This window comes from Silene latifolia, chromosome 1 (genome assembly GCF_048544455.1).
Source record: "Silene latifolia isolate original U9 population chromosome 1, ASM4854445v1, whole genome shotgun sequence".
NCBI classification, from domain to species: domain Eukaryota; kingdom Viridiplantae; phylum Streptophyta; class Magnoliopsida; order Caryophyllales; family Caryophyllaceae; genus Silene; species Silene latifolia.
Window position 1 is genome coordinate 111,751,310 of NC_133526.1, and position 72,089 is coordinate 111,823,398.

General features: G+C 38.5%; 1 protein-coding gene and 3 non-coding genes across 4 annotated transcripts; 3 read left to right on the forward strand and 1 right to left on the reverse strand.

The window, feature by feature from the left end:
- Nucleotides 1-9,218: 9,218 nt before the first annotated feature.
- On the forward strand, nucleotides 9,219-9,325 carry LOC141625709 (small nucleolar RNA R71). The gene has a single exon (XR_012535480.1). It is a non-coding gene; the product is annotated as a small nucleolar RNA R71 (small nucleolar RNA).
- A 3,262-nt stretch (nucleotides 9,326-12,587) lies between these two features.
- Nucleotides 12,588-12,694, forward strand: LOC141625445 (small nucleolar RNA R71). Its single transcript, XR_012535229.1, has one exon. It is a non-coding gene; the product is annotated as a small nucleolar RNA R71 (small nucleolar RNA).
- A 38,284-nt stretch (nucleotides 12,695-50,978) lies between these two features.
- LOC141653181 (uncharacterized) lies at nucleotides 50,979-56,535 on the reverse strand. The gene is made up of 5 exons (XM_074460861.1): nucleotides 56,361-56,535; nucleotides 51,637-51,817; nucleotides 51,385-51,508; nucleotides 51,158-51,287; nucleotides 50,979-51,064 (listed from the first exon to the last, which is right to left on the reverse strand). The coding sequence occupies exons 2-5, from the start codon at nucleotides 51,810-51,812 to the stop codon at nucleotides 50,979-50,981; spliced, it is 516 nt and encodes a 171-aa protein (XP_074316962.1). The 5' UTR covers nucleotides 51,813-51,817; nucleotides 56,361-56,535.
- Nucleotides 56,536-70,667: 14,132 nt separating this feature from the next.
- LOC141625456 (small nucleolar RNA R71) lies at nucleotides 70,668-70,774 on the forward strand. The gene has a single exon (XR_012535240.1). It is a non-coding gene; the product is annotated as a small nucleolar RNA R71 (small nucleolar RNA).
- Nucleotides 70,775-72,089: the final 1,315 nt, after the last annotated feature.

A 72,089-nucleotide genomic window follows, 5' to 3' on the forward strand; every position in this document is an offset into this window, starting at 1 on the left:
CATTAATGGACAGGGTTATCGCTCACTATGTGGAGCGGGGATTTGGTGGGTACGGCTACGGTCCCCCATCGGCGTGTCCGGTCCAAAGGGACGGTCGATGATTGAGATGATTGGATTTGGCGTGATTGTGTGTTTGTGACAGTTAAGCTGTCTGTTTATCTTACTGTTAGTATATATTGAATTGTGTGATTAGTACTGACCCCGGTGTTGTTTTGTAAACCTGCGGTGATCCATTCGGGGATGGTGAGCAGATATTGAGCAGGTATTGAGATGAGTACTGGGATAGCTGGGATTGCCACGACATGATGATAGGAGTCTTCCGCTGTAGCTTATTAGTTATTTACATTTCAGTTAGAACAGTCAGTTTGAGAACATGTATCGTACTTTTGGTTTGGTTTTGAGAATTGTAACTCTTCGCTAAGTATTTATAATTAAACGTTGTTTCTTCATTGTTATTTGATTATCATTGCCTCGGGTAACCTAGATGGTAATGTCTTCATACCTGGGTGGTCCTGGTAAGGCACTTGGAGTATGGGGGTGTTACACTTTAGTTTTGGAGGTGAACTCCCTTGAAGTATTGCACTACTCACCTTAGTGAAGGCGATGGTCTCAAGTTTCCGGATCGACTTCTTCTTTGTGAGGATGTCTTTCATGTATTTCGCATAGGCCGGCACGTGATTGATTAATTCCGTGAAAGGAATCGAGACTTCCAAATTCTTCACAATTTCCATAAACTTTCCAAGTTGGTCATCAAATTTGGGCTTGGCTTGACGACTTGGAAAAGGAAGTCTAATCACAATGGGCTCCTTCTCCTTGACCCTTTCTTCATTTTTCTTTGAACTTTCTTCTTTTGATGATTCTCCATTTTTGGAATTTTGCTCAATTTCTTCCTTATCACTAGCTTCCACAACTTCATCCTCAACTTGCTTCTTCGGTGCTTCATACCTTGTACCACTTCTCAAGTGAATGGCACTAACCGTTTCATGTCTTGGGGGATTACTTTGAGGTGGTAATTGCCCCTTTTGTCTTTGTGAGCTTGATCGGTCCGTTTCGTGTTCACAATTAAAGGTGTGGTCGTTGGGTCACGTCCGAATCAAAACACAATTTATAGCTTCACAAACAACTCTACAATTAGTAAAGAGGCAAGTAACGGTCGGATCCCAAGGGACGGGTATTGAAATGAGATTTCTATTGGAACTAGTGGTGTCTTGGGGGTGTCACAAATTGGGTTGATGTAGAAGGTCACTAACTAAAATAGCAATAAAAATAAACTAGCAAGATGAATTAAAAGGGGTGTAAACAATTGATTAAAAAGCACTAGGGTGTCATGGGATCATAGGGGAATCATGGGAATTGATCATACAAACATGTTCTCAAATTATAAGCAAGCAATTATTATTGTGATGGATTGAGTTGGGTTATATCTTACAATCCTAGGAAAGTTTGGGTCCCGGAGCCGAATCGATTAGATTGTACAACACCTACAAGTCGACTTAGTCTTCCCTACTCAACAACATGCATGGTCTAATGAGCTTCGAGTTGGGTTATGTCTTACAAGTCTCATTGAAAACGTAGGAGATGGTGGTAAATGCAAGGATTCATAGGCTTAGCATTTCATCAAATATAACATGTGCATGAGTTGAGATCAAAACAAGCAAGCAAATAAAACATGAAAGCACATTAATTTAAGCATGAATCATTCCCCATGTTGGTTTCCCCTAATCACCCATTAACCCTAGCTAAGAGACTACTCACTCATTATCATGTTGATCATGCTAGCAAGGTTGTCAATCATACCAACAATATGAAACATGATGAATAAATGAAAGTAATTAACAATAATTAAAAAGGGATTAAGAGAATTATACCTACTAATGATTCCAATAATAAAGCAAAGATAAAAGAAGTACTTGATGCTTGATTGAGAGGTTGTAAATAATCTTCAATTACCCAAAATAAAGCTTGAACAAAAGAGAGATTAAGGAAATAAAACTTGTATTAGAACTTGATTAATTATTGATTATAAAACTAGAGAGAGATTTGATTGATATTAACTACTCTAATTATTGATAAGAAGAACATGCTCCTCTAATTAGACTAATGAGGTATTTATAGTGGAAATTAGGGAGGATGCATTAGGGTTAACTAAGGGCTAAACTAGTAATTACACTTTTTAGATTGAGCAGGGAGGAGCCGGTATTTTCCGAAGGAAGGGCTTCTTTCTTTTTAACTTGGAGAAGAGGAAATCGCGCTGTAGAGGAATCCGGGCGTATTGGGGTCGGGACGGGCGGTTTCTGGCGATTGAACCCGAGCGGATTCGAGGGAATCCGGGCGGATTCTGGCGGTGCAATCCGAGCGCCTTTGGAGGAAACCGCTCGGATTGTGTTGTGAGGAGTCGGGCGGATTGGAGACAATCCGCTCGGATTGTAGCTCAGCACAAATTCTTCTTCTTTTCTTCCCTTTTCTTCATGAAATCCTGGGGATTTCCTCGGGGACTCAGGGATCCTTTCCCAACATTGCTCATCTACTATAATATGTACAAAGGCCTTCTAATCTTGTCTCTCCTTGATGCTTGGTCATTATATTCGATCAATTTAGTCTCGTTTTGCCATGAAAATGCAAGATTCTTACTCCTTTCCTACCAAGGGATCAAAATCTCAAAGAATATGCAAAACAAAGAACTAAAGATAATAAATGACCCAAATATGCACTAAAAAGCATGGGAACAAGGCTAATTTGGGGGCTAAATATGCGCTAATTATGGTCACGTCAAATATCCCCAAACCGAACCTTTGCTCGTCCCGAGTAAAGAGGTGACAAAGACTAGGACCATTACTAACCTATCCTAATAATATAGCCGATATGAGACAATTAGCGGGTCTCACTCCGCCCCTTCAACTCACAACAAGACAACCATGAGGTAGGATGCCTTCTTGCAAGGCAAGGTGGGTCTTGCCAAAATGGCGACACATCCAAACATTAAGCACACAAAATCACATAATGGATGCATCTACAAAAGAATAACCGCTTCCTCATCAAGTGGCGGAGGCACTAAAGAGGAACAAATTTAAGAGCATGTAATCCTTCACAAATACTAGTTCAACAAATTACTAAGGCTAAGAGGATGGCACTAAATCACCTCCAAATGGTGTTAAACTAGACTACTTTCGTCCTCAATTTCCAAATGCTTTCGTCAAGAGCGATCGGATGGTGGTGGAATGACGATCCCTATGATGCTAGTAGCATATGACATGACAAGTCTCGAATTCTCTACAAAAGTAAAGGTCATGGATCGTCCCAAGCTCGACCAAGTGGCTTGACAAAAAGGCTTTTGGGGAATGAAATGCTCAAATCTTTATACACAATGGGTGGATATGACTAATATTCAAAATTGTCCTCATTTCAACTTTCACATTTCAAAAAATTAAGATGGGGTTTGTCCCTTCCGGGCTAGTGTCCTTGACTAGGCATTGGGTCATGGGTCAAAAGACACTAGTATGACACTATCTAGGGTGTTTTACAACCATTCTAGTAGGCAAAGTCTCAAGTTGAACAAGTATTTGTAATGGCTTAGTTGCTCTTGTCAAAGTTCCTATTTAGGCATTTTTCAAAACATTTATAACATGCAACTACATGCCATGATGCAACTAATATAAACATCCTAATGCAAGTGATTCTACCAACTAATATGCCAAATAATTCTAAATGCAAGCCCTAAATTCACATTGTTTTTACCGCATCAATCAAAATAGAGCCACATAGTCATTAACATAAAGAGGAAAAAGGAGATTGGAAAGATCATACCATGCGGTCTTCATTATCCTCATGTCTCGGATGTGGCGTAGTCGATCAATGTGAACAAGAATAGAACAAACACAATATATACAAAACAATATATACACAAGACTACAAAGGGAAATAAACATGTTTTTGGGTTTTTCAAATTTCAAATTTTTATGATTTTCGAAATTTTTCAATTTTTTTTTTTTGGATTTTTTTGAATAAGGGTTAAATGTTAGAATTCCCATCCCCACACTAATATGGGCATTATCCTCAATGGCCAAAATGATGGAAATTATGCAAAGATGATGCATGATTTCTAGACTAAATGCAATCTACACTAAGCTATACTACATGATGCATGGTTTTTGTTATGTCGGAGAGGATAATTTAGATTACCTCCCGTTGTGTATGCATTAACTTCCCCAAACCGAGTGAGACACTATTGCTAATGTCCAAGGATGGGTGTAGTTCATGCACACACTATGCAATGCATGAAACTAATTTGTCATTTTGGATTTTGAAAATGGGAACAATAAAATGAGAACACCTCAATGGTACCGAGGTGTGAGTCCTCTATGGTGCTAGGACTACTCCAACAATGATCAAGAAAAATAATTAAAACAAAGAGAGAAATAGACAAACCATGAGAGGGTAGGAGTCTTCAAGGCTTGCTAATCTTCCATCATGTCATCACCATCATCACTTTCCTCATTAGAAGTGGTCACATTGCCACTTCTCTCCTCATTTGCTTCTTCACTTTCTTCCTCATCTTGCTCATCATCATCTTCACCATCCTTCTCTCCTTCTTCACTTGCTGCCTCATCGATGTTATCATCAACTTCTTCATTACCAACAACCTCATTGTCACCCGAAACGACCCTAGATGCACCCGAAAATGGGACTTCTCTATCCGCCCAACTAGGCAAAGGACATGATGGATCAAGTATCCCTTGCCTAGCTAAGTGTAGGAGGGGTGGATATTGAGCCAAGTAAGCATTTTTCCGATCCTCAAAGGCTTGCTTGTGCATTGCTTGCATGAGAAGAGTCAAGTAATCATTTCTAGCTTCAACACCTTCCGGCTTGAACTCTTGATACTCAAAGGGGTAAGGTGGTATGACAATGGAAGAGGAGGGCATTTCAAGTTCACCCTTTTGTTGTTGAATAATATACTCGGCCTCTTTAGAAAGGGGAAGTAGATAATTGGTCCGGTGGACACTTAAACGACAAATCTTTGAAGGCAAAGTGAACGATCTAGCTTCACTAGTGAGCCATCCATACTTAGTGTCAAGGGGGTTATGGGCAACCCACTTGTACTTGTGTATCATAGTATGCAAATCAACAAGATGACCACCCTCCTTTGCTTTATACTTGTTATCCTTATTGAAGTTAGGATCAAATTACTTAGCTAGAATAGTTACTAGGCCACCATTGACAATAACGGTAGTGCCTTTCTTCCCACAATCAATGTTGAGCCATCTATCTACCAAAAGCCTCAAAGAATTGAAAGGCTTGGTATGTACTCTTCCAATGTTCAAAGCCGATTCAAGGAGAATAAAATCAAGTTTGGTGAAATGGTTGGTATCTTTCCTTGCAATAATGGTGTTTCCCATGACCTTGTGCCATACTCTTATGCCCGGATGGTGGACTAAAAGAGCACGACTCGCATGAAAGTCCTCAAATTTCCTCCCGAAAATTGCCTCCCAAAGAGGGTCGGGGTCATACTTTCCATAATTCTTAAAATAACTCGGTTCATCACTAAGACCCAAAATTTCACCCAATTCTCTAAAGGAAATGCGTCTACTAACATTAGCTAGACGAAACTCGGGATTCTCCCTACTCTCAACTTTGGTGACTTTCAAAGAACTCAAAAATTCCAAGGTAAGGGAGGGGTATGTCAATTCCTTTGTTTCAAACAATTTCTTCAACCCCATTGCTTTGAAAAAGGCTCTAGTTTGCTCAAGGACACCTAACTTTCCCAAGGTGTCTTCACAAATAAATTTGGTTGATTGAAATGATTTCCTAGCAAACTTGGCAAAAGTATTTCTATGGGTTTCGGAAATAAAAGTTACCTCCGGATAATGCAAAAGTTGATCGATTTCCGGAGTAGAAGATGTTGTTGCTCCCATAGAAGGTTGTTGTTGTTGTTGTTGCACTTCCAAGTTTGGTGTTGCTACCACCATAGCCAATGCTTTCTTTGCTTGAAGAGCCTTTTGCCTTTGTGAAAGTGTCTTTGTTGCCTTTGTTGCTCCCTTAGTCCTTGCCATTGATGAACTAACCAAGAAAAGAATGAAAAATCTTCAATTTGTAGTGTACCCAAATCGATTTAAAGGTGAAAGGCTTTGCCTTTATGAATTCAAAAATCGACTCAAAGGTTGAAGATTTTGTGCTTGGTTTTGATTTTTATTGAAAAAGGAGTGATTAATTTGTTGTTGAAAGGATGATTTGATTTGATTTTAGTGAATGTTGTTGAGGGATTTTATTTTTGTGATGGAGAGGATGAGGGTTTTGATGTTTTGAAGTAGTGTTATGAATGAATGAATGAATGAATGAATGAAGGTGGGAGGGATTTTATAAAGACCGAAATTTTCGAACTACAGGGGCAATCCGTGTGGATTCTGCCCAATACGGGCGGATTCTGCACTTTCTGGGTTTGATAAAACTCGCCTAAAGACGGTGATTCGATAGAAGACGCTCGGATTTGCTTGATACGGGACGGGCGGATTCTCTTGAAGACGGACGGATTTGAGTCCAGGAAATTTTTCTTGTTTTCCTCAGCAGAGAAGACGGGCGTCTTCTTTCTAGGACGGACGGATTTTCAGAGACGGGCGGATTACTGCTCAGGACGCCCCGATTCTCTAACAGTAAAAAATATTTCAAAATTGCATCTCATAGGGACGTGCATCTTCATCCCAGTACGCTCGGATTGCAGGAAAACGGGCGGATTCTCTTGAATCCGCTCGGATTGTACCCTTTTGTACCCGGATTCAGTTCCATCCGTGTGCAATGCATTTCCCTTACCATTCTTCTATTCTTCTTCAAATCTTGTGTTCTCCATTGTGGGGGCACTACTAAGGCATGGATAGCCTAGGCAATTGTCATCCCCACACTAAGGTAAAGCACTACACATCAATTGAAATTGTTAGTCCCTCCCTCACTTCTCTCAAACATAACAAATATCTTGATCAAAGTAAATAAAATTAATCCAAAGATGACAAAAATGCAATACAAGAATTGAAATGCGAGTTAGGGAGTTAGAAGTATTTACAAACGGTGGTTTATGGAGGACTCCACCAAAATCTCATTCTTGATGAGATGTCAAGGGGGCATGTTCAAGGTGTTGTTGATGTTGCTCAACACCTTGAAAAAGTAATCAAAAGCTTGTTCATTATCGCTGTAAAGATCTTCAATAGACCTTTGCCCTTGTTGTTGATCTTGATCGATGGCATTACCAATATAGGGATTAAAATCCCTTCAAATTCGTCGTCCCAAAGACCACAAACTTCATTAAGTTGATCATTAAAGATTTCTTGATTTGATGGAGACAACTCCTCCAAATTTTTCTCTTGGCCAATGAGGTCATTCTCTTCTTCTTTGGTTGATTTTGATGAGCCTTGCAAGCTCTCCTTTTCGCAATTCACTTGCTCTTTGAATGGAGCATCTTCAATTTTCTTCTTCCATTGGAGTTCCGATTTCTTCCTTTCATCCTTTCGGCTATAATGATCAATCATGAAACATGGTTCATGCAAACGAGGAGCTCTCATAGTCTTGTCAAGATTAAAGGTTATGCTTTCATCTCCCACTTCTAGAGTGAGCTCATCATGTTTCACATCAATTACCGCACCCGCGGTGTGTAGGAATGGTCTTCCTAGAATGATTGGAATGTTGGAATCTTCCTCATTATCAACAATGACAAAGTCCACCGGGATGAAAAACTTCCCAATTCGTACGGGGACATCTTCCCATATCCCTAATGGTGTCTTCGTCGATCTATCGGCCATTTGGAGTGTGATGTTGGTGCATTTAAGCTCTCCCATCCCCAACCTTTTACTCACCGAGTATGGCATGACACTCACACTAGCCCCTAGATCACATAAGGCTTTGTTGATCGTTGTGTCGCCAATGGTACACGGTATTGAGAAGCTTCCCGGATCCTTTAGCTTTGGAGGTGAACTCCCTTGAAGTATTGCACTACTCACCTTAGTGAAGGCGATAGTCTCAAGTTTACGGATTGACTTCTTCTTTGTGAGGATATCTTTCATGTATTTCGCATAGGCCGGCACGTGATTGATTAATTCCGTGAAAGGAATCGAGACTTCCAAATTCTTCACAATTTCCATGAATTTTCCAAGTTGATCATCAAATTTGGGCTTGGCTTGACGACTTGGAAAAGGAAGTCTAATCACAATGGGCTCCTTCTCCTTGACCTTGTCTTCATTTTTCTTTGAACTTTCTTCTTTTGATGATTCTCCATCCTTGGAGTTTTGCACAATTTCTTCCTTATCACTAGCTTCCACAACTTCATCCTCAACTTGCTTCTTCGGTGCTTCATACCTAGTACCACTTCTCAAGTGAATGGCACTAACCGTTTCATGTCTAGGGGGATTACTTTGAGGTGGTAATTGCCCCTTTTGTCTTTGTGAGCTTGAAGATGCTAGTTGAGTCAATTGTGTTTCCAACATCTTGGTGTGAGCTAGGATGTTGTTGATGGTGGTTTCCTTTGCTTGGCTATCTTTTTGCATTTGAGTGAAAAATTCTTGTTGATTCTTTTGCATTTGGAGGACCGCTTTTTGGACATCAAAACCTTGGTCATTTTGGTGATTGTATGGATTTTGATTTTGGTAACTTTGGTTTTGATTGTAAAAGGGTCTAATTTTGGTTTCTCATGGGTGGTGGAGTGTATGTTGTTTGAGGGTTTTGAACATTTTGGCGTTTGTATGAGAGATTTGGATGGAATTTGGTGTTTTCATTGTAATAGTTGGAATAAGGGGTACCACTCTTGTATGCTTGGAAAGCATTCACTTGTTCATTTGTTCCCCTACATTCACCTTGGTCATGTCCCAAAGTTCCACAATTCTCACATATCCCACATGGGATTGATGAGGATGTCGTCATGGCATTAACATGATGCTTTGGTGATTTTGAGACTTCTTCAAGTCTAGCCATAGCTTTTTTAAACTTCAAATTGATTGTGTCAATATGAGCACTAAGTTGAGCACCCAATTGAGTAACGGAGTCCACTTCATACTTTCCTCCTCTAGTAGATAGCCTTGCGAGGTCTACTATATTGTGAGTTATGGACCGCCATTTCCTCAATCTTGTTCCATGTTTGATTGTCATCAACTTCGGTGAACATTCCATTTGATCCCATGTTGAGAATGTTCCTTGAATCCTCATATAAACCATTCCAAAATTGTTGTACCAAGAACCATTCGCTAAGTCCATGGTGAGGACATGAGAGACAAATTCCCTTGAACCGCTCCCAAGCTTCATACAAAGATTCTTCATCCCTTTGCTTAAAACCCGTGATTTGAGCTCTTAGCATGTTAGTCTTTTCTGGTGGGTAGAATGTTTTGTAGAAAGCTAGAGCCAACTTCTTCCAAGAATCTATTCCGAGGGTGGCCTTGTCAAGGCCCTTCAACCATTGCTTCGCGGTGCCGATTAGAGAAAAAGGAAATAAGACCCATCTAATTTGTTCTTGAGTCACACCCGTTTGAGAGATTGCATCACAATAGTCGCAAAAGGTTTCCATATGAGAATGAGGGTCTTCACTAGGCATCCCCCCAAATTGGCTTCTTTCAACTAATTGGATGAAGGCGGATTTGGCAATAAAATTTCCGGTTAGATGTTGCGGTGTAGGAGTACCATTGGGTAGGTTCTCCTCGGTTGGTACGGAGTGTGACGAGAATTTAGGCATTGTAGGTTGATTTTGTGGGGTATTGTGTAATGGGTTCTCCTCTCCTTCTATTGCGAAAGGGTTGGTGAACTCAATATTTGGTTGAACAACTTCACTAATACCTCTTAAATTCCTCCTAACAAGTATCCTATTGTTCGTCAAGGTTCTTTCGATTTCACGGTCAAAAGGTAACAAATCACCTTGTGACCTTCTAGACATGCAAAATATCAAACAACTCGAAAACAATTAGAACAAACCTAGAGGGGTTTTACTTCCCCAAGGCGAAGAAAGACACAACTAATAACAATAAAAAGGAAATCTAAATCAAACAAACACCGTCCCCGGCAACGGCGCCATTTTTGATCGGTCTGTTTCGTGTTCACAATTAAAGGCGTGGTCGTTGGGTCACGTCCGAATCAAAACACAATTTATAGCTTCACAAACAACTCTACAATTAGTAAAGAGGCAAGTAAAGGTCGGATCCGAAGGGACGGGTATTGAAATGAAATTTCTATTGAAACTAGTGGTGTCTTGGGGGTGTCACAAATTGGGTTGATGTAGAAGGTCACTAACTAAAATAGCAATGAAAATAAACTAGCAAGATGAATTAAAAGGGGTGTAAACAATTGATTAAAAAGCACTAGGGTGTTATGGGATCATAGGGGAATTATGGGAATTGATCATACAAACATGTTCTCAAATTATAAGCAAGCAATTATTGTTGTGATGGATTGAGTTGGGTTATATCTTACAATCCTAGGAAAGTTTGGGTCCCGGAGCCGAATCGATTAGATTGTACAACACCTACAAGTCGACTTAATCTTCCCTACTCAACAACATGCATGGTCTAATGAGACTCGAGTTGGGTTATGTCTTACAAGTCTCATTGAAAAGATAGAAAATGATAGTAAATGCAAGGATTCATAGGCTTAGCATTTCATCAAATATAACATGTGCATGAGTTGAGATCAAAACAACCAAGCAAATAAACCATGAAAGCATATTAATTTAAGCATGAATCATTCCCCATGTTGGTTTCCCCTAATCACCCATTAACCCTAGCTAAGAGACTACTCACTCATTATCATGTTGATCATGCTAGCAAGGTTGTCAATCATACCAACAATATGAAACATGATGAATAAATGAAAGTAATTAACAATAATTTAAAAGGGATTAAGAGAATTATACCTACTAATGATTCCAATAATAAAGCAAAGATAAAAGAAGTACTTGATGCTTGATTGAGAGGTTGTCAATCTCCCAATAATAACCCAAATAATCTTCAATTACCCAAAATAAAGCTTGAACAAAAGAGAGATTAAGGAAATAAAACTTGTATTAGAACTTGATTAATTGTTGATTACAAAACTAGAGAGAGATTTAATTGATATTAACTACTCTAATTATTGTTAAGAAGAACATGCTCCTCTAATTAGACTAATGGGGTATTTATAGTGGAAATTAGGGAGGATGCATTAGGGTTAACTAAGGGCTAAACTAGTAATTACACTTTTTAGATTGAGCAGGGAGGAGCCGGTATTTTCCGAAGGAAGGGCTTCTTTCTTTTTAACTTGGAGAAGAGGAAATCGCGCAGTAGAGGAATCCGGGCGTATTGGGGTCGGGACGGGCGGTTTCTGGCGATTGAACTCGAGCGGATTCGAGGGAATCCGGGCGGATTCTGGCGGTGCAATCCGAGCGTCTTTGGAGGAAACCGCTCGGATTGTGCTGTGAGGAGTCGGGCGGATTGGAGACAATCCGCTCGGATTGTAGCTCAGCACAAATTCTTCTTCTTTTCTTCCCTTTTCTTCATGAAATCCTTGGGGATTTCCTCGGGGACTCAGGGATCCTTTCCTAACATTGCTCATCTACTATAATATGTACAAAGGCCTTCTAATCTTGTCTCTCCTTGATGATTGGTCATTGAATTCGATCAATTTAGTCTCGTTTTCCCATGAAAATGCAAGATTCTTACTCCTTTCCTACCAAGGGATCAAAATCTCAAAGAATATGCAAAACAAAGAACTAAAGATAATAAATGACCCAAATATGCACTAAAAAGCATGGGAACAAGGCTAATTCGGGGGCTAAATATGCGCTAATTATGGTCACATCAGAGCTTGAAGATGCTAGTTTAGTCAATTGGGTTTCCAACATCTTGGTGTGAGCTAGGATGTTGTTGATGGTGGTTTCTTTTGCTTGGCTATCTTTTCGCATTTGGGTGAAAAATTCTTGTTGATTCTTTTGCATTTGGAGGACCGCTTTTTGGACATCAAAACCTTGGTCATTTTGGTGATTATATAGATTTTGATTTTGGTAACCTTGGTTTTGATTGTAAAAGGGTCTTTGATTTTGGTTTCTCATGGGAGGTGGGGTGTATGTTGTTTGAGGGTTTTGAACATTTTGGCTTTTGTATGAGAGATTTGGATGGAATTTGGTGTTCTCATTGTAATAGTTGGAATAAGGGGTACCACTCTTGTATGCTTGGAAAGCATTCACTTGTTCATTTGTTCCCCTACATTCACTTTGGTCATGTCCCAAAGTTCCACAATTCTCACATATCCCACATGGGATTGATGAAGATGCCGTCATGGCATTAACATTATGCTTTGGTGATTTTGAGACTTCTTCAAGTCTAGCCATAGCTTTTTCAAACTTTAAATTGATTGTGTCGACGTGAGCACTAAGTTGAGCACCCAATTGAGTAACGGAGTCCACTTCATGCTTTCCTCCTCTAGTAGCCTTGCGAGGTCTACTATATTGTGAGTTATGGACCGCCATTTCCTCAATTTTGTTCCATGTTTGATTGTCATCAACTTCGGTGAACATTCCATTTGATCCCATATTGATAATGTTCCTTGAATCTTCATATAAACCATTCCAAAATTGTTGTACCAAGAACCATTCGCTAAGTCCATGGTGAGGACATGAGCGACAAATTCCCTTGAACCGCTCCCAAGCTTCATACAAAGATTCTTCATCCCTTTGCTTAAAACCCGTAATTTGAGCTCTTAGCATGTTAGTCTTTTCCGGTGGGTAGAATTTTTTGTAGAAAGCTAGAGCCAACTTCTTCCAAGAATCAATTCCGAGAGTGGCCTTATCAAGGCCCTTCAACCATTGTTTCGCGGTGCCAATTAGAGAAAAAGGAAATAAGACCCATCAAATTTGGTCTTGAGTTACACCGGTTTGAGAAATCGCATCACAATAGTCACAAAAGGTTTCAATATGAGAATGAGGGTCTTCACTAGGCATCCCCCCAAATTGGCTCCTTTCGACTAATTGGATAAAGGCGGATTTGGCAATAAAATTTCCGGTTAGATGTTGTGGTGTGGGAGTACCATTGGGTAGGTTCTCCTCGGTGGGTACGGAATGTGACGAAAACTTAGGCATTGTAGGTTGATTTTGGGTGGTATTGTGTAATGGGTTCTCCTCACCTTCTCTTGCAAAAGGGTTGATGAACTCAATAGTTGGTTGAATAACCTCACTAATACGTCTCAAATTCCTCCTAGCAAGTCTCCTATTGTTTGTTAAGGTTCTTTCAATTTCACGATCAAAAGGTAACAAATCACCTTGTGACCTTCTAGACATGAAAAATATCAAACAACTTGAAAACAATTAGAACAAACCTTGAGGAGTTTTACTTCCCCAAGGTAGAGAAAGACACAACTAATAACAATGTAAAGAAATCTAAATCAAGTAAACACCGTCCCCGGCAACGGCACCATTTTGATATAGCATGCGATGTCGTCGGGTCACATCCAATCAAACACATTTATAATACTCAACAAACTACTAGTTAGCGGTAAGTCGAGGTCGATCCATGGGACGGTGGGCTTTGGGTTCTAAGTCTATCTATCTTAATTTATGCTAGTGTCACAATTTGGTTGGGTTTGTAGTTGTGTCTAAACTAGTGCAAGCAATAAAGTATAACAAGCAACGAAATAAAGGAGGTAAACAAATGATTAAAAGTGCTAGGATATCATGGGGTCATAGGGGATTCATGGGAATTGATCATACAAACATGTTCTCAAATTATAAGCAAGCAATTATTGTTGTGATGGATTGAGTTGGGTTATATCTTACAATCCTAGGAAAGTTTGGGTCCCGGAGCCGAATCGATTAGATTGTACAACACCTACAAGTCGACTTAATATTCCCTACTCAACAACATGCATGGTCTAATGAGACTCGAGTTGGGTTATGTCTTACAAGTCTCATTGAAAAAATAGAAAATGATAGTAAATGCAAGGATTCATAGGCTTAGCATTTCATCAAATATAACATGTGCATGAGTTGAGATCAAAACAAGCAAGCAAATAAACCATGAAAGCATATTAATTTAAGCATGAATCATTCCCCATGTTGGTTTCCCCTAATCACCCATTAACCCTAGCTAAGAGACTACTCACTCATTATCATGTTGATCATGCTAGGAAGGTTGTCAATCATACCAACAATATGAAACATGATGAATAAATGAAAGTAATTAACAATAATTAAAAAGGGATTAAGAGAATTATACCTACTAATGATTCCAATAATAAAGCAAAGATAAAAGAAGTACTTGATGCTTGATTGAGAGGTTGTTAATCTCCCAATAATAACCCAAATAATCTTCAATTACCCAAAATAAAGCTTGAACAAAAGAGAGATTAAGGAAATAAAACTTGTATTAGAACTTGATTAATTGTTGATTACAAAACTAGAGAGAGATTTAATTGATATTAACTACTCTAATTATTGTTAAGAAGAACATGCTCCTCTAATTAGACTAATGGGGTATTTATAGTGGAAATTAGGGAGGATGCATTAGGGTTAACTAAGGGCTAAACTAGTAATTACACTTTTTAGATTGAGCAGGGAGGAGCCGGTATTTTCCGAACGAAGGGCTTCTTTCTTTTTAACTTGGAGAAGAAGAAATCGCGCAGTAGAGGAATCCGGGCGTATTGGGGTCGGGACGGGCGGTTTCTGGCTATTGAACCCGAGCGGATTCAGGTGAATTCGGGCGGATTGTGGTGGCTAAACCCGAGCGTCTTTCGGTGAAACCGCACGGATTGTGCAGGTGGAGGACGGCCGGATTGTAGACAATCCGCACGGATTGTTCTTCAGCAAGATTTCTTCTTCTTTTCTTCCCTTTTCTTCATAAATTCCTTGGGGATTTCCTTGGGGACTCAAGGATCCTTTCTCAACATTGCTCATCTACTATAATGTGTACAAAGGCCTTCTAATCTTGTCTCTCCTTGATGATTGGTCATTGGATTCGATAAATTTAGTCTTGTTTTGCCATGAAAATGCAAGATTCTTACTCCTTTCCTACCAAGGGATCAAAATCTCAAAGAATATGCAAAACAAAGAACTAAAGATAATAAATAACCCAAATATGCACTAAAAAGCATGGGAACAAGGCTAATTCGGGGGCTAAATATGCGCCAATTATGGTCACATCACCTGGGCCTCTCCTCCACTACCGCCGCGTTCTCCCCCTTATTTGGCTCGGGCATCACCTCGAGAATCGTGTCATCAATTAGGTAGGTCTGAAACTGGCGGGGCACGGCATCATCCTCCTCCTCCTCGTCGGAGTTAACAGCTGTCACCACCGGCTCTAACGGCTCGGTCGGTGGAAGGTGCTCAGGAGCCGGGATCCCCATCCAACTCATCCCCCACACTCTCCAGGCTAGGCTACCGTCAGCCAAAGTTCTCAACCCTTTGAGGTCGAGATAGTAGTCACGGTCCATCGTGGGCACCGGTGTAGCCAGAGGCACATACTCCGAAGAAGCCTCAAAGGAGGTTAGCTTTTCAGCTAACCGAGTGGCGATAGCGCCGCAGCTCAAGTACCGGGAAGTGGCAGTAGCCATCAAAGTAAGGCTAGCGCAGACGATGGCAGGAGCATTAAACACCACCTTCCTGGCCCGCTCCGGGTTGAGGTAGGACATCAGAAGTAACACCTCATGGTTGTTCAGTTTACTGATATCCGGTCTATCATAAAGGAGGTTCGAAAGAGAACGAAAAAAGATCCTCAATGTAACATGCTGAACATCATTAATCAGCATGTTGCTTGAGGTGGGAGCTGGCTTTCCGGTCAGACAAGGCATTTGGCGGTAGACACCGCACTCATCAGGTATATCAATGATAGATTCCTTGGGAGGCTTGGCCAACCCAAGGTGGGAAGCAAAAAGGTCCATGGTAAGCAAGAAATTGGTGTTCATCAACCGAAACTCAACGGTCTGGGCAACTGGGTCATAACTAAAGGAGCTCATAAAATCCAAAGTAAGAAAAGGGTAGGAGTGTTTCCTCAGCCGATACAAACCCGTAAAGCCCAAGGTCTCAAATATGTGACGAACATCCGTCTCTATTCCCAAATCAGTCAGAAGTGTGGTATCCACACACCTCGTTGGCCTCATTTTGCGTTTTTGCAAAGCTACAAAACGCTCCCTTTGTTTAAAATCTACAAACACAACCGAAGGGTATTCCGGTACCACGGGTCCACTCCCTTCCCCAATCTCAGGCTGTGTAACCCTTCCCCGTTTACTCTGACGGGTCCCTACGTTCGGTCTCGGCATCTGTTTCAGCATATAACTTAAACAAACTCGTATAGACATGTGAAGCACGTAATTCATACAATTAAACTTTGAATACTCAACTAGGTACACACATTCACCAACAAGTTCCCAATTAGATATATAAATTCAGTTTATGGTAACTCACATCCAATAATTGTGAAAAGTTTAGCATGGTAAACACAACACACCCAACCAATTCCAACATTCTAACATGATTCAATGTTACTCTATATGTACACCTAATAACATGTGAGGTATCATACACACTCATATAAAGGTTATTTAGAACATATCATCACCATCCTTCAATATTAGAAACAAACAATTCAATTGGACTTGTCAGACGGTCTCTACAACTGTAATAATTTTGACATATTCACCATCAATTAACATCACCATTATCATATTAAAGCTTGATTCTTGCATATATATTCATATCCAACATTAAACTTCAATTATAGAAAACGAATTTCAATTTGGGGCACTTTTAAGACGGAGTTTTAAGGCAACTTTTAAGGTGAAAATCATCAAAATTCATCCTTCAACATGATATATATAGCATGTAGTACTCAATTTCATCATTCAACATGTAAAAATCAACCAAAATAAATTTTGATTTTGGTAACCCAAGAAAATTTCGGCCCCAATTTGGCAATTTCTAGCCTATTTCTACAGCAATTAATCACCAACATTCATGAAAGGAAAGCATGTGAACCATATTACAACAATTTAAAAGCAATAATTTGTTCATAATCGAAAATTTCAGATTACATCATTATTCTAACTCATCCAAATTGATAAATCATGTAAATAGGGAAGAAAATCATACCTTGATTAAGTAGGAAAGTAAAAGAATGCAAACAAATAAGAAGAAACAACCCAAAGAATCACCACCAACACAAGATGAAGAAAGCTTTTGAGAGGGATGAAAGAGCTTAGGGTTCGAATTATAGAAGAAGAATGAGGAGAATAAGAAAGAATAAGGGTTTTAAGAAACCCGTAAGAATCACTGTACAGTAACCTACTCGATCGAGTGTCTAGGGTACTCGATCGAGTAGGCGCTATTTCGTCGAGTATCTGCAGAAAATTTCCACATCCCGACGCCATAGCTTCCTAGCGAGATCGAGTGAGGTCTACTCGGTCTAGTAAGCACTCGCACTCGGTCAAGTATAGTTAAGTACATGGTCAAAACTACGAAGTAGATCGAAGATTCCTGCAAAAACAATATCGCGTGTCGATTCCAAACTAAGTTCAGAATTCGGCACTAATTATCACACTCGTTCACGTATTACCATTATTACTCAAGCATACCATCTCGTCTCAACAATCAAGACTTAAGTCATACTATGCTACAACAAATTACCCAACTCGGTTTACCTGCTACCGAGTCATTCACAAGCATAATCACGTCATCATACCATACTTAACTTTATCTTACCACATTACTACTAAACTCGGGTTCATATCAACATGAAACATATAATTAACATTAATTCATTCTTTCATATGTCATAAAAATATAATGTATACTCTACATAACAAATTAATCTATCATGTTCCAAATTCAATCATAAGCAAATCATCTTACATAAATCGATTGTCACGCAGCGGAAAATTTCAACCAATAAACAAGGCATATACGCATTACTATATGCTATGTTTCATATTATAACTCAACAATTCTATAACTATCATCATTGTAATTACGGTAGGGTTTATAAACTCGTACATAATTACCGTTATTGACAACCTGAAGCAAATGCTAACATGATCACCTTCATATTATGGCATATACTTTCACATTTTCACGCATTTCTATTAAATAAACTTTTGTCACGTTTCTCATAATCATCGTATAAGCTCACTAATCATTCCAATACTTCAATAAGCACCATTCAAACGCAACTATTATACCCATCTCTACGTTAGCAAAGACTCAACCTCAAATAATTCCGACACAGCTAACATACACATCACATATATACACACGGACTCCACATTCCCATACCCCGTGACTGGCTTAAGTATCTGATGTGAACATTATATGCGCACATTTAGTCCCCTAATTGAGTCTATTTTGCATACTATTATAACATTCTATGGCCATTTTGTCCGTCAAAACCTTCCTACTTGCTTTTCTATCGCATTCTATATGTTTTGTAGGAAAGGAGTTAATAAGGCGGAAATTCCCGTCTTTCGTGCATATTCGGAAGCTATTTGACGATATTTGATGGATTAGTATGAGGAGGAAGCAATAACTAAAGACCAAGCCTACAAGAATAAAATGGAAGTCAAGGAAAGGGAAGAGTAGAAGAGAAAACGAGAACTGCAGTCCAACCCGTGCGGATTCTCTAGAATCCGGCCGTCCCCATTGTACAGAACCCGTGCATCTTCACCCCAATCCGCCCGTCTTCCCCTTCACCAATCCACCCGTCTTCACATCAATCCGCTCGGATTCCAACCCAGCACATTTTCGTCTTCTTCAAGCTTCAAAGAAAGACGCCCTTCCTTCAAGAAATACCGGCTCCTCCCTGCTCAAATCTCAAAAGTGTAATTACTAGTTTAACCCTTAGTTAACCCTAATGCATCCACCTAATTTCCACTATAAAACCCCATTTGTAATAATCAAATTATGAAGTTTTATTAGGGGGATCTCTTAACTAGAAAAATCCTTCTTTAGATTAGATTAGGAGTAGATTAGAATAGATTACTCTTTAATCTTTCCACAAATTACACATGAATCTTTCCTTAATTATTGTTCAAGTTTATCATTCAAGTTTATTATTGGGTAATTGAAGATTATTGGGTTATTATTGGGAGATTGACAACCTTCCATCAATCATCAAGTTTCTTCTATTATTCTTTGCTTTATTATTTGGATCATCTCAAGTTTGGTATAATTCCTTTACTCTTTAATCTTTATTGTTCATTTCTTCATTCTATTATCATGTTTATACTTGTTGTGATGATTGACACCATTAATGACATGTTTCCCATGATAATGAGTGAGTAGTTTCTCTAGCTAGGATTAATGGGTAATTAGGGGAAACCAACATGGGATTGATTCATGCTTAATCTAATACGTTCACATGATTAAATTGCTTGCTTGTTGTGATGTCAACTTTATGCACATGTTATGTTTGATGAAATGCTAAGCCTATGAATCCTTGCATTTACAACCATCTCTTATCTACTCAACTTGACTTGTAAGATATAAACCAACTCGAGTATTGTTAGACCATGCATAGGAGTTGAATAGGAGGAAACTAAGTCGACTTGTAGGTGTTGTACAATCTAATCGATTCGGCTCCGGGACCCAACTCTTCCTAAGAACCGTAAGACATAAACCAACTCGGTTCCTCCACAACATTAATTGCTTGCATATAATTGTGAACATGTTTGTATGATAAACACCATGAATCCCCTATGACCCCATGATATCCTAGCACTTTTAATCATTTGTTTACATCCTTTATTTCGTTGCTTGTTATACTTTATTGCTTGCACTAGTTTAGACACAACTACAAACCCAACCAAATTGTGACACTAGCATAAATTAAGATAGATAGACTTAGAACCCAAAGCACACCGTCCCATGGATCGACCTCGACTTACCGCTAATTAGTAGTTTGTTGAGTATTATCAATGTGTTTGATTGGATGTGACCCGACGACATCGCATGCTACATCAAAATGGCGCCGTTGCCGGGGACGGTGCTATGTGATTAGGTTCTTACTTGTTTGTCTATTTTGATTTTGCTTTCACCTTGAGGAACTTGTTCCTCAAGGATTGTTCTTACCGTTTTTGTGTAGTTTCCATGCTTATAGTTGTTTCCTTGTCTTAGCTATGATAACTCAAGACTTGACATATGGAGTATATGTTGGATCTTTTGAGTATGACTATGGGTATGGGGAGTTTGAGGAGCAAGTCAACACAAACCTACCTTATTATTCGTACAATGAAAATCCTAACTATTACCCCAATTTTTCCCACCAAAATCACCACATCCAATATCCACAACAACCACCCACCCAATACCCACTTCATGATGAGCTTCAATTGCCACAATACAACCATTTTCACACTTACCCACAACAAGAAGATGGACCCATTCAAAATATGATTCTCCAAATGATGGGAGACCAACAAAACTTCTTCAAACAAATGCTAGAAGAGAGCCAAAGAAGGGATAATGTTCTTCAAGGCATTGTTGCCCAAAGAGGGGAAATGGAGATTAAAATTGCCCAATTAAAAGAATCCCAAGCAATCACTCCCCACCATTCTTTGGACATTGAGCACAAATGCGAATTTGAAGTAGTAATCTTTGATATGGAAAATGAGAAATTGGAAGAGCCAATCTCCTTGGGCTCTTGTGACTATGAAAGTGTTGTGTTCGATGAGGAAGACATGAGGTTGAGCAAACCAAATACTCTTAACCTTTGTGAGTATGAGGGTGTGTCCTTTGAAGTGAATATTGGGTTGTTGAAGAAAAAGTTGCATGAAGCCCCCATCTATGATTCATGTGAAGATAGCAACAATGATGATGAACCTAACGGATGGACTCATAATATCACCTTGTTTGAGGAGCCTACCCTTGAGACATTTGAGATACCCTATCATGAAGGAGGACGTCCTTCCTTTATTCCTCATGAAGACAACTTGACACCTATCATGGAGCCAATGATCATTGAAGAGGATATGATAGACCTTCTTCAAAAGGCCAAAGTTTCATACAAGAGCTACTTGGTGAAAAAGCTCAAAGAGAAAATTGCTCGTGAGGCTACTTGTGAAGATTTGGCACCCACAATCTCAACTCCTAAGGTATCCGATCATCAATGTTATGAAAATTCTCCTTCTACCTTGGAAGGATTGAAAAATTAAAATGCTATCATCATCACCGAAATTGAAGAAGAAGTTGGTAAGTGGGAGTCTTCGGATGAAAATGAACCACACTTCATGCTTAGTGTTGACAAGAATCATGGGCTTATTTATTTGAAGCATCGGGAAAGCTCTAATGCTAAGGACAAAGCAAGGAAAAGAACATTTTACAAGCTTCCTTGGCCAAATTTCATATTCAAATTGAGCAACCCATACTTGTGCTTATTTGGAGCTTGTTCACAAGCTTTCGATCTTTTACTAAGAGCCTTGAGCTCTATGGATAAGAATTTCTACAATTTGAATTAGTTTGGTGGAGTCCTATCTCAAACCACCATTTGTAAGATATTTCTTGGACCCTTTACTTTGTATAATATTAAACTTTATTGCATTTACATTTAATTTCTTGCATGAGAGTGGAGAGAGAGAGAGAGTCATCTTACATGTTTAATGAGCAAATTTCAGAAAAAGATAAGGAAAAAGAGAAAAAGAAGGAAAGGAGCTGAAGACGCCCAGATTTAGAAGAAGACGCCCGACCAGGGCCCACGGCGAAGAAATGATTAACGCTGTAGAGGAAGACGTGCGGATTAGAGCAAAACCGCCCGTCCCGGACAATACGTCAGTTTTCTTCATGGGACGCCCGTCCCGTATGTCACCCAGAAACAAAATTTTGTGCTGCGCCAGAAGACGTGCGGATTTAGCTCAAGACGCTCGTCCCGATCAAGCCGCACGTCCCAGACGCAAGACGCCCGTCTTTTCCCACCTCTCATTCAAGAAAAATTGCTGTGTTAGAATCCGTGCGGATTCAAGCAAAGACGCCCGTCTTCTTCTCTCACAATCCGCCCGTCCCGATGGAAATCCGCTCGGATTGCCCTGTTCTTTCGGATAAAACGGATTTGACCCACCCTTATCCGTTCGGATTCCCTCTTTCTTCTATATAATCACCCCCTTTCTTCCTCATTTCCTCACCTTATCAAACCCTAAAACACTCATCTCAATCCTCAAAATCACCCTTCCATTCTCAAAAACACTCCCATCACCCACACCAAAATGGCACCATTGATGAACACCAAGGGAAAGGCTAAGAAATTGGTTGAATCAATCGGGAAGAAGCACAAGGGATCAACCTCTTCAATGCCACGGGAGGTAGTGCTACTAAGGAGCTCCCAACCCTTAATGAGGGGAGGAATTGAACAACTCGACCACTTCCAAGAGGTGCTCTTTGAATCCGATGACCACCGCACAAACTTTGTCAAGCTACTAGGTAAGAACTACGAACCCACTCAATTCGTAGATACTAGGATGTTGGAAATCCTTAAGATAAGGTACCCTACCGAGATGTTCTTTAATGGCCTTGGCATTGGGAAACTTTTCCATGCCCATGAGGAGACTTACCTTAGTCTCACACTTGAATTCTTGAGTAGCCTTCGAATTGTGACGAATACCCACACCGATGTGGGCATGGAGTTTAGGTTGTGCAACCTAGACCATCATCTTTCACTTGAGGAATTTGCCTATGTTTTTGGTCTTGTAGTGCCCACCAACTATACCGAAAAACCCGATAATTTTGGCGTGGACCTTCTTTGGAAGGCTATCTCCGGGAGGGATTTTATCCACTCAAAGCATTGCCACACCTTCGCTATCCAACATCCGGTGATTCGATTTACCGAGCGCTTTTTGGCCGGTACCATCAATGGGAGGTACGAACAAGATAGGTGTACTCTCATCGACTTAACTTTTCTTGAGTCCTATTTGAATGTTCGAGCGGTGAGGCGTTATAACTTCAATACGCCACTTGAGATACTTACTAGGTTCAATGATTTTGCTCAAGGAACCACCCAACTCAAGACCTTCGTGATGGGAGGTCTAATTACCATTTTGGCCCACCACCTTTGTCCCGGGTTCAATGCCCGAGGAACCTATATTCCTCTTGAGGGGAGGACTTTGATTGATGAGCACACCATCTTCAACAGTCACCGATGGTGTAACTACACTCGGGAAGGGAGTGTAGAGTGGCACACCAAGGGATGCACTTCAATGATCCTTGAAGGATGGAAGATACCGGGCATTGACCCAAGATTGAGTCCTTACTCGCCTCCACCAAGCTACCTCCTTGATATCCAAATTCTTGAGAATCCCCCTCCAAGGGAAGAGCCGCACCGCGAAATACCTCGTGGAGCACCGGGAAGACCTATTCGCCCACCCTCCTACGTGCCTATCCCACCATACCCTACTCCCTATACCAAATTTGAGCCGGAAATCCCCAATACCCCGGGTATTAATGATTTGATGGCACTCATGAATAGAGTGGACCTCGGGGTACATGAAGGGAGGGTCGACAACTACTTGGCCCTTTATCCCCAATACTATAACATGGCTCAACAAGGGTATGTTGACCCTTATTGCCCTTTGCCCACTTGGGCACAACCGGAGCTCTTGTTTCCTAATCAAGGGAACCAAGCTTGGGGTCGAGGCGACGGAGGTCATTCTAGCCAAGGTGGAGGGTACTCGAGTCAAGGGGGAGAATTTGACCAAGGAGGGTATTGGGGTCAAGAAAGAAGGTATGATCAAGCTGGGAGCTCTCATCATTATGGCTATGATCAAGATGAAGATGACGAGTGAAAGAGGCCTACCTCACCACCTCCATTTGTATGATACCCATCTCTCCCTCTCTCTTTTGTATTTACATTGCATTTAGTGTAGTTTTCGCATGCATTTGTATTATATCCCATATTGCATTTACATTAGTTAGTTCATATAGTGTAGTTTGCATTGTAATATATTTCATATGATTCATGTAGATAGTTGCATATAGACTAGAATTCATGCATAATCACTAATGACCAATCCTATTCTTTTCTACACTAGAGATAGTGTTTAAATTGGTTTGGGGAGGTTTGATCATAAGTGACCATAGTTTAAATCATGCATCATATAGTATAGTATAGATTGCATTCATTTGTTATATATGTCATATAGAATTGCATTTAGTTAGAGCATGCATTCATTCATATCATATCATTGCATTTGTACTTTATTTCAAAAAAATCAAAAAGCCAAAAAACATGTATTTCCTTTTTATTCCTACTCCTACATATACATTGAGGACAATGTCCAAAATAAAGTGGGGGATGGGAATTTATATTCCAAAATGCATAAAAATTGAAAAAAATTTCGAAAAAAAAAACCCATAAAAATTTGAAAAATTGAAAAATCCAAAAACATGTTCATTTCCTTTGTAGTGTAGTCTTATATATATTATTGTATATATTATGTTTGTCTATCCTTGTTCACATTGATCGACTACGCCACATCCGAGACATGAGGGTAATGAAGACCGCATGGTATGATCTTTCCAATCTCCTTTTTCCTCTTTATGTTAATGATTATGTGGCTTTATTTTGTTTGATGCGGTATAACAATGTGAACTTAGGACTTGCATTTAGTTTATATGTCATATTAGTTGATAGAATCACTTGCATTAGGATGTTCATATTAGTTGCATCATATCATATAGTTGCATTTAGATAAAAGTTTTGAAAAAAGCCTAATTGGGAACTTTGACAAGAGCAACTAAGCCATTACAAATACTTTTTCAACTTAAGACTTTGCCTACTAGAATGGTTGTAAAACACCCTAGATAGTGTCATACTAGTGTCTTTTGACCCATGACCCAAAGCCTAGTCAAGGGTTTGCATGTGAGTCACCTATCCAACCCCGTGATGCGATGTGGACTTGGTCAACTTGTCTAGGTGACCTTGATTGACCTTGTGGTAAGGCAACCCAAAAATATTTTCTATCAATAAGTTTGAAGTGCTCATTTCAAAGAATTTTGTCATGTGGAAGTAATTTAATGCCAAGGAAACCTCAAGTGTGATGAATTGTTGAATATTGAGAAATTAAATTGTTTTGATGGAGGCGTACCACTTCGATGTGCTTTGGAGCGGGATCCATTGAATTGGGCCCCCACACGGTTGTGAATTCGGCCGCCCAGAGACAGAGTGACTATCACCCCGAAAAGCTATTGTCTAGAGGTTAACCGGTTGCCTAATAAGCGATTGGCGAAAGTAAAGGACACTAGCCCGGAAGGGACAAACCCCATCTTAAATTTTTGAAATGTGAAAGTCAATTGAGGTCAATTTTTGAATACTAGTCATATCCACCCGTTGTGTATAAAGATTTGAGCATTTCATCCCCAAAAAGCCTTTTTGTCAAACCACTTTGTCGAGCTTGGGACGATCCATGACCTTTACTTTTGTAGAGAATTTGAGACTTGTCATGTCATATGCTACTAGCATCATAGGGATCATCATTCCACCACCATCCGATCGCCCTTGACGAAAGCATTTGGAAATTGTGGACGAAAGTAGTCTAGTTTAACACCATTTGGAGGTGATTTAGTGCCATCCTCTTAGCCTTAGTAATTTGTTGAACTAGTATTTGTGAAGGATTACATGCTCTTAAATTTGTTCCTCTTTAGTGCCTCCGCCGCTTGATGAGGAAGTGGCTATTCCTTTTGTAGATGCATCCATTATGTGATTTTATGTGCTTAATGTTTGGATGTGTCGCCATTTTGGCAAGACCCACCTTGCCTTGCAAGAAGGCATCCTACCTCATGGTTGTCTTGTTGTGAGTTGAAGGGGCGGAGTGAGATCCGCTAATTGTCTCATATCGGCTATATTATTAGGATAGTTTAAATAAAGGTCTAGTTTTTGTCACCTCTTTACTCGGGACGAGTAAAGGTTCGGTTTGGGGATATTTGATGTGAACATTATATGCGCACATTTAGTCCCCTAATTGAGTCTATTTTGCATACTATTATAACATTCTATGGCCATTTTGTCCGTCAAAACCTTCCTACTTGCTTTTCTATCGCATTCTATATGTTTTGTAGGAAAGGAGTTAATAAGGCGGAAATTCCCGTCTTTCGTGCATATTCGGAAGCAATTTGACGATATTTGATGGATTAGTATGAGAAGGAAGCAAGAACTAAAGACCAAGCCTACAAGAATAAAATGGAAGTGAAGGAAAGGGAAGAGTAGAAGAGAAAACGAGAACTGCAGTCCAACCCGTGTAGATTCTCTAGAATCCGGACGTCCCCATTGTACAGAACCCGTGCGTCTTCACCCCAATCCGCCCGTCTTCCCCTTCACCAATCTGCCCGTCTTCACATCAATCCGCTCGGATTCCAACCCAGCACATTTTCTTCTTCTTCAAGCTTCAAAGAAAGACGCCCTTCCTTCAAGAAATACCGGCTCCTCCCTGCTCAAATCTAAAAAGTGTAATTACTAGTTTAACCCTTAGTTAACCCTAATGCATCCACCTAATTTCTACTATAAATACCCCATTTGTAATAATCAAATTATGAAGTTTTATTAGGGGGATCTCTTAACTAGAAAAATCCTTCTTTAGATTAGATTAGGAGTAGATTAGAATAGATTACTCTTTAATCTTTCCACAAATTACACATTAATCTTTCCTTAATTATTATTCAAGTTTATCATTCAAGTTTATTATTGGGTAATTGAAGATTATTGGGTTATTATTGGGAGATTGACAACCTTCCATCAATCATCAAGTTTCTTCTATTATTCTTTGCTTTATTATTTGGATCATCTCAAGTTTGGTATAATTCCTTTACTCTTTAATCTTTATTGTTCATTTCTTCATTCTATTATCATGTTTATACTTGTTGTGATGATTGACACCATTAATGACATGTTTCCCATGATAATGAGTGAGTAGTTTCTCTAGCTAGGATTAATGGGTAATTAGGGGAAACCAACATGGGATTGATTCATGCTTAATCTAATATGTTCACATGATTAAATTGCTTGCTTGTTGTGATGTCAACTTTATGCACATGTTATGTTTGATGAAATGCTAAGCCTATGAATCCTTGCATTTATAACCATCTCTTATCTACTCAACTTGACTTGTAAGATATAAACCAACTCGAGTCTTGTTAGACCATGCATAGGAGTTGAATAGGAGGAAACTAAGTCGACTTGTAGGTGTTGTACAATCTAATCGATTCGGCTCCGGGACCCAACTCTTCCTAAGAACCGTAAGACATAAACCAACTCGGTTCCTCCACAACATTAATTGCTTGCATATAATTGTGAACATGTTTGTATGATCAACACCATGAATCCCCTATGACCCCATGATATCCTAGCACTTTTAATCATTTGTTTACATCCTTTATTTCGTTGCTTGTTATACTTTATTGCTTTCACTAGTTTAAACACAACTACAAACCCAACCAAATTGTGACACTAGCATAAATTAAGATAGATAGACTTAGAACCCAAAGCACACCGTCCCATGGATCGACCTCGACTTACCGCTAACTAGTAGTTTGTTGAGTATTATAAATGTGTTTGATTAGATGTGACCCGACGACATCGCATGCTACATCAGTATCATGGGGCCAAGATTTTGACATCGCATGCTACATCAGTATTATAAATGTGTTTGATATGTGTGGACCAGTTGACTGTAAAATATTACATCCCACATGTATTCTTAAAATGAGATTTAAACATGTGATCATCATGATCGACAGTTGTGATCGCATTATTGTCGGAGAACACTTATTCCAACAATAGTGTGCGTCACCAATTCTCTTGTCCTATTACTATCTCCCACTCAATGCAAGTTGTCTTTCAGGTCGTACTTTCAAGTGATCATATCGAGAGTGGTTTCCTCGATTTGGAGAATAACTGATTGACCGGAGTTATCTACCATAGATACCTTCCGAGCGTGGCCACGCATTTCCAGTTCATTACTCCTCGAGTGGCCCTGAGATATTGTTTTAACCCTGACAAGGGGGTGGACAATTCCTATCGCACTGTTCCCTTCGACTAGCCACAACCATCATAACCCAAAATATGCCCATTTGACCCCATTTACGAAGGTCGTAGTAACATAAATCAAAGTTAATCTGAAATTATGCCACCTTAGGAAAACAGTCTTTAGTCAAAAGAATCGACTCATTAGAATACTATAGTAGCTCTCGCCACGACGAGGCTACATAAATTTGCCAGAACTCTATAAGCGGTCATAAGGCCCGACAAAGTGTTCCTAACAGTCTGCCTATGTGATCGACTAGTCATCTCACATGACTCTATGGCACTTGAACTTGCCATCAATCGCATCACACTCTAGTCACTTCGAGACGTCACCTCATACAAGTGACTATGGGCGAATACCATGTTAATCCGGGTTCACTTTAACGGGGTTCAATATTGTCATACAACCCGTTTGGATGTAACAAAGTATAATAAAAGAGTTTTAAAGTAAAACTCGAACGATAAATGCGATTATCACATATGAATAGTCAATGCCTGATTATTATTTCATATTCTATAATCTAATTTTATCTTGTATGTAGTTGTTCATCTCAATCCAATTGAAATGACATGACTCATCATGTTAAGCCTATGAATAGGCATTGTAAGTAGGTTTTAGCAACTCCCTGCTCAACCTTGCTACATACTTGTTTTCCTTTCGTAATGTATACATTTACATTACAAAACTTTCTGAGTACGTGTCTAGATCCAATCTAGACATAGGCTTTCTTGCCTTAAAATAGCTCCCACTGTTTTCACATTAATGGGACTCATCCCTCTTGCACATCCCATGATTGCAAGTGTACTCAATTTCCGTTGTAAGCATCTCTCATTGTTCTTTATTGCCTAGAACAATTCTAGCAAATCCACTTCTTAAATAACATAGCCACAATGGTTCCTTAACCATCTTTAAGTATTTTGAATACGGTTTTTGTCCGAAACCTTATACAATCTCAACAGTTATTAGTGTAAGCCCTTACACAAACTTGTGAATTGCAAAAACACTTAACTTTGCATCTTTAATGCTTCTTCAAGTACTTAAGAATAATCAATATGGCTATTTGGTAACTATTACTTAAATTCGATTCGAAACAATTCATCATAATCAAAGTATATGAAGTGTTATACATCATTACTTATTTAATTGATCCGGCAGCGGAAGCAAATGGAATCAATCAAATATGTTCAACTCGATTGAACTAGTCATGAATATTATGAACATAAGACTCCTTATTTGACATTAATATCATGTAGATTCATCTCCATAAGTCCGGATATTAAAGATGTACTATATTTCTCCAAGGTCTTAAATCATTCGCAATGATCAATATGTCATCCACATATAAGACTACTAAAATTTCCGTAACTCCCACTAAACTTCATGTATAAACACAACTTCTCAACTTATCGGGAAAATTTTTATACCATGATCAAATCATTGATTCCAACTCATTGATGTCCTACTCAAGACCATCTCTTAAGTTGCACATTATCTAAGGATTGCAAAAAACTCATAACATGTATCGAATACATTTCTTCTTTGAAGAAGTTGGTTTTTGGATTCACTTGCTATATATCTCATCATAATGAAATACAACCCTTAAGAAGATCCAAATAGACTTAAGCATTTCAACTAGTGCAAAACCCTTTCCCACCAATCAAGCTTTGATATCTCTCTTTGATATCCAACAATTTCACTTGGAATTTATTTCGGATTTCCATGGCTCTAAGCCTTGTATTGAGTTGTGACTTAAACACTCTTATGTAAGTCATATGTTCATTACTTTCCAGAAGTAATCAACTTGAATCAAACAATTTCTTTGTAAGTTGCAAGCTCTTTACTTTCTAAAAGTAACACTAATTCATCATCTTCAACAAGTGATGACTTTAACCTCCTAGGTTTTGAAGAAACAACATCTTACACAAAACGTCTCATGTAGCCAAGAAAGACCAGTTTCTTGCGACATAACATTCTTTTTGGCTCTTGAATTTGCGACATAACATTCTTTGTGGCTCTTGAATAATTTCTCCCACTCTGTCTTCTAGAAATAAACTTGTATTCTAGAAAGACAGCTTCACGAGCCAAACCCGTTGTACTCGTGATTATAGTAAGGAAAAATGAGCATTTGTTTTTTTGAAAAACTTACAAACATGGTACCTTACCATTTCATATCTCATATGATTCGTTTTAGATTTAGAGGAAAAATAATTTAGACAAAATGATAAAATCCCCAAAAGGATCAAGTAACTCAAAGTAACTTGATTGAAATCCAAACCATATCGAATAGCGTTTGATTTCTTTATTCAACCACACATTATCCCATAATGCGTGCTAAGAGAGATTAATTTGTGATACTATATCACATTTCCTTTGGCTTATACCAAAGTCTTTACTTTGATAATCCCATCACGACTAAATCGTGATTCTTTGAACTTTTTGAACTTCTTCAAAGATTTCTCTATTTACCTTATTAAGTGAACACATTAGCGTCAACTTAAATTGTTGGTAAAAGAAAATGATCAACCTATTTTGGATCAATGATTTACAAACTCGATCTCCTTTTCAACCAAAAGGCACGAGACATCTTGCTTTGAATACAAGATACGCATATACCATAAGATCTAATGGTTTCAAGAGTACTCGATAACTCTTTGCGTTCATCATTCCAGAATCTAAGGTTTAATCTTGGGTTACCAATTTGAGTCTTGCATCATCTTCATGATATATCATTCTAGTTTAGTTTAGAATATAATCACCTTGATAATAGGCTAGCCATACATCAAATCATGGTGTATAGGGTCACAAAAGTGAAACCTCTTTTGTATCTTAAAAAATTTATATTCTTATTTAGAGTTTATGCACTTAATAGTCACAATTAAGTATAACTCTAAACCCAAAAACTAGATTGAGTACACAATGACTCTATCTCTCAACATCATTGTTGCTAGTCGTCATATTCTAATCATCCTATGTATCAAATACAATGATGAAAACCACCACCGATTTCTAATATTGACGAAGTAGTACTAGCAAAATTTATGTCAATCAAATAAACATTTAAAGAAGAAGGTCCCATTATATGTACCACAACTAACTTGTTGATTCTTCAATAATTTGGGGTAGTTTCCTTTCTAGCGTCCAACAATTAAGACAATAGAAACTTTATCGGTCGGGATTGATAGGTTTAGTATCGTTATTCTCAATAACTTTACTTTTAACATTACCTTGTATCAATTCCATTCTAATTTTACTTCTTTGAACTTCGTCCTTTTCTTAACGGTTTAAGAGAATGCTCCCACTCATTTCAATGAGTCTTTGCTTAGAGAAGCAAAATTGAATTTCATGAAGACTACTCTTAAATTCATTTGTTTAGTCTTAAAACTTTCATTGAAGTGGTTGCGGTATTTTGGTCAATTTTGATTTCAAACAAATCTAGTTACCAAAATGATGTAACGTTTCAAAGTACTTAACTCAATTAAGCATATGAGAAACAATTCATTGTAAGTAGATATGTTAGTCAAGAATCAAAAACCCTTTTGATCACGAATAACTTTTATCTATACTCTTCACAAGAGATCCTTACAATGGATAATACGAGGTTTTTAGAAGAAAAATTCAAATTTTGTCTTTAGTTACGGTGTTTTAATGGAGATTTGAATCAAAAATCGAAATGATATCGTATATGAATTGTGGTAAAGAAATAGAATAATAGGATAACGGAATAGTGGAAAACTTAACATTTATCGTTTTATTAATACTTGTAAATAACAAGTAAAGCATTTACATAGTGACCTCTACCCAACTATGATAAATGATTCCAAGATCCAAATTCATATTAACTTGGGGCACGGTGTGCCGAAATACCCTTTATTAACATGACTCGGTGGATTAACTCTTTAATCGATTCTACTTTTAGAACTTTTGGTCGATAAAATTACATTAATATTTATCTCTAGCCCGAAACACATCCGGAAATCGTCGTGAATTACTTTCGTTGAGTTCAATCCAAATTTCGAATAAATGTGTCCATGATCCAAATTCATATTAACTTAGGGCACGGTGTGCCGAAATACCCTTTATTAACATAAATTCGGTGGATAGAAATTTATCACCCACTTCCCCTACGTAACAAGGTTTGTACCCCGGTAGGACCGAGTGCACTCCCTCATGAAATATGTTTTCATGATTTCTACTTTTTGGTAAGGCTAAGTCTCAATTGTTTATTTTACCGAGAGGTCATGTCAATTTATTATCTAGCACGTTTTAAGTGAACTAAAGCGGGGAACTACGATAATTGTAATTGACACGGTCGATAAACTCGATTTAAAATGCATGTTTAGTTATGGCGATTTAGCGATGCAAGCAACATATAAATAAAATGCAAAGCATAAAAATAAAATCCTAGTATGGCCTTCCTAAAATAGTAAATCTAATAAACTATTACAAATTCGGAAACCAACTCCTTTGGTCCCTTGAGCTTCGGTCTTGGCACGCATTTCAAGGCAACACTTTCTTTGAAGGATCGCCTTCTTGAATGGCACCGTCTTCAAGGTACTCCGGAATAAATAAATTACAAAATGAATTACATAATTTCCTATTATACATTTGTAATTAAAATAAAAATAAATCTATTAAATTACAAAACGGTGATACGAGATCATAATAATTACAACCGAATCGATATTCCCATACATTTCGGGTAATACCAATTAAAACTAAGGCCATACTAAGTAAAATTACATAATTCAAAAATTACATAGTATTAAATTATGACAATCATAAATAAAATGCAGCATTATAATATGTATGAACATGCTAGATTTTATGCTAAATCGCCTTTTAAGAGCCAATATCGTATATTAATCGGTTTTTACGGATTTGCGTGATTTAACATTTTAAAATCACAATAATTACATAAATTCATATTTATGTACAAGTTAATTAGCCTAACCATCTTAGGAATCAAAATTAGTCTCCACTAATATTTTGACAATAATTAATCTTGATTTCTTAATATTGTTCATAAATGGACCTAAAATACAAAATTATGCTATAAACTTCAAATTAAATTATAAAAATTTCAAATAAATTCAAAATTTGAAATTTAAACTCATGAACATTCTGGAAAAATACCATGACACTCATAATGTTCAAAACTTAGGTTAAAAATTTCGAAAATTTATCGAGAAAAACAATGTTGCGGTTTATCGATTTTAACAATTATGACCATAAAAATATGAGAAAAATATTTTCATCAACTTTTCACTTTTAGATCTGAAATATATGATAAAATGCAACATGTGACGTTTTTCCTTAGTCATGAAGTATGTTTTAGCATTATTACTAATTATAGTCACTATTTATGTGATTTTTCATCAAAAATTCATAAATCATGCATAAAGACTTCATTATAGCCAAATATTTTACACACATATTGTAAAATTTCATGTGACAACATACTAAATTTCCATGACCAGATTCGAAATATAACTCATATTAACCTATTTATCCATTTAAATATGATTTTAAATTGAAAAATTCATATTTCGAGCAAAACAACTCATTTTATCATGAACATTTACAGGCCATCAGTAGATAATATATGTGAAAACAAATCACTGAAAAATTCGAAGTTTAGCTAATTTTCGTCCAAAAATGACATTTTTATCATAAAAATCACATTTTAATGCCAATATTATATAAAATGAACAATAAAATCCATAAATAAACCAAAATGTCCTAAAAATCACTTAGGACCAGAAACTTGTAACATGCAAAGTTATTTTTAGGTTTATCTTCATAAATCCATATTAATTAGTTTTGTATGTTAATCTTATAACTCGGAAAAACTATAAACCGATTTGCATGCAAACAACCTAAGGCTCTGATACCACTTGTTGGATTCATATAATCTCATTAATTTACATATTCATATATGTTCAAATTTATTTAGTCATAAAATAAATTCTAGATCTTATGCATGCAAACTAAAATAAAAGAGATGGAAAAATCTATTTCTCACCATCTTATTTTCGGCCATTTGGGCACCAACAAGATCTCCTTCTTGTTAGTTCTTGAGCTTTCCTTATAATGGATGAACAAGGTTCAAATTAGAACCTCTCCCAAAAGCATATACCCAATGTGTTACTCTTAATAATTAATAATATTATGAACTAGTAATATTATTAATCTAGCTTAAAATTGACCCAAAATATTTATTTTGTTCTCCTCTATTTCGATTAAGAGGAGAGGAATTTGTGAGCTTTTGTTTCTCTAGAATTTTCACAAAAGTAGAGAGTAATCTCATTTTCTTACACTAGAAAAATATGATGAAGTAGTGAATGAATTGATAGAGGAAAAGCTCTCTCTTTTCTCTTGGAAAAACCGGTTGGAGGAGGGAGTAGGAGCCAATGCATGAGCTTGTTTTTCTACCCAAGAAAAATAGGCATGCAAGGCTACAAGTAGGGTTTGATCATTTTGTCATTTGTCAATTGTGACATATGTGACAATTTGTCAATTTTATTTTGTCATTTGTCAATTGTGACATATGTGACAAATGTCAATTGTGACAATTTGTCAACTTAAAAATAAAAACACAATATAAATCTAATACTCCCTCCTTTTTTTCGGCACACTTAAATAAAATGGGTAGTCCATTTTATTTTGTCGTTTGTCAATTGTGACATATGTGACATGTTACTTGACATGTGAAATTGTAATGTATTTTTAACATATTAAAAATTAACATACTAAAAAAATATGTCATATACAAAATCGACTAGTAATTCGTAATTACTTGTACCAAAACGGTTTATCAAATTATAAATTACGTCTTGTATTTATAATAAATTATTCATTCAATTTCAATTTCAATTGTTTCGTAAACAATAATTTTATCCAAGTAATAAAACAATTCGATTACTTAGACCGTATCTAATTTAATCGAATTACAATAAGACACGTTAACTTTACTCACAAAATCATCCGTCAATTTTAAGCAATTTAATTAACTCTTATCGGCATACGATTAATTAAATAATCAATTAAGAGCGTCACCCTATAGGTATGACCTAAGGGGATCAACTGATCACCACCGTCGCACGACAGTAATGTCAAACTCTAGTCAGCCAATCATTACCGATATGTGTGGACCAGTTGACTGTAAAATATTACATCCCACATGTATTCTTAAAATGAGATTTAAACATGTGATCATCATGATCGACAGTTGAGATCGCATTATTGTCGGAGGACACTTATTCCAACAGGATGTATCATATGCCTTATCTATGATTGACTATGCATGTTTTGAATGTTAGTCTCATGTCTGAGTGCTTGCATCAAATAGTTATATTCATGATGTTCTAATATGTTCTTTTTTTTTTAGGTGAAATGTGAGTATATATATATATATTTCAAAAAGACATATCCAATTACAAAAGGACCAAAAAGCTTTCTACAAATAGAAACAAAGCATTTCTATTAACAGAAACCAATTCAAGTCCTTGCATTCAACTCATTTTGTCCTCCTCTACGATCAGGAAATTTGCGAATTTGTTGTTGGACCACCATCTTCATCCGTTCTGCCACTAGCACAGGCCTGGCAACACTGAACTGAGTTCGAGCAAGATTGCGTTGATGCCAAACTGTGTACCTGTAGCACGAGAGCACCAAGGCTAGAGCCTTCCATTTCATGCTGCTATCAGAAACATTCAGCAGCTCACTATCAGTGGGGAAAGGACGTTCAATCTAGTCTTCAACATATTTCTGAACTTGACAACTGAATTTAAATTCAGCAAATAGATGCTCATTAGTTTCAGCATGTTCTGCACACAGGACACACAGGTCATCCTGACAGCATCCATACGAAAAGAGCCTGGCTTTAGTATTCAATCCACCCTGCATTATCAACCAGGAATTGAAGGAATGTTTGGGCACATTCCATTCATTCCAAACTATTTTTGTCCAATGCTGAGTAGGATCTGTTCCCATAAGCCATTCATATCCATGGCTAATTGTATAACCTTTTTGATGAGGAGCCCAACAATTATCAATGAATCCATGTTTAAGCTGCTCCTTCAGCTTACAAATAGTCTTCCAGGTCCAAGTAGAGTCATTTGCAGGTGTATAGTCATTCCAGTTCATCCCTTTGAGATAAACACTATCTATCCACTTAATCCAAAGCCTGTCAGCCTTCACATATATCCAGTTCACCAATTTTCCAACTGAAGCAATGTTCCAGGTGCTGGCTTTTTTAATCCCTAGTCCCCCTGCAGCTTTTGACATGGTAACTCTGTCCCAACCTACTAAAGGAACTCTATGATATTCAGAGGACCTATCCCATAGGAAGTTCCTACATATAGCCTCAATTCTCTTAATAGCAGCTTTAGGAATGACAAACATTGCTGCCCAGTAATTGTACAATGTATTAAGCACTGAGTTTATGAGAACAACCCTACCAGCATAAGATAGCTTTTTTGCACCAATACTTCTGATCCTTGTCATCATTTTCTCCACAAGACTGCTGCATTCTTTCTTTGACACTTTCCCTGGCTGAATTGGGACCCCTAAATATCTAAAAGGCATTTTTCCTTCCGGAAATCCAGTGACTGATAGAATATCAGTCTGCAAGTCCACATTCATGCCATTAAAAAATATTTCTGACTTTGCATTGTTCATCTGTAAACCTGATGCATTAGAAAAGGAGGTGAAAGCTTTAACAAGGAGGAGAATAGATGGTGCATCTCCTTTGCAAAACATCAAGAGATCATCTGCAAACATGAGGTGAGTTAACTTAATTCCTTTGCATTGTGGATGATAATGAAATGGTCATCTGGCTGTTGCATAGGCAATGAGCCTTGTCAAATAATCCATACAAATTGTAAAAATAAGAGGGGAGACTGGATCACCCTGCCTGAGTCCCTTCTTACCCTTGAAGTACCCAAAGTTGCTTCCATTCAAGACTAAGGTATAGGAAGTAGTTGTTATGCAAGTCATCAGGAGATCAATAAATTTGTTAGGAAACTTCAGTCCAACAAACAATTGTGCCACAAAGTCCCATTCTACAGTATCATAGGCTTTCTGCAAATCAACTTTGAATAAGCATCTGGGAGAAACATTTTTCCTAGAGTATTGATGTACTATATCCTGGCATATCAGAACATTCTCAATAATGGATCTACCTTGTACAAATGCTCCTTGACTTTCATGTATCGATCGGGCGTATGCAGGGCAAGCCTATTGCAAAGAATTTTAGAGATAACCTTGTAAAGTACATTGCAGCAAGCAATGGGTCTGAACTGTTTAACTGAGGTAGGTCTCTCACACTTAGGAATCAGGCTAATGTTTGTTGCATTCAGTTGAGATAATAGTTCTTGTTTATCTGTGTTTATCTGTGTTCTTGTTTCGACATTTTGTGGCTGGGAGAACCTTGAGTTACTCCCCACTAACTGTGGCGTTCATGTTTACATGAATGACAGGTTGTGAAGATGCTTACGTGGGGAAGACGTGTGGGCTAGCGAGAACTAAACCCTTGGACCTTAGTTTGCTAGTTTAGAAACCCTTTATTTATTTATTCGTGGGATATCTTTTCCCCGCTTTCTAGACTTGGGTTGTAATAACCTAAGTTTGTCTATTGTTATATTTGTTTCATTTCTTTTGGCACCCGCGTGTTAATCTTTTACTAGTAATTAAAATTTTTTTAAAATATCATAAATTTCCGCTTTAATTTATTAGTTATATTTTCCGCTTTATCGCGGGGTGTCACAAGATGTGGTTATAAGAGACGATTGCTAGTAGTTCGGTATTAATGATATGAGTACTTTTGTCATGAGGTGATGGTTACGCGAATGGGAGAATGTGTTATGAGGGGCATACGAGTTAAGCTCGAACGAGAGGTAACCGTTATAAGATGGTAACTTACGTGATCAGGATTGACTAGTTAGATGTGATTTCGGGTCTATGATGTATGTAAATGTTTGTGTGAGGTTCTGACCTCACGAGTAGTGGTATGGTGTGATAGTTATATAGTCGTTATCTGAGTGTTCCGCGTCATATGTTATGCATGGTAACCTAATAGGATGATATTCAAAAGTTGTACTTTGGGTGATCTGGAATGGCTAGTTATACTTGTATTTGTATGTATGATATCTATAAGTGACACTGTGAGGTTCCGACCTCATGAGTAATAGTATAGATGATATTCATAAGCTTATTATCTGTTTATTCCGTGTAATATGTTGCGTTGTGATCTAGTAAAGCGGTTTTAAGGAAGTTTTCTCGTCAAGGAAGTTATACTGACTCAGTGTTTATGGGATTGTATAAGTTTTGATGACTATCGATGTGGTTGTTGTGCCTCGGGTGGCGATCCGGGTATGGTACTTCGTGTTGTGATGCGTATACTTTCGCACTGTTGTGCGGCTGTTGGTGGCGGTGTTGCGATGCTGTCATCGGTTGTGGTGGAGTAGACGGGATACTTATGAGACGAGTTTTCGAAAGTGTATACCAGTTATATAGATTGTTGTTTTGTTTAGTGGTGTTTCCTTTGAGTTTTGGTTTGGACATATAGACTGTTGTTTTATTTATTAATGTTTCTTACCAGTGTCGGCTTGGGAGTGAGGGTAGAGTATGATATGAAAGAGAGTTGGATATGTTTCCATTGTTGTCATGGTATAGTAATATTCTGTTAATGGGGCACAGTTGTGAGAGGTTTTTAAAGTACTTTTGATCTTGTTTTAGATGAGGCATTTGTGGACATAGTTGTGGCAAGATAATTTGTGGAACACATGTGGTATTGAACTGGAAACTACAGGTGGTTTATAACCTTTTATTGGGGCAGTGAGTACGGACTGTTGGGACTTAGTATCATGTTAAGTTATGGGTGAGTTTTGTGGTAATAAAAGAAAACAACTTGAGAAGCTAATATGAGTGCGTGTAACAATTGTGGATCATAAGTTATGATCGTGGAGATGAGTGCATATATATGGAGAAGTATGTCATTTTGGCGATAATGTGAAAGAATTGGCGTATTGATTATGCTAAGGATTTGGTGGTATAGGTTAGGTGGTGTGCCGAATGAATTGAGGTAAGAGAACTGTTAGAGTAAGAGATCCTTGGATATAGGAATGGTTGCAGTTGTTGAGGTTATAGGCGGCTATCATTGACATGCGGTGGTGCTGAGGATAATGAGAAGATATAGCTTAAGAGGTATATTTGGAAGTTTAAGAGGAGTATTTAACTTAAGAGGAGTAGGATGCGACAAAGAGAGTTTGATGGTTGTACATGTTGCGGTATATTTGGAAGTTTAGGCCTTGGTGTAGAATAATGGATGGATTTATGTTGTGGTTGATACTATTAAAGGTAATGGCAGTGCTTGTAGTAGTATGTCGTTTATGAGTGTAAGAATACTTCGATAGTGTTGACAGTTGGGTGATGATGTTTATGAGTATGAGTAAACTTCAAGGACGAAGTTCATTTTAAGGGTGGTAGAATGTAACATTCCGTTTGGTGATTGATCTCGCTAGTTGTATTGTCTTGATATTGTATTTGCTAGTAAGTAATATGTTAGTGAGACGGACCCTTGTGTGGCATTTGTGGATGGTATTCGGTAGTGTATGGAGTTAGTGTCGGGAGGCTATAATATAGTTGATATGATATCGTGAGCTATGTTGTGGCGGTAGGTATAGTTGGTGGAGTTAGTATTAGGAGTTCATGTTTTATAGGCTGGGTTTGAACTTCAGGGACGAAGTTCATTTTAAGGAGGGAATACTGTAATACTACGGATTTATGAGCTGTCTGATGGGTACTCGATCGAGTAGGGGCAACTCGACCGAGTAGGGACCACTCGATCGAGTAAGTTGGTTTATACGGGTTTTGCCGAGTTTGATAGCAACGCGTGAAAAGATTATATAGACCTTTCCGTCAATATTATTTTACCTCTTTACTTATTCTAAAACCTTTACAAGAGAAAAGCAAACAACGTAAGATCCTTCTCTCACATTGCTATCAAATCCAAGGGTCTAGAGTCATCGGATTCCAGAGTTCTTTACACCGTTGAGACCGTCGTATTCTGGATAAGATCTTAGTATAGTTTTTATATTGTTTCGTTGATTTTGGTTTAAACCTTAATTGGGTGATTTGGGGGTTTTGGGAGTATTTTGGTATTAGATGGTGATTGTATGATTGATAGGAGGCGATTTCGTAGAGGAACGTTTCTGATCTGCTGTTGGGACCATTGTCGTAATTGCATTTCCAGGTAGGGTTTCCCTACTTAGTTATTGTTTACATGTATATTAGATAATTGGTTGGTTGATGATGGTTGATTGATGTTATTGTCCTATATCGTATTGAATTGGTAATTGTTGATGTTATAGTTGGTTGTTGTTTGTCTGTGGTTCTCGAGATGCGCCCTCGGCTAAGTGGAGTCACTTGCGGGAGTGACTTCACACACTTGATTCGCCTCTTGTGGAACACACCACAAGAGGGGATGTGCACATTAAGGAACATGGGTTTGCTCTCGGTATTGATGAGCGGGGCTTAGATGGGAACGGCTGCGGTCCCCCACTAGCGGTGAGGATTACTGGTTGCGGCCGTAATCTGGCAGGACTAGACCTTCAGGCTAGTCAGGTGATTGGTGATGTGACGTTGTTGGAGAATTGTGTGTATTGTTGTTGTTGTTGTTGTTGTTGTTGTTGTTGTTGTTGTATTATCTTATATTGTGTAAGCAGTAACTGACCCCGTTTAATTGTTTAAAAAACTGTGGTGATCCATTCAGGGATGGTGAGCAGTTATTGAGCAGGTATGAGTTGGATGCGGTATGAATTAGCTGGGCATGAGTCATCACGAGTCTAGTAGAAGTCTTCCGCTGTGTTATCGAACTGTATATTTTTCTTTAGTTGGTTTTTAGATTTGGAACAGTTGTATCGTACTTTACATTCTTTGGATTTTAATGTGTTCACTTAAACTATTTATTTAAAGTACGTTCTTTTATGGTCTATTTGATATTCATTGCCTTGGGTAACCGAGATGGTAGCACTCTCATGCATTAGGTGGTCTTGGTAAGGCACCTTGGTGTATAGGGGTGTTATAACTATCCACGTAATCTCCTATTACATGATATTTCCTTTATACATGTCTAGATTTATTACTAGACTAGGGCTCTTTAGCTTGAAAAATAGCACCACTGTTATCACAATATATAGTGATAGGGTCTTCGGCGGTAGGGACTACTCCTAGTCCTTCCATGAATTTCCGATTCCAAACAGCTTCCTTTGCAGCTCCTAATGATGCCAAGTACTCTGCTTCTGTCGTAGAATCCGCAGTAACACTGTGCTTGAAGCTCTTACAGCAAACAACTCCTCTATTCAACAAAAAGACATAGCCAGATTGGGATTTCAAATTATCCCGGTTGGTTTGGAAACTGGCATCCGTGTAACCCCTTACACGCAATTCAGTTTCTCCTCCAAACACTAAGAAGAAATGTTTCGTCCTTCGCAAGTACTTAAGGATGTTCTTTACGGCTATCCAGTGACTCTCACCTGGGGTGGTTGGGAAACAACTCGTCATACTTACAGCAAATGCGACGCCGGGACGGGTTCACATCATAGCATACATGATTGATCCAACATTGGAAGCATAAGGGATCAATTTCATGACTTCAGTCTCCTCAGGCTTGGTGGGACACTGTCAATTAATCAAAGTGATTTCAGAAACCATAGGAAGAAAGCCTCTCTTAGAGTCTTTAATATTGAACCGATCAAAAATCTTATCTATATAAGCTTCTTGACTTAATGCTTGTATCATTTTGGATCTATCCCTATAGATCCAGATACCCACGATGCGTTGTGCCTCTCCCAAGGTTTCATCTGGAAATGATTCCCTAGCCACTCCTTAACGGAAATGAGCATCGGTATATCATTCCCGATGAGCAATATGTCAACCACATATAAAACTAGGAAAGCAATCTTACTCCTACTAAACTTCATGTATAAACACGGTTCCTCAACACTTTGAGTAAAACCGTATTATTTAATGACATGATCGAAGCGATGGTTCCAACTCCTAGATGCTTGCTTAAGACCATAGATGGATCTGTTAAGCTTACACACCTTCTTAGGATTAGATGTATCCACAAAACCTTCAGGTTGTGTCATGTACACTTCCTCTTCTAGAATCCCATTCAAGAAGGCTGTTTTGACGTCCATTTGCCAAATCTCATAATTATGAAATGTGGCAACCGCTAAGATAATCCTAATGGACCGAAGCATAACGACTGGGGCGAAGGTTTCATCATAGTGAAGACCATGAATTTGAGGGAAACACTTTGCCACCAATGTAGCTTTATATACATATATATGTTTATCCATGTCGAGTTTGATCTTAAAGATCCATTTACACTGGAGGGGTCGCACTCCCTCAGATAAATCCACTAAGTCCCATACTTGGTTCTCGTACATGGATTCCATTTCGGATCGCATGGCCTCAAGCCAATGCATGAAGTCGGGACTAGAAATGGCTGACTTGTAGGTAGTGGGTTCGTCACTTTCTAAAAGTAACAAATCACTATTTTCCTCTATATTACCGAGGTAACGGTCAGGTTGATGACTAATTCTACCTGACCTCCTAGGAACAATCACAATTTCAGAAGAGCAGGGAACGTTTTCCTCCACTTCATTCTCGGTTTGTGGCTCTTGAACTTCATCAAGTTCAAATTTCCTCTCACTTTATCTTTTAGAAATAAATTCTTTTTCTAAGAAGACAGCATCACGAGTCACAAACACTTTGTTAACGTGACTATTATAGAAGTAATAACCACGTGTTTCTTTTGGATATCCTACAAAAAGACATTTGTCGGCTATGCATGCAAGTTTATCGACAGACTTGTTCTGACCATTCGCCTCGCAGCCCCAAATTCTCATAAACGACAAATAAGGGACGTTCCCTGTCCATATCTCATATGAAGGCTTATTGGCTGCTTTAGACGGGCTTCGATTTAGTGAGAATACTGCAGACAAAATGACGAAACCCCAAAATGAATCAGGAAGCTCAGTTAGACTCATCGTAGACCGTACCATATTTAATAAAGTGCAGTTTCTCCTTTCGGCCACGCCATTTAATTGTGGTGTGCCAGGAGTAGTCCATTGTGAAACAATACCACAATTTTTCAGGTGCGAATCATATTTTTTGTTTAAGTATTCACCACCAGAATCGGATCGTAGGCTTTAGTCTTCTTATCTAATTGGTTCTCTACTTCATGTTGAAACTCTTTGAACTTCTCAAAGGCTTCACTTTTGTACTTCATTAAGTAGACATACCCATATCTACTTAAATCATCAGGAAAAGTGATGAAGTCATGATAACCTCTTCTAGCGCGATGGTTAATGGACTGCACACATCGGTATGTATGAGAGTCAAAACCTCACTTTCTTGTGTTCCTTTTCCCCTAAAAGGAGCACGAGTCATCTTGCCTAAAAGACAAGACTCGCATACACCATAAAATTCATAATCAAATGGTTTGAGAAATTTAGATGAAACAAGTCTCTTTATGCGTCTTTCGTTTATATGACCTAAACGACAATGCCAGAGGTAGAATAGATTAGGTTCATCTGTTTTGAGTTTCTTGTTCTCTACATGATAAACTTCATTAACATTATTAAGAACATAAATACCTCTAATAGAAATGGTTTTATCATAAACCATATCATTCAATGAAAAAGTACAACTATTGTCCTTGATCACAAAATAAAAACCTTCCGCATCTAACATGGAGATGGAGATAATATTCTTAGTTAAAATTGGTACAAAATAACAATTATTAAAAAAAACTCTAAACCACTAGTTAAGGTGACTACATATGTCCCCAAGGAAACGGCCGCTACTCTAGCTCCATTCCCCATGCGTAGGTCCACATCACCCTTGGATAGTGCTCGCACGTCTTTCAGCCCCTGTAAATGATTACAATGGTGAGATCCACATCCGATGTTTAATATCCAAGTAGAACTGCAAGCATAATTAATGTCTATCATATAGAGAGTAAAGGATATTATACCTTTTGGTGTCACACGCCCGGTTGGCATCACACGCCCGGCCTTTATGTCGTCCAAGTACTTAGGACAATTTCGCCTCCAATGGCCCTTGCCATTACAATAATAGCATTCGACATCGGAATTTTTGCCACCCTTTGGCTTGGTCTTGCTATTCATAATAGCTTTGCCCTTTCCTTTTTCTTGCTTTTTGAATTGGGTCTTTCCCTTCCCCTTTCCCTTCCGAACTCCAAGGTGTAACTCCAGAGTGTCAACATACTCAACCATTTTGAGCACATGTGGGCCAACGTTTTGGCCCTTTTCAAGCTTTGCTTCGAAGAAATGCACCGTGGCTTCATATTGGCGGATTTGCTGTGTTTGAGAAAACATTGTTGTTACCCCGGTGAATATATCATATGCATTGAGGGAGATACAACGAAGCTTGAGGTTAGAAGCCATGGACCATATCAAGACATTCTTGACATCATTGGCGACCTTCATATGGTCATCATAGGCGGTCCGTGCCGCCGTAGTAGCCCTTGGGCCGGGCTTGGAAGATGGGGGCTCAACCAAGTAGCAGAGCACGTTATCAGAAACCGTGGTGCTTTTGATGGTTGACTCCCATTCGACGAAATTACTTCCGTCATCTTTCAAAAAACACTTGTCCATTACGATCCTTAGCCATGAGTTTTTTCCAAGTTGAGTTGTGGAAGATGATGTTGTCATTACGAATCAAAAACTACAACAAAATAAGGAATATAAACATTCATTGTCTAAAACGATTTTATCAAGTATTAGCATATATATAATGATCTCTCACGAAATTATATAAATGATTCCGAGATCCGTTTTTAGACAAAAAATGGTCATCTTATGTCACCTTTTATATATAAACGGTAAGTCAACTTTTGACTAATTCTACCCTTAGAACTCTCGGTTGACGGATTTCAACTAAATCCATCTCCTAGCCCCGGAACAACACTTATCCCATTGAGTCCAACCCAATTTTGGCATGTGATCTCATCACCCTACTTACCCGAGGTAAAAAGGGTCCACGAGCGTGGTTGCCCTAATGAACACAGGGTTCATAGGTATTACTAATTGGTAAGGCTAATCTCAATTATTTAAATATGTGATAGATCTTGTCAATTTAGTTATTAATTCCCTATAAGTGAAATAAGTCGGTGAACTGTGAATAACCGTTAATTGACAATCGCAAAATAAAATAAATGTATGTGCGGTGATTTAGGCATGAAGGGCAAGCAAAATAATAATGCAAAAAAAAATCCTAGTATGGTCACCTAGCTAGGGAAATTAACTAGAGTATGACAAATTCGGAAACCAACTCCTTGGTCCCTTGCCTCTTCACTGGAACACCTTCCAAAAATAGCACCGTCTTGTGGGAGTTGGTACTCCTTCCAAAAAGTGGCACCGTCTCGAGAAAACGCCGGTCTTCATTATAAGTAGGAATAAAAATGATACAAATGAATACATAGCAATACCTATTATACATTTGATCTAATAAAAATAAACTATTAATAATTACAAACCGTTATTCCCTTTCATTATGGGCAATAACGATTAAAAATAAACTAGGCCATACTAGGTACAAATTGCATAAATAACTAAATAAATGACATTCATTAATTCAACAATAAAACTATAAATAAAATGTTGTAAATTTCATGTCAAAATCGCCCCTTAGCACAATCTTAAGTATCTAGTTCGATTTTGTGGAATTTATCGTTTTTTAACCATTAAAAATCAATTATCAACACTTAAATCTCATTTAAGCTCAAACTAATTGTCTAAATTGTTTTAAAACTCAAAAATTAGTCCCCACTAATTTGATGAAAATTAATTAGTTTGAATTGATATTATTTGCTAATTATAACGGTTTGACCACAAACATTTTAAGGTCAGTAGGTATGCATGCAATAAAAATTTCGTGCCATAACACAAATTTTTAATTTTATTTGTTATCTCATAACTTGATAAAAAACGCCCAAAGTAAACATGCATGCTACAAGCTAGCACTGATACCACATGATAATCCATAGATGGTAACACCCCCTTCTTACCAGCCAAGGTAATTGGGAGATGTTACCATCTCGGTTTCCAAAGGTGGTAAATCGGAGATACAATCAAGAAACATTTATTATAAATAAATAATTTTAGTGACTACAAACCATAAACTTAAACAAATGATAAATGAAATACAACTCGTCTATGACTATATCATCCACCTAGTGCTAAGTACTCGACTCCAAAGTCCGTAGCGCGGCCCGAATCCCGATCACATCAACAAGCAAAACATGTACTCAACCTGCTCCCCATATGATCGAAAATATCTTGTGGATCGACACAGGCCACCCCGGAAATAGGTGACAATTACACAGACACACATACGTTAGTTTCAATAAATAAATAAAGTGTGAAACAACTCAAAGTGTGTGAGTATGCAACATGACCATTGATCGGTCCGTTTCGTGTTCACAATTAAATAGATGTGGTCGTTGGGTCACGTCCGAATAAAAAAACAATTTATAGCTTCACAAACAACTCTACAATTAGTAAAGAGGCAAGTAAAGGTCGGATCCCAAGGGACGGGAATTGAGATGAGATTTCTATTGAAACTAGTGGTGTCTTAGGGGTGTCACAATTTGGGTTGATGTAGAAGGTCACTAACTAAAATAGCAATGGAAATAAACAAGCAAGATGAATTAAAAGAGTTGTAAACAATTGATAAAAAGCAATAGGGTGTCATGGGGTCATAGGGGAATCATGGGAATTGATCATACAAACATGTTCTCAAATTATAAGCAAGCAATTATTGTTGTGATGGATTGAGTTGGGTTATATCTTACAATACTAGGAAAGTTTGGGTCCCGGAGCCGAATCGATTAGATTGTACAACACCTACAAGTCGAATTAATCTTCCCTACTCAACAACATGCATGGTCTAATGAGACTCGAGTTGGTTTATGTCTTACAAGTCTCATTGAAAAGATAGGTGATGGGTAAAAAATGCAAGGATTCATAGGCTCACATTTCATCAAACATAACATGTGCATGAGTTGAGATCAAAACAAGCAAGCAAATAAAACATGAAAGCATATTAATTTAAGCATGAATCATTCCCCATGTTGGTTTCCCCTAATCACCCATTAACCCTAGCTAAGAGACTACTCACTCATTATCATGTTGATCATGCTAGCAAGGTTGTCAATCATACCAACAAAATGAAACATGATGAACAAATGAAAGTAATTAACAATAATTAAAAAGGGATCAAGAGGATTATACCTAATAATGATTTTAATAATAAAGCAAAGATAAAAGAAGTACTTGATGCTTGATTGAGAGGTTGTCAATCTCCCAATAATAACCCAAATAATCTTCAATTACCCAAAATAAAGGATGAACAAAAGAGAGATTAAGGAAATAAAACTTGTATTAAAACTTGATTAATTGTTGATTACAAAACTAAAGAGAGATTTGATTGGTATTAACTACTCGAAGAATTGATAAGAAGAACCTGCTCTTCTAATTAGACTAATGGGGTATTTATAGTGGAAATTAAGGGGATGCATTAGGGTTAACTAAAGGCTAAACTAGTAATTACACTTTTTAGATTGAGCAGGGAGGAGCCGATATTTTTCGAAGGAAGGGCTTCTTTCTTTGTAGCTTGGAGAAGACGAAATTGCGCTGTACAGGAATCCGTGCGTTTTGGAGTCGGGACGGGCGGATTCTGGCGGGGGAAAACGGGCGTCTTCAAGGGAATCCGGTCGGATTCTGGTGGCTGCTAACCCGGGCGTCTTTGGAGGAAAACGCACGGATTGTGCTTGTGGAGGACGGGCGGATTGTGGAGAAACCGCTCGGATTGTACCTCAGCAATCTTTCTTCTTCTTTTCTTCCCTTTTCTTCATAAAATCCTTGGGGATTTCCTCGGGGACTCAAGGATCCTTTCTCAACATTGCTCATCTACTATAATATGTACAAAGGCCTTCTAATCTTGTCTCTCCTTGATGCTTGGTCATTGGATTCGATCAATTTAGTCTCGTTTTGCCATGAAAATGCAAGATTCTTACTCCTTTCCTACCAAGGGATCAAAATCTCAAAGAATATTCAAAACAAAGAGCTAAAGACAATAAATGACCCAAATATGCACTAAAAAGCATGGGAACAAGGCTAATTCGGGGGCTAAATATGCGCTAATTATGGTCACATCAAATCCCCAAACCGAACCTTTGCTCGTCCCGAGTAAAGAGGTGACAAAGACTAGGACCATTATTTAAACTAACCTAATAACATAGCCGATATGAGACAATTAGCGGGTCTCACTCTGCCCCTTCAACTCACAACAAGACAACCATGAGGTAGGATGCCTTCTTGCAAGGCAAGGTGGGTCTTGCCAAAATGGCGACACATCCAAACATTAAGCACACAAAATCACATAATGGATGCATCTACAAAAGGAATAGCCTCTTCCTCATCAAGTGGCGGAGGCACTAAAGAGGAACAAATTTAAGAGCATATAATCCTTCACAAATACTAGTTCAACAAATTACTAAGGCTAAGAGGATGGCACTAAATCACCTCCAAATGGTGTTAAACTAGACTACTTTCGTCCTCAATTTCCAAATGCTTTTGTCAAGAGCGATCGGATGGTGGTGGAATGATGATCCCTATGATGCTAGTAGCATATGACATGACAAGTCTCGAATTCTCTACAAAAGTAAAGGTCATGGATCGTCCCAAGCTCGACAAAGTGGCTTGACAAAAGGCTTTTTGGGAATGAAATGCTCAAATCGTTATAAACAAAGGGTGGATATGACTAGTATTCAAAAATTGACCTCATTTAACTTTCACATTTCAAAACTTTAAGATGGGGTTTGTCCCTTCCGGGCTAGTGTCCTTTGCTTTCGCCAATCGCTTATTAGGCAACCGGTTAACCTCTAGACAATAGCTTTTCGGGGTGATAGTCACTCTGTCTCTGGGCGGTTGAATTCACAACCGTGTGGGGGCCCAATTCAATGGATCCCGCTCCAAAGCACATCGAAGTGGTACGCCTTCATCAAAACAATTAATTTCTCAACATTCAACAATTCATAACATTTGAGGTTTCCTTGGCATTAAATTACTTCCACATGACAAAACTTTCGAAATGAGCACCTCAAACTTATTGATAGAAAGTATTTTTTTGGGTTGCCTTACCACAAGGTCAATCAAGGTCACCTAGACAAGTTAACCAAGTCCACATCGCATCACGGGGTTAGATAGGTGACTCACATGCAAACCCTTGACTAGGCTTTGGGTCATGGGTCAAAAGACACTAGTATGACACTATCTAGGGTGTTTTACAACCATTCTAGTAGGCAAAGTCTTAAGTTGAAAAAGTATTTGTAATGGCTTAGTTGCTCTTGTCAAAGTTCCCAATTAGGCATTTTTCAAAACATTTTATCTAAATGCAACTACATGCTATGATGCAACTATTATAAACATCCTAATGCAAGTGATTCTACCAACTAATATGACATATAACACTACAACAAATAAGGTAATTGGCGACCATATAAGGCGACTGAGAACAGTCGCCATTAAGAATAAAGCGACTAAGGCCCGTCGCCCGCACTTCGTAGCTAGGTTTAGTCGCTTTTGGCGACAGACTTAAATCGCCAATTTTGGCGATCGAATTTTTTAAAGCGGCGATGAAAACTGTCGCCAAAATTGACGATCGTGTTGGGTCGCCAATTTAGCGATGTCATCGATCGCCTTTTTTTTCAAGCCACGTCACCTCCAAATCTTCAGGATTGGCGACGGTTTTTGGTCGCCATTTTGGCGACTGTTTTTGGTCGCCATTTTGGCGACTGATTTCCCTCGCCAATTGCACTGTTTCCCGTCGCCAATGACCCTAAAATTAATTCATGATCAGAAACTTAGCGACGGTTTCCCGTCGCCAATTGCCCAGTATCCGTCGCCAAATTTACATTTTTTTTAGCCTAAAAATTGTTTTTGACCTAGCCAAATACGTAAAAACCTGCAAATAAACCAACACTTCCAGCAGAGAACACATGGGAAGCCAACACAACCAAACTTGATAAAGAAAATCATGTTCCATACACACAACTACGAGTTTTGGTCATCTAACATTATCCGAGAATAACATGTTCTCTAAAAAACTACATAACAGGGAAACTTCCTCCCGCTCCACTACCACCTCCATAATTAGGATCTCTAGGATCCTTTGGTTGCGGGCGCCACCCAGTGTTGCAATTGGCGAAGAAGGAGTTCATCCGGTCCATTTCCTCCTTCATCCTCCGAATTTCTTCATCTCTCTCGGCATCCCGCCTCTCCCTCTCGGCATCCTGCCTCTCCCTGGCGGCTAATTGAGCTTGGAGCACACTTACGACACTTGGGGTATAAGGTTGTTGATGGGAGGAAATTGACCCTCTTCTTCTTGTAGGAGGGTAGAAAATCTCCTTTGCCGACCCGGCTTCATACACATCTCCTCTTTGGAACCCCTCAACAAGATCAAACCATAGCTCATTGTCATCAATTTCCGGGTTGTTCTTCCTACGGACAAGGAATTGTTCCTAAAAAATTGATAAAACATTAATGGTTAGAGGTTACTTATCTAAAAATTGATAAAACATATACTTTAAAAAGCTAAGAAATTTTTATTTTTTGACACTTACATATAATTGTTGATCTTTTTCCTTCGCGAAGATCAACTTGCCCTTGCTTGTCTTCTTTGCGTGAGTGTCAACAAAGAGATCAACAATCGTGGGTACCTTGCCCTTATTCTTCTTGGTCTTCCGGAAAAAAAAACAAGGAAATTGTTACTCAAACATGATAATTAATGAGACTAATTAAATTAGAAGACTATTAAATTAAAAGCTAAGACAAATAACTTACATCTAACACCACACGATCATGAAAAGATTGAGACCCTCCATAATGAGTAGGCTCAACTTCCGCGTCCTTATCTCCTCATTTCCTGTTGATCTTGTTCCGGGCCGATGCTTCCTTGAACTCAGGACTGTTCCGGTACTTGGTATATTCCTCATATGACGAACCTATAATCAATAAAATATCAATTATTAATTACTATAGTTTCAAAATATGTAATAAATTTTAACTAATTACGGGTATTAAAAGAAACTAAATACCGTTTATGAAAGATGGCGCCTTCTTCCTCTTAGACACCTTATACATGTTGTCCCTTAGCCTCTTCTTGCCAATGTCATTATACCTTTGCCAAACTAGGCGCTCAAGGTCGGCTGGCCAATAGAACACACGCTACAAAAAGTAAACACATGGATGAGAAACAAATTAATAATAAGGTAATTAGAATAAATAAATTATATTTAATAATATATATTTTATAAATAGATACCCGGAAGTTGTTCAACCACATCTCCTTATCTTCATCACTAGCGTTACTCCAACAAGTAACGCCGTGTGTCATGTTCTCTTGGGTGCTATTAGTCACACCACGAACAACTGTTTGACTTCTAAACCTGAAATCAAACATGTTAAAAACATAATTATATAGGAAAACAAAAATAATGTATAATTAACATATGTCTAAAAAAAGTCATTTATTACTAAATAAAAAAATTACAAACTAGAATGAATAAAAAATTACCAAAGACCATTCGGATCAAGGATCATCCTGCCGTCAGTTGATCGGGGTATAGAAACCTCCTCCTCCTCCTCCTCACTCACCTCCGTAGTAGAACGGTCAACGTCCTCCTCCTGCTCTCGGGAGCTACTACCTCCCTCACTATAGCCTCCGCGCTGCCTACCTCCTCCACGAGCCATGTGTACTACAATTGAATAAAAAGTGTTAGCAAATATTACAGGATAATTATTATAAGATACAAAAAAATAAAACCTAATAAACAGGTATAAAAGAAAAAATAAAACGCTAATAATTGTTTCCAAATTTTGATATGTATACTTTCAATACCTTCTCTTACTCATCATCATCATCATCCTCATATTCTTCTTCTTCTTCTTCTTCTTCTTCTTCTTCTTCTTCTTCTTCTTCTTCTTCTTCTTCTTCTTCTTCTTCTTCTTCTTCTTCTTCTTCTTCTTCTTCTTCTTCTTCTTCTTCCTCATCCTCCTCCTCTTCTTCTTCTTCCCCCTCTTCTATCCCATCCCTCTCCTTATCATTCTCTTCTTCTTCCTCTTCTAACTCCTCCTCCGCTTCTATCTCATTTGCATAAATAATTTCATCATGATCAACTGGGGACAAAATCAAGTTTCGATACAACCTCTTCTTGGAAAAAAAGATGTATCAACTTCTGATCGTGCCTTTGTTTTAAAAACGGCCCACCATTGCTTTTGTTGTCTATCATTACTTGTGCTCGGAAGAGATGCAAAATAAACTTGATGAGCTTGTTGTGCAAGTATAAATGGGTCATATTGAGAGTAGGTTCGAGTATGATTCACTTCCACGAGTTTGTAACGATCATGGACTCTCGTTCCAGCTACGGAATTATCCCTCCATTGAATCTTGAATAAGACGGTTTTATAACTCCGATCCCGGCCATTGTAGCACAACTCAAAGATATCCTCTAATATGCCATAATATTCATTGCCATCAAGAGAAGAAATAGTAACGCCGTAGTTGCATTTAGCCTTACTTTTGCCATAGTCAAATGTTTGAAACTTAAACCCATTAACTGAATATCGATTCCACGTCACAACCTTTCGAGAAGGACCCAAAGCCAAGCTTCTTATCACATCATCTTGAATATTTAGCTTACATACATGCTTCCGAAACCAGGCTGGAAATTGATCCTCATGCTTATGCCAAACATCCTCTCTGTTCACATTTGGGTGTTCTTTAATGAAATCTATCACAAATTGAGCTTCATATGGCTCCAAAACCTCACAATTAGATAGCACATAAAGGTGGGCACGGTTATAGTCCTTGTCATCCGTAAATCTTGTTCCCCAAATGATGAACACCCTATTTCATCCTGCATTTGGAAACACTTGGGTATACTTGTGTCTAGTTCATCCGCTTCATCAATATTCAAGTATTTTGCTTTGGTCTCAATATGTTTTTCAAAATAAAGAGAGCAAAAATTGGCAATCTCTTCCGTTAGGTAGGCATTTCATATAGAACCTTCCACACGAGCTTTATTACCAATTTTTTTCTTCACATGATTAAGAAACCTTTCGAAAGGATACATCCACCTATATTGGACGGGTCCACCAACTTTAGCTTCATATGGCAAATGGATAGGTAGATGCTCCATCGAATTGAAAAAAGAAGGCGGAAATATCATCTCAAGTTTACACAAAATTTCTGGTATTTGGTCTTCTAAACGACTCATGTCCTCAACTGATATCGTGGAGGAACATAAATCTCTAAAAAATTGACTTATTTCTGAAACGCATTTCCAAACTGTAGTCGGGAGTAAATTTTTAAAAGCCACGGGTAATAAGCGCTCCATGAAAACATGACAATCATGACTTTTCAACCCTTTCAACTTCAGTTCCTTCAAATCAACACAACGGCTCAAATCGGATGCATATCCATCCGAAACTTCAAGTTTCCTATCCAATCGCACAATACCTTTCTTTGAGCTTTGTCAAGAGTAAATATGGCTTTTGGTTTAGCCCCATCCTTACGAATATGAAGTTCAGGACGATCACAAAATTTCTTCAATTCTATTCTTGAATTAATATCATCACGTGTCTTTCCTTTTACATCCATAATCGTATGAATAAGTAACTCAAAGAAGTTCTTCTCTATGTGCATCACATCCAAATTGTGTCTGATCAACATTGTTTTCCAAAGAGGGAAGCTCCCAAAAATACTTCTTTTAAACCAACCATTTTTTTCTTTTTCAACTCTTTAAACTCTTCTTCAGTCCCATCGACAGTTGATGGCAAATCACGTACAACCTCCCATATCTCATCCTCTTGGAGTCGAACCGGAGCATTGTCACGCACCTCCTTACCTTTTAAGAAAGATTTCTTGTTCTCTCTATGAATATGTCAATCCGGTAAGAAACATCTATGACAATCAAACCAACTAATTTTTTTGGAATTAGGAAGATAAAATGCTTTACTCCTATCCATGCAATAAGGACATGCCTTTCGCCCAGCGGTTGCCCATCCTGATAGCATACCAAATGCGGGAAAATCATTTATAGTCCATAACAATGAAGCTCTTAGTTGGAAATTTTGCTTCTTCGACACATCAAATGTTTCTACACCAACTTCCCACAAATACTTCAGTTCCTCCACCAACGGTTGTAAATAAACATCCGATGGTTTTTTGGTTATCGGGGCCGGAATAAGTAAAGAGAGGAAAATAAATTGTCTTTTCAGACAAAGCCAAGGAGGTAAGTTGTACGGCGTGGTCATTACGGGCCAACACGAGTAGTTTCTACCAAACTGACCAAAAGGGTCAAACCCATCCGTACACAAGCCAAGTCTCACATTGCGAGGTTCCTCGGCAAAATCGGGATATAACCTATCAAAATGCTTCCACTCCTCCCCGTCACTCGGATGACACATCTTTCCTGGTGTACGAGGATTTTCTTTGTGCCATCTCATTTGGTTGGCAAGATTTTTCGTGGCATACATTCTTTGAAGTCTAGGAGCTAATGGAAAATAAATTAATGTGTTTTCTGATATTGGTTTCTTTCTCTTTCCACTCCTTTTATTACCCTTCTTCCCCTTCAAAACAATATTTCCTTCACTTGTCTCATATCTATCCCTTTGACATTTCTTACATTTGTCAAGCAAAGCATCATCTTTCCAAAAAAGCATATATCCTTTAGGACATGCATCAATCTTTTCATGTGGAAGTTGAAGACCTTTGACCACTTTCTTGGTATTATAGAAATTTCGGGTCATAACATTATTATCGGGTATAACATCCTCAACCAACGTAGCAATACTATCAACGGCTTTAAATGGCATATTATACTCACATTTTAAAGAAACTATCCTGGATGCAACTTGTAACAATGTCATTCTACTCCCCTCATATAAGGTTTTTTCGGAAGCACTTAGCATGTCAAAAAAAGGCTTTTGCTCTTGGGTTTGGTTGTTCTTCATCAATCATTGGTACACGGTCGTCATTAATGAAATCATTAGACCGAAAGGCATCAAGTACCATTTCTCTATATGGGTTCTCATTTTGTTGGATTTGAGGCTCTTCGGGATAATATTTTTCTCCATGGGAGATCCAATTGTAGTAGTTTGGAAAAAAACCATTTGTAACAAGATGCTCTTCTACTTCAATGTCAAATAAATATTTTAAGTTTTTACATTTAGTACAAGGACACCTAAGTTTATGTTGTTCTAAATCATATGAATCTTGACATCTAGCAAATTCAATAAATCCACGAACTCCCTTTACAAATCTAGCGATAGGACGTTTCTTCTTATCTACTCTTTCTTCGTACATCCAAATTTCGTTCGGATCTCTTCATTTTAATCTATAAGCAATATATAGCAAACTAACCATTTTAAATAATAATATTTAATTTCAACAAAAAAAGCAATGGTTATCTCATCCTCCATTTTATGCTAATTTCAAGATTTCAATTGGGTCCTTATCACTCCAACCTAAACCCATCAATGTACGTTTCAAGTCACTAGCAAACACACATTTGTGAATTATTAATGAGAAAAAATTCGGCAAACAATTCCCCTTAGTTCTCCAAATACACAATGTGGAAAAGATACATATTCCACATATGTATTCAGAGAACATTGGAGAAAATTGCAACCAAATTCTTTTCTCATTAATAAAATCACAACTATGTGTTTACTACCTAAGTGACTTGAAACGTACAAAGACAGTCCCAAAATGGGGACTATTCAAGAATTGCTCCTAATGAGTAATTCTTGAACGGGTACTAGGTCATTATATATTAAACAAGTTGTCAAAATTATAAGGCAAATTTATACAATCCCCTAATCAAATTACATTACTAATTTAACAAATTTATACATCATGCTCATTCTAACTTAATTTCGTTAATTATAAGGCAAATTTATACAATCCTAACATTATACTACCTTCATAAAACTATACTACCTTCAACAATACTACTTAAATATTACTAAAACTAAGTTACTACCTTCAATAATACTAATATTATCAAGATAACCTTCAATTACATCCCCTAATCAAATCACATTACTAATTTAACAAAAACCTCAATTTCTAACCCTAACTCAAATTAATTAACAAAAATGCTAATTAAATTACAACTACATACATTAATAAGCATCACTAATGTATAAATTACAACTAGATACTAAATAAGCATCACAACTTAAACAAAATATGAAGGATTGAAGTAATTAAATCAATTTGAGTCGAAAACAAACCTTTATTAAAAAGAAAAACAAAGGGTCGGTAGTGATGTGGTGATGTGGTGTGCGGATGGCGGCGGCGAGTGGTGGCGTCCGGTGGTCGTTGTAGTTGGTGGTGGCGTCGGGTCGTCGGGTTTCTTGGCGATTTTTTTTTTGGTTGATGATAGAATGAATGAGGGACGGGGTGAAGAAACTGGCAAAAAAAAAATTAACAGGCTATTAGCGACCGTTTTTGGTCGCCAAATTGGCGACGGGTATTGGTCGCCAAATTTGGCGACTGTTTTCGGTCGCCAAATTGGATAATATTCGGTCGCCCTTGGATTTCATACGGATTTTTGGATAAAAAGCTATAGTCGCCAAATTGGCGACGGGTATTGGTCGCCCGAGTTTTTTTTTCTGTCGCCAAATTGGCGACTGTAGCATGTCTGTCGCCTTTGTCTTGTTTTCTTGTAGTGTAAACTAAATGCAAGTCCTAAGTTCACATTGTTATACCGCATCAATCAAAATAAAGCAAGGTCATTAACATAAAGAGGAAAAAGGAGATTGGAAAGATCATACCATGCGGTCTTCAATATCCTCATGTCTCGGATGTGGTGTAGTCGATCAATGTGAACAAGGATAGAACAAACACTATATATACAAGACGATATATACAAGACTACACTACAAAGGAAATAAACATGTTTTTGGCTTTTCAGTTTTTCAAAATTTTTTTTTTTGGATTTTTGAATAAGATTTAAGTTAGAATTCCCCATCCCCACACTAATATGGGCATTGTCCTCAATGGCCAAAATGATGGGAAATTATGCAAATATGATGCATGATTTCTACACTAAATGCAATCTACACTAGTCTACACTACATGATGCATGGTTTTTGTTTATGACGGAGAGGATAATTTAGATTACCTCCCGTTGTGTATGCATTAACTTCCCCAAACCGAGTTAGACACTATTGCTAATGTCCTAAGGATGGGTATAGTTCATGCACACACTATTCAATGCATGAAACGAATTTGTCATTTTGGATTTTGAAAGTGGGAACAATAAAATGAGAACACCTCAATGGTACCAAGGTGTGAGTCCTCTATGGTACTAGGACTACTCCAACAATGATCAAGAAAAATAATTAAAACAAAGAGAAAAATAGACAAATCTTGAGAGAGTAGGAGCCTCCAAAGCTTGCTAATCTTCCATCATATCATCACTATCATCACTTTCCTCATTAGAAGTGGTCTCATTGCCACTTCCCTCTTCATTTGCTTCTTCACTTTCTTCTTCACCTTGCTCATCATCTTGCTCATCATCCTCTTCTCCTTCTTCACTTGCTTCCTCATCAATGTTATCATCAACTTCTTCATTACCGACAACCTCATTGTCACCCGGAACAACCCTAGATGCACTCGGAAAAAGGAGTTCTCTATCCGCCCAACTAGGCAAAGGACATGAAGGGTCAAGTAGTCCTTGCCTAGCTAAGTGTAGGAGGGGTGGATATTGAGCCAAGTAAGCATTTTTCCGATCCTCAAAGGCTTGTTTGTGCATTGCTTTCATGAGAAGAGTCAAATAATCATCTCTTGCTTCAACGCCATCGGGCTTGAACTCTTGGTACTCGAAAGGGTAGGGTGGTGTGACAATGGAAGAGGAGGGCATTTCAAGTTCACCCTTTTGTTGTCGGATAATATACTCGGCCTCTTTTGAAAGGGGAAGTAGATAATTGGTCCGGTGGACGCTTAGACGACAAATCTTTGAAGGCAAAGTAAACGATCTAGCCTCACTAGTGAGCCATCCATACTTGGTGTCAAGAAGGTTATGGGCAACCCACTTGTACTTGTGTATCATAGTATGCATTGTGGGGTAATATCCGTATAAGACCCTTTAAATTTAGGACTATAACGTAAATTTAACATGTGAAAAAAAGGTCATAAACGAAATACAACAATGAAACGATAAAGATTAAGAATCAACCTCGGGTCCTTTGTAGTGCGGCGTAAAGAACAGAAATCAACAGAGATTTCCTCCTAATCGTTGCACCCAAGACCGTCTGAGACTATGCCCTTGTGCTAGAAATGCTCTCTAATTGACTTGCAATATCGAGAGAGCTATTGTGAGGTTTTACAGATGTGAGATCTAGGAATTTCAGAGAAAATGTTCCGAAACCCTAATCTTTTTTTGAGAATGAATGATTAGGTTTCAAAAGGAGAAGAAACTCTCCTTTTGTTCCTTCATTCGGCCGTGGGTTTCATGAGGGGGAGTGGGCTTATCTACTTCCTCCTTATTAAACTCGTGGTCCGATAAATTTCGCTAAAATGTATACGACGCGGTTTTTATAAATCGTCATCGGTTATCGGCTATTAAATCATCAACTAATAATACAGGTTAGTTGAAGTATTAATACATGTCCGACAAAGACGATATTGTATAATTTATTCAATATACATTAATTAAATATAATCGTTTATATTTAATTTACGAATTAACTGTTTAATTCGCCTTAGCCCATCTTATTTAATCCGTATTAAACATAATATCTCAACATCACATTTTGACTAATTATTAATCAAATAACTCGGACTAACTGGTTAGTCAAAATTGGCATCAACATGACTGTATTTTCATACTGTCACATCTCTCAAACGTATCCTATAGGTGTGACTTTTAGGGACCAGTTGATCACCGCCATCTGTATGACAATAACGTCAAACTTATCTAGCAAGCCAACCGTTATTGATAAACGTGGATCAACTGATAATAATACCAAAAGTATGCCCTTTGATCCTTTTAGAGATTTATAAGTCCTTGCACTAATCGTTAAGGACACCACCCCAACAAGCTCCCACTTGTCCGTACAAGTGTATGTGCAATGACGTTATCCGCACTAACTGGAGGACACAAGCTCCAACAAACTCCCACTTGTCCGTACAAGTGTATGTGCGATAACCGATTCTCATATTCATTTAAAATTTCTCCCACTCAATGTAAAACAATTTGCAGATCCGGATCCGTAAAGGTCGTATTTTACAATCGATCTGTATCAAGAGTGGTTTCCCCGACTAGAGAGTAACTTAACTGATAAAACGAATCCGTATCCGAGCATGGCCATGCATTTCGATTCTGACTCCTCGAGTGGCCCTGAGAAATATCGAGTACCTGATAAAGGCTGAATATTTCCTTCAACTCGAACTCCTTCCGATCTAAGCGCAGCATGAAATGACCCAGAAAAAATCTACTTGGCCCCCTGTTACGGATGACCGTGAGAAAGAAACCAAAGTCACCCAAAATCTGCCTTAGTCTCAAGAGACAGTCGATAGTCAAAAGAATCGACTCTTAGGATCACCATGGAAGTCCTATCCACGACCGGGCACCGAATGTTATAAAACATTTAGGACTCCACGTCGATGTCACAATTGTGTCCTACGAAATATCCGTATAAATCGCCTCTGTGATTGGTCAGTCAACCGGTTGACTTATGGCTCGTTGAACCCACCATCAACCAACGTCACAAAATAATTGCCAGAGTTATCAGCTCATGTGGGCAATTAAGGACTGAAAAATATAATGTTCGTTCAGTTCACTTTGTGGTGTTCAAAAATTGTCGTACAATTCCACATGAAAAACAAAATATATAAAATATCAAAACGATGATGTCGTATATAGTACATAAGGGAATGAATCTAATCCATAAAAGAGTACTACAACTTAGGAACACGTTTAATTCCCATGGAATTAACGTGCCCTTCATGCTTATCTTGTCGTAATGGTTTAGTGAGAGGATCTGCTATGTTATCATCTGTAGCAATCTTTTCTATCACTACTTCCTTTTTCTCCACGTAATCTCGGATTAGATGAGCTTTCCGTTGTACATGTCTAGACTTGTTGCTAGACTTAGGCTCCTTAGCTTGGAAGATGGCACCACTATTGTCGCAATAGATGGTAATCGGGTCATTCGAACTAGGCACTACAGATAGCCCATGTAAGAATTGACGCATCCATATCGCTTCCTTTGTAGCTTCGACGCGGCATAGTACTCGGACTCGATCGTAGAATCTGTTGTAACAGTTTTGTTTCGAACTCTTCCAGTGATCTGCAGCGCCATTAAGAGTAAAAACGAATCCAGACTGAGATTTCGAGTCATCTCGATCCGTTTGGAAGCTAGCATCTGCGTAACCGGTTGCGCATAGCTTTTGAGGGCCTCCATAAGTCAATGCCCAATCTTTAGTCCTCCATAGGTACTTAAGAATGTTCTTGACAGCCAGCCAATGTGATTCACCTGGATGCTGTTGGAATCGACTTGTCATACTCAATGCATATGCCACGTCGGGACGTGTGCATATCATGGCATACATGATTGATCCTATAGCCGAAGCATAAGGAATCCGTGCCATGCGCTCTTTCTCTTCCGGTGTCTCTGGTGCCTGAGACTTGCTCAAATGCACCCCTGGAGCCATAGGAAGAAACCCCTTCTTGGAGTTAGTCATGCTGAATCTCTCTAGGACTTTGTCTATGTAAGACTCCTGACTGAGAGATAACATCCGACGTGATCTATCTCGATAGATACGGATGCCTAGAATTCTTTGTGCCTCTCCCAGATCTTTCATCTGGAAATGGTTTTTCAACCATACTTTCACCGAAGTTAAGAGAGGTATGTCATTCCCAATCAGGAGTATGTCGTCAACATACAATATTAGGAAGACAATCTTGCTCCCACTCGACTTGATATATAGACATGGTTCCTCGACCGATCGAGTAAATCCATTTTCTTTTATCACTTGGTCGAAGCGATGATTCCAACTCCGAGATGCTTGCTTAAGTCCATAAATGGAACGCTTAAGCTTGCAGACTTTCTTAGGATGTGCTGGATCGATGAAACCTTCAGGTTGTACCATGTACAACTCTTCCTCCAAAAAGCCGTTTAAGAAGGCGGTTTTCACGTCCATTTGCCAAATTTCATAGTCATGAAAAGCGGCAATCGCTAAGATAATCCGAATGGAACGCAGCATGACTACAGGTGCAAAAATCTCATCATAGTGCAAACCTGGCACTTGGGTGAAACCTTTAGCAACTAGTCGTGCTTTATAGATATCTTGTTGACCTTCCACAAAATGCTTTATCTTGTAAAGCCATTTGCATTGAAGGGGACGAACCTTAGCAGGTAAGTCAACAAGATCTCATACGTTGTTCTCATACATGGAGTCCATTTTGGATTGCATGGCCTCAAGCCATAGCTTTGAGTCAGAACTAGTCATGGCACCTTTATAGGTTGCGGGTTCACTACTCGTTAAGAGTAGAATGTCATCTATGTCATGTTCCTCGACCATACCAATGTATCTGTGCGGAGGAATAGAGACTCTTCCCGACCTCCTAGGTTCCTCGGAATATTAACATCGCAATGGGATTGAAGGAACTGGTTCCTCCAATGGTTGCTCGGTACTTGGTTCGGAATCTCCGAAGCAGTTCGAAGGTTCTATCACTCTTTGCATTCTCGAGAAATTCCTTCTCTAAGAATGTCGCACTAGCCGCAACAAAAACACGTTGTTCGGTTGGCGAATAAAAGTAATGACCAAGCGTTCCTTTAGGATAACCTATAAAGTATGTCTTGACCGATCGCGGGCCGAGCTTATCCTCGTGTCTCCACTTGACATAAGCTTCGCAGCCCCAAACCCGTATAAAGGACAAGTTAGGGACCGTTCCCTTCCATAGTTCATATGGAGTCTTGTCAACAGCTTTAGACGGACTTCGGTTAAGTATTAGAACGGCTGACAAAAGAGCATAACCCCACAATGAGTCAGGCAACACGGTGTGACTCATCATGGATCGAACCATATCAAGTAGTGTTCGATTTCTCCATTCGGACACACCATTCAATTGAGGTGTTCCAGGTGGAGTTAACTGTAGGGCAATCCCACAGTCCTTTAGGTGTTGATCAAACTCATGAGAAAGATACTCGCCACCACGATCTGAACGTAGTGTTTTAATCTTTCTACCTAATAGGTTCTGTACCCTGTTCTCGTATTCTTTGAATTTCTCAAAGGATTCACTTTTGTGCTTCATTAAGTAGACATAGCCATATCTACTTAAATCGTCCGTGAAAGTGATGAAATACCTATAGCCTTCTCGTGCGGTGATTGACATAGGACCACATACATCCGTGTGTATGAGTCCTAATAGGTCAGCAGCGCGCATTCCAACACCTTTGAAGGAAATACGAGTCATCTTACCGATGAGACATGATTCACACGTGCCAAATGATTGAAAATCAAAGGCCGAGATAGCTCCATTCTTGATGAGTCATTTTTTGCGTTTCTCATTAATGTGTCCCATACGGCGATTACCATGATAGATACGTTTGATCTTTGTCACCAACCTTTAACCTTTTATTCATTACGTGTAATATTTCGGTGGTCTGATCTAAAACATAAATTCCGTTCATGGAGACTCGCCTTTGCCATAAATCATATCGTGTAATGAGAAAATGCAAGTATTATTCTCTATTACAAATGAAAAACCAAGTTTGTCAAGTGCGAAACTGAAATAATGTTTTTGGAAAGACTGGGTACATAATAGCGATTTATATAAAAATAACTCAAATCCGCTAGGAAGTTGGATCACGTATGTTCCCCTCGAGACGGCAGCCACTCGTGCTCCATTCCCGACACGCAGGTCCACCTCACCCTTTACGAGGGGTTCGATGTTTCGGAGCCCCTGCACATGATTACACAGATGAGAACCACAACCAGTATCAAGTACCCAAGTTCCGTAACTTGCGTGGTTAATCTCAATCATATGAATAAAAGTAGAAGAAGAAGAAGACATACCAACAGGTTTAACACGACCTGCCTTTAAGTCCTCATGATAAACAGGACATGTACGCCTCCAATGCCCAGTCTTGTGGCAATGATGGCATTCCATGTTTTCATTCTTGCTCTTTGTCGTGCCTGATGAGGTGCTCGACTCACCAGGCCCACTCTTACCTGAACCCGACTTCTTGAACTTCGGTTTACCTCCATCGCTAGGTTTGCACGAGCTTTGCCCTTACCCTTTCCCTTGTTTGTCACAACGAGAACATCCTGTTTCATGCTCCCACTGGACTTCATGTCCTTCTCGGTCTGTACGAGAAGGGAGTGCAGTTCATGGGGGCTTTTCTTCAAATCATTCATATAGTAATTCGCTCTAAAGAGCGCAAAACCATCGTGGAGTGAATGAAGCATGCGGTCGATCACAATGTTCTCGCTGATCTTACAATCAAAGGTCTCCAGCTTCTCGACATTCTCAATCATGCTAAGAATGTGTGGGCTAACTGGTTGGCCCTTCTGGAGTCTCGCATCAAAGAAGCGAGTGGTATGCTCATAGGTCACGATTCTCGGTGCTTTTGAGAATTCCTTAGTGAGCGTGGTGAAAATCTTGTTTGCACCATGAGCTATGAAGCTTTTCTGCAAATTGGGTTCCATTGCAAAAATGAGTACGTTTTTAATCGCACCCGCTCCATACAGAAATCGTTAAACTTGGTGATTTCATTAGCTCTAGCCGTGGGACCTGGGTTTGCCGGGATGGGCTCTAATAGATATTTGAGCTTCCCGTCAGCAGCGGCAGCATTCCGTAATGCCGCCTCCCAATCCGCGATGTTTGATCCATCATTCTTCAGTCGAGTAGACTGATTCATCTGATTCATGAAGATCCGAAGCCAGGACTCACGGTCCAATGTGGCACTTGGCATTGGGTCGTTAGTAGGACCAGCCATTTGTTATAGCAGTTAAATAGATCGTGTTCTACACTGAAAAAGAAAGAAAAATAAAAACGAAATAAGCAACTCATCGAGGTGATTTAAGTCTATTTAAAATACATTTTAACGTGTAGACTCATGGCACTTGCATAATTGATCTCCCTCAAGAATAATACAAGTGATCCCAAGACTCAATTTCTGTAAATTGATAAGCCAACTGTTTAGCTAATTCTTCCGTAAGAATTCTTGGTCGATAGATTTCCGTAAATCCTATCTATAGTCCACCATGATCACAGGATCGTACAAGTGACCATAGTGTTGAGATAAAATAAGTCAATCAGTTCCAACTTACCCGACGTAGAAGGGGTCATATTATGCCTACCGACGAAGAAGGGACTTATTGGAGTTTGACCTATAAAGACTATTCTCAATTTTTGTTTATACGAGGAAGATCCCATCAACTAAATTATAATTCATATTAAGTGAACGAATAACTAGGGTCTGCGAGAATGAATTAATTTGGGTGATGGCTTAAAAACATGTGACATGAGAATGTCAAAGAAAACTAACTCGTGACCTCTATATGTGTCAGTTTTCATGCAATAATTAGGTGGTTTGGTTTTTAGGCGGAAAATGATGCATATTATCGTTATGAAAAAAAAATAAAAGAATGCAATACGTAAATAAAAATTCCTAATGTGGCCTATCCTAATAAAAAGAACATAAAACAACTTTGGAATCCACCGTTGGACCCGAGAAGCTTGTCTTGATGTTCCATCTTGATCCATGTAGCGGGAGTGAGCATCCGTTCTCCATCTTTAGTCTTCTCAAAATTACAATTAAAATTTACAAAATATAAACCTATTTACATTCTAAATAAAAACTGTAATTAAAAGAAATAAAAAGGGAGATACGAGATCTCAAAATACAACCAAGACCGTGTTCCATCATTTCGGTAACACGTTCTACTAAGGCCACACTAAGTTACAACCGATTGTAAAAATAAATAAATACGTAATTAAAAACATTCAAAAAAAAATCAAAAACGATAAATAAAATGCATCAACTAAATTAAATTTATTTGTGACATAATTCCGTAATTATGTTAAATTATCCAAACCACCTTTTAACAATTAAAATTATGTGACAAAACCGCTTCATCAACTTAATTTTAATTCATGATAATCCGTTACTTTAAATACGCTTTAAAATAACTCAATGGTACGTGTGTGAACCGTTTCACAATCATAGCGAGTGTACAATATCCGTATAAAGTACATATTAAGGCCAAAAGAAAATTTAAAACAAAAGGAATGAATTTTCAAAGTCGCCGAAACAAAAATCCCTCGATCCAGGGACAAAAGTGCTCGATCGAGGAACAAAAGGGCTCGATCGACTGAACTGCTAGTCGATCGAGAAGTATGCTAATCAGAAAGTACTCGATCGACAGTACTGGAGGTCGATCGAGAGCTTTTATCGGCAAAAATCGCTCGATCGAGTACGAGGACATCTCGATCGAGCAGTGGGGTTTTGAAAGTGGTCGATCGAGCACAACAAGGACTCGATCGAGTGAAAACAAAACAGAAAAAACCTCTCGATCGATAAAAACATGCTCGATCGAGAACAAAAATTTTTGAAAAACAAAACCCTCGTGAAAACTGTTTTGACGAAACAAAACAAATGCAATTTTGATCAAAAACGCATAAGAACAATTTTACAATCTGATAAAACTTGACATATTGTTATAATCTCCGTATAAAACAACAATATGCACAAAAACAAATCGAAAATAAGATGAAACAACCGTGTAAAACATGTCACGGTTTCAAAAATTTCAGCCGTGTAAACAAGGCACGGTTTTCGAGACAAAAACAACCGTTTCAAATCGTTTTATGAAAAATCACAATGAAAATTTACGTGGCCTCGCTCTGATACCACTTGTGGGGTAATATCCGTATAAGACCCTTTAAATTTAGGACTATAACGTAAATTTAACATGTGAAAAAAAGGTCATAAACGAAATACAACAATGAAACGATAAAGATTAAGAATCAACCTCGGGTCCTTTGTAGTGCGGCGTAAAGAACAGAAATCAACAGAGATTTCCTCCTAATCGTTGCACCCAAGACCGTCTGAGACTATGCCCTTGTGCTAGAAATGCTCTCTAATTGACTTGCAATATCGAGAGAGCTATTGTGAGGTTTTACTGAGATGTGAGATCTAGGAATTTCGGAGAAAAATGTTCCGAAACCCTAATCTTTTTTTGAGAATGAATGATTAGGTTTCAAAAGGAGAAGAAACTCTCCTTTTGTTCCTTCATTCGGCCGTGGGTTTCATGAGGGGGAGTGGGCTTATCTACTTCCTCCTTATTAAACTCGTGGTCCGATAAATTTCGCTAAAATGTATACGACGCGGTTTTTATAAATCGTCATCGGTTATCGACTATTAAAACATCAACTAATAATACAGGTTAGTTGAAGTATTAATACATGTCCGACAAAGACGATATTGTATAATTTATTCAATATACATTAATTAAATATAATCGTTTATATTTAATTTACGAATCAACTGTTTAATTCGCCTTAGCCCATCTTATTTAATCCGTATTAAACATAATATCTCAACATCACATTTTGACTAATTATTAGTCAAATAACTCGGACTAACTGGTTAGTCAAAATTGGCATCAACATGATCAGTTTTTCATCTTGTCACATCTCTCAAACGTATCCTATAGGTGTGACTTTTAGGGACCAGTTGATCACCGCCATCCGTATGACAATAACGTCAAACTTATCTAGCAAGCCAACCGTTATTGATAAACGTGGATCAACCGATAATAATACCAAAAGTATGCCCTTTGATCCTTTTAGAGATTTATAAGTCCTTGCACTAATCAAGGACACCAGCCCCAACAGTTAGACGACAAATCTTTTAAGGCAAAGTAAACGATCTAGCCTCACTAGTGAGCCATCCATACTTGGTGTCAAGAGGGTTATGGGCAACCCACTTGTACTTGTGTATCATAGTATGCATATCAACAAGATGACCACCCTCTTTCGCCTCATACTTGTTAACTTTGTTGAAGTTAGGATCAAAGTATTTAGCTAGGATAGTGACTAGGCCGCCATTCACAATAACGGTAGTGCCTTTCTTCCCACAATCAATGTTGAGCCATCTATCCACCAAAAGCCTTAGAGAGTTGAAAGGCTTGGTGTGTACTCTTCCAATGTTCAAATCCGACTCAAGAAGAACAAAATCAAGTTTGGTGAAATGGTTGGTATCTTTTCTTGCAATGATGGTGTTTCCTATGACCTTGTGCCATACTCTTATGCCCGGATGGTGGACTAAAAGAGCACGACTCGCATGAAAGTCCTCAAATTTCCTTCCAGAAATTGCCTCCCAAAGAGGGTCGGGGTCATACTTTCCAACATTCTTAAAATAACTCGGTTCATCACTAAGACCCAAAGCTTCACCCATTTCCCTAAAGGAGATGCATCTACTAACATTAGCTAGACAAAACTCGAGGTTCTCCCTAGTCTCAACTTTGTTGACTTTCAAAGAACTCAAAAATTCCAAGGTAAGGGAGGGGTATGTCAATTCTTTTGATTCAAACAATTTCTCCAACCCCATGGCTTTAAAGAAGGCTCTAGTTTGCTCAAGGACACCCAAGTTATCTAAGGTATCTTCACAAATAAACTTGGTGGATTGAAATGATTTCCTAGCAAACTTGGCAAAAGTGTCTCTATGGGTTTTGGAAATGAAAGTTACCTCCGGATAGTGCGAAAGTTGATCAATTTCCGGAGTAGTAGATGTTGTTGCTCCCATAGAAGGTTGTTGTTGTTGTTGCACTTCCAAGTTTGGGTTTGCTACCACCATAGCCAATGCTTTCTTTGCTTGAAGACTCTTTTTGCCTTGATGAAAGTGTCTTTGCCTTTGGTGCCTTTGCCTTTGTTGCCTTTGTTGCTCCCTTAGTCCTTGCCATTGATGAATTAACCAAGAAAAGAATGAAAAATCTTCAATTTGTAGTGTACCCAAATCGATTTAAAGGTGAAAGGCTTTGCCTTTATGAATTCAAAAATCGACTCAAAGGTTGAAGATTTTGTGCTTGGTTTTGATTTTTATTGAAAAAGGAGTGATTGATTTGTTGTTAAGAGGATGTTTTGGTTTGATTTTGGTGAATGTAGTTGAGGAATTTTGTTTTTGTGATGGAGAGGATGAGGGTTTTGATGTTTTTGAGTAGTGTTATGAATGAAAAAATGAAGAAATGAAGGTGGGAGGGGTTTTATAAAGCCCGAAAAATTCGAACTGCAGGGGCAATCCGTGCGGTTTCTGCTTGGGACGGGCGGATTCTGCCTTTTCTGGGTTGGGAAAAACTCGCCTAAAGACGGGCGTCTTTCAGTGAAGACGCTCGGATTCGCAGACACGGGACGGGCGTCTTCTGCAGAAGACGGACGGATTCCTTCACAGCAATTTTTCTTGTTTTCCTCAGCCTAGAAGACGGGCGTCTTCCCTTCAAGACGGGCGGATTTTCAAAGACGGGCGGATTTGAATTCAGGACGCCCGAATTTGCTTACAGTCAAAAATATTTCAAAAGTTCAGCTCATAGGGACATGCGTCTTCTATCCAACACGCCCGGATTGTCTGAAGACAGGCGGATTCTCCTGAATCCGCTCGGATTCGACCCCTTTGTACCCGGATTCAGTTCCATCCGTGTACAATGCATATCCCTTGTCATTCTTCCATTCTTCAAAATATCTTGTGTTCTTCATTGTGGGTGCACTACTAAGGCATGGATAGCCTAGGCAATTGCTATCTCCACACTAAGCTAAAGCACTACACATCAATTGAAATTATTAGTCCCTCCCTCACTTCTCTCAAACTTGACAATTATCTTGATCAAAGTATATAAAAATCCAAAGATGACAAAAAATGCAATATAAGAATTGAAATGCGAGTCAGGGAGTTAGAAATATTTACAAATGGTGGTTTAGGGAGGACTCCATCAAACTCTCATTCTTGATGAGATGTCAAGGGGGCATGTTCAAGGTGTTGTTGATGTTGCTCAACACCTTTAAGAAATAATCAAAAGCTTGTTCATTATTGTTATAAAGCTCTTCAATAGACCTTGGCCCTTGTTGTTGGTCTTGATCGATGGCATTACCAATGTAGGGATTAAAAATCCCTTCAAATTCGTCGTCCCAAAGACCACAAACTTCATGAAGTTGATCATTGAAAATCTCTTGATTTGATGGAGACAACTTTCCCATTTCTTCTTCTTGGCCAATGAGGCCATCCTCTTCTTCTTTGCTTGATTTTGATGAGCCTTGCAAGCTCTCCTTGTCACAATTCATTGCTCTTTGAATGGAGCATCTTCAATTTTCTTCTTCCATTGGAGTTCCGACTTCTTCCTATCATCCTTCCGGCTATAATGATCAATCATGAAACACGGTTCATGCAAACGAGGAGCTCTCATAGTCTTGTCAAGATTAAAAGTTATGCTTTCATCTCCCACTTCTAGAGTGAGCTCACCATGTTTCACATCAATCACCGCACCCCCGGTGTGTAGGAAAGGTCTTCCTAGAATGATTGGAATGTGAGCTCACCTTGTCTTCATTTTTCTTTGAAATTTCTTCTCCATCTTTAGAGTTTTGCACAATTTCTTCCTTATCACTAGCTTCCACAACTTCATCCTCAACTTGCTTCCTCGGTGCTTCATACCTTGTACCACTTCTCAAGTGAATGGCACTAACCGTTTCATGTCTTGGGGGATTACTTTGAGGTGGTAATTGCCCCTTTTGTCTTTGTGAGCTTGAAGATGCTAGTTGAGTCAATTAGGTTTCCAACATCTTGGTGTGAGCTAGGATGTTGTTGATGGTGGTTTCCTTTGCTTGACTATCTTTTTGCATTTGAGTGAAAAATTCTTGTTGATTCTTTTGCATTTGGAGGACCGCTTTTTGAACATCAAAACCTTGGTCATTTTGGTGAATGTATGGATTTTGATTTTGGTAACCTTGGTTTTGGTTGTAAAAGGGTCTTTGATTTTGGTTTCTCATGGGAGGTGGGGTGTATGTTGTTTGAGGGTTTTGAACATTTTGGCTTTTGTATGAGAGATTTGGATGGAATTTGGTGTTCTCATTGTAATAGTTGGAATAAGGGGTACCACTCTTGTATGCTTGGAAAGCATTCACTTGTTCATTTGTTCCCCTACATTCACTTTGGTCATGTCCCAAAGTTCCACAATTCTCACATATCCCACTTGGGATTGATGAAGATGCCGTCATGGCATTAACATGATGCTTTGGTGATTTTGAGGCTTCTTCAAGTCTAGCCATAGCTTTTTCAAACTTCAAATTGATGGTGTCAATGTGAGCACTAAGTTGAGCACCCAATTGAGTAACGGAGTCCACTTCATGCTTTCGTCCTCTAGTAGCCTTGCGAGGTCTACTATATTATGAGTTATGGACCGCCATTTCCTCAATTTTGTTCCATGTTTGATTGTCATCAACTTCGGTGAACATTCCATTTGATCCCATGTTGAGAATGTTCCTTGAATCTTCATATAAACCGTTCCAAAATTGTTGTACCAAGAACCATTCGCTAAGTCCATGGTGAGGACATGAGCGACAAATTCCCTTGAACCGCTCCCAAGCTTCATACAAAGATTCTTCATCCCTTTGCTTAAAACCCGTAATTTGAGCTCTTAGCATGTTAGTCTTTTCCGGTGGGTAGAATTTTTTGTAGAAAGCTAGAGCCAACTTCTTCCAAGAATCAATTCCGAGAGTGGCCTTATCAAGGCCCTTCAACCATTGTTTCGCGGTGCCAATTAGATAAAAAGGAAATAAGATCCATCGAATTTGGTCTTGAGTTACTCCGGTTGAGAAATCGCATCACAATAGTCACAAAAGGTTTCCATATGAGAATGAGGGTCTTCACTAGGCATCCCCACAAATTGGCTCCTTTCGACTAATTGGATAAAGGCGGATTTGGCAATAAAATTTCCGGTTAGATGTTGTGGTGTGGGAGTACCATTGGGTAGGTTCTCCTCGGTGGGTACGGAATAGGATGAAAACTTAGGCATTGTAGGTTGATTTTGGGTGGTATTTTGTAATGGGTCCTCCTCACCTTCTCTTGCAAAAGGGTTGATGAACTCAATAGTTGGTTGAATATCTACAACATCACCAATACCTCTCAAATTCCTCCTAGCAAGTCTCCTATTGGTTGTCAAAGTTCTTTCAATTTCACGATCAAAAGGTAACAAATCACCTTGTGACCTTCTAGACATGCAAAATATCAAACAACTTGAAAACAATTAGAACAAACCTTGAGGAGTTTTACTTCCCCAAGGCAAAGAAAGACACAACTAATAACAATATAAGGAAATCTAAATCAATTTAACACCGTCCCCGGCAACGGCGCCATTTTTGATCGGTCCGTTTCGTGTTCACAATTAAATAGATGTGGTCGTTGGGTCACGTACGAATCAAAACACAATTTATAGCTTCACACACAACTCTACAATTAGTAAAGAGGCAAGTAAAGGTCGGATCCCAAGGGACGGGAATTGAGATGAGATTTCTATTGAAACTAGTGGTGTCTTAGGGGTGTCACAATTTGGGTTGATGTAGAAGGTCACTAATTAAAATAGCAATGGAAATAAACAAGCAAGATGAATTAAAAGGGTTGTAAACAATTGATAAAAAGCACTAAGGTGTCATGGGGTCATAGGGGAATCATGGCAATTGATCATACAAACATGTTCTCAAATTATAAGCAAGCAATTATTGTTGTGATGGATTGAGTTGGGTTATATCTTACAATCCTAGGAAAGTTTGGGTCCCGGAGCCGAATCGATTAGATTGTACAACACCTACAAGTCGACTTAATCTTCCCTACTCAACAACATGCATGGTCTAATGAGACTCGAGTTGGTTTATGTCTTACAAGTCTCATTGAAAAGATAGGTGATGGGTAAAAAATGCAAGGATTCATAGGCTCACATTTCATCAAACATAACATGTGCAT

Excerpts from the sequence above, each read along its gene's own strand:
- LOC141653181 (XM_074460861.1), bottom strand. The coding sequence starts at position 51,812 with ATGGCTCGTGGAGGAGGTAGGCAGCGCGGAGGCTATAGTGAGGGAGGT. Across the intron at positions 51,288-51,384 it reads TGTGGTTGAACAACTTCCGG|CGTGTGTTCTATTGGCCAGC; the intron begins GTATCTATTTAT and ends TACTTTTTGTAG. Across the intron at positions 51,065-51,157 it reads GGCGCCATCTTTCATAAACG|GTTCGTCATATGAGGAATAT; the intron begins GTATTTAGTTTC and ends TATTGATTATAG.